The sequence below is a fragment of the Nicotiana tabacum genome, chromosome 10 (assembly GCF_000715075.1).
Source record: "Nicotiana tabacum cultivar K326 chromosome 10, ASM71507v2, whole genome shotgun sequence".
In the NCBI taxonomy this organism is placed as follows: domain Eukaryota; kingdom Viridiplantae; phylum Streptophyta; class Magnoliopsida; order Solanales; family Solanaceae; genus Nicotiana; species Nicotiana tabacum.
The window spans coordinates 68261000-68326083 of NC_134089.1; the positions used below are offsets into that span (position 1 = coordinate 68261000).

A 65084-nucleotide genomic window follows, 5' to 3' on the forward strand; every position below is an offset into this window, starting at 1 on the left:
TTGGCTAATAATTATACAAAATGAATATTATGCATAGAAAATAGTTAAAAATGATTACTTAGTATTTAAAAATACAAATGATTAATTTTCGGTCAAAATAGTATGAGATCATATGATTGGGCTATAATTGCAAAGTTATTGCAATTATAGCCAAAAGATGACAATTTGGCAAATTATGAAAGAATTTGATTCAAATAGGACCACAAATAATAAATTAAATCAAGAGATGATTTTGAAATCATTTGTAATTATTCATTGGGAATAAAATGCTAGATAAATTAATAAAAATATAGGAAAATTATAGAAAAATACCAATTGCTATTAATGCATGATTTTGAAGGTATATATGCAATTTTAAAATATTTTGGGAAAAAATTGGGTATCAACACCTACTACCAAGCTACCCCATCTATCCGAGTTTACTTCTGATTTACCTTCAACTAGATACTCCTTCTTGCTGTAACACCACAATTCCTCGACCCAGATTCATCACATGAGACCCAAGCATAAAACCATGTCGTCTAAGGCTCATAAGCCGCTGAATACTCTCTTAAACGTCCCCAAAAGCACCACATTCGAAATACTTTACTCTGAAGAGACTTCCTGCGAATCTAAATCCGTTACCTTCACCTTCCCGATGCTGATAAATAGAATTCCATAGTTGATATAGAAATGCCACAAGTCTTGATACCCTCCAATGCAAACCTCAGTTTCTAGCCAAAAATACATCTTGAAAATCTCCAATTATCACACGTAAAATATGGAACACATTAGAACTATTCTCGAGAGTCATCCACTCTACTCAACTGCAATTAGTCTGACCAAATGAACCGAGCAACCTGTGCCTCATTAGCACTCCAACACCGCAGAACGCAACCTCGCCTTAATGCAACCAAGCAACTTCCTGCCCTATGCACCAAGCTTCCTTTACCAATAACAACTCAAGTCATTCCATGACTCTCATACACTCATAAAGCATAGCATAACCTTTATTGAAATTTCTTTTTATTCGATCCATCCTCGGTCTCAATCTCCGTAAGCCATAACTGATTCACCCGCATGCCTCAAACTGGAACCAACATGGCACATAATCGTGCAGCCAACTAATTAGTACCAAGCTCCCCCACTTGGCTCGAATCCATAGATTAAAACACATACTAATGCATATATGCTATTACTGCCATAATACCATAGTGAGATTAAACTCAATCCTTCACAAGCTCGTGAAACACGTACCATCTAATAGTTTCAATCTTCTGCAAATCTCGCATTCACTCTCGAAATAGTTAAACTCACTCTCTTAGGGGACCCAAATTCAAGTTGCAGCACATACATTTCACTGATAGAAGAGATCTTCCATCAGACCACATAAGGATCACACAACTTCAAAACACTCCGCAGGAGATAACCCACCCGTTTCGCCTCAACTAACATTTCTTTATACCTTCCACCGTCATAAACATTACGCAGTCGCTTAATCTTACTAAGTCTGAACTCATAACACAACGTAAAATCTTCTTCACTCCCCAACTAGAAAACATGAAAAGATTCTTCACACACCCATAACTCGGGGTTATACCTCAAATCAAGATGGAAATCAAGCACCTAATAGTTCTTCTATCCTCCAGCAGACCCTTCTCGTCGCTTCCAAATCGTATGAATACATCTCGCAGTCATGTCATACTCATCACACAGCTATCTAGTCATCACTCCCACTAATAGGGACACTATCAGCAATACAAATCCAAAAGCACGTGCCCACACAATCAACGCCTCAGTGCTCCAGCTATAGGCAAAGACTCGGCCTCAAGTCCTTCAGACTAGCCCATAATCAACACACAGAGATCACATCTCGTCCCTTGATAAAGGAATCACAAGCCATCGATGCACATTTGATACTGAGCGCTTATGCGCACATACAAATTCGTGGAAGGAATTCAAAGAGTTATATTTCACGCTGAATTAAGAACACACGATAAGATTCAAGAATGTGAAGTTTTTCCTAAAGGTTCTACAGCCTCCTAAGGATAAATACAGATGTCTCTGTACCGATCCGCGAGACTCTACTAAACCTTCTCATGACTCGTGAGACCTACATAACCTAGGCTCTAATACCAACTTGTCACGACCCCAAACCAGACCCGGTCATGATGGCGCCTCTCGTAAAGACAAGGCCATCCGACAAAATTCCCAAATTCATTTTTAACAATTTAATAAGTCAATTTATGTCATTTATAAGAATAAATCCCTAACAAGTATAAATTTAGCGAAATATAACAAGTACAGAAATAGATACAGCACGACATCGGGGTGTCACAAGTTACGAGCATCTACTAAGGTCTAAATACAACAAAAATTCTGAAAAATGCACTAAATATAGTCTAATGAAATCAAGTGGGAGAAAAGCAGTGCTGCGAACGTCGGGCAGCTACCTTGCTAAACTCCGATGACTTTGTCTCTGAGCATATAGTCTAATGACTTTATTTCAATTATAACCTAAATCAAACTAGCCCCAAACCCAATTAACACAGCCCAATACCCCGGGCCCAAAGCCTAAATCCTACCCGACCCAGTTCTGCTCAAATCCTGGTCGTTGATCATTTTTGATCAACGGTCCAGGTTAATCCTTTCCGAGATTAACCTAAAGACTACCCCCACCCAAACCCTCATTTCCTCTCTTCACTCCGCTATTACACTCTTTCAACTCTCTCATCTCTCTCTCTCTCTAAAACGCTCCACCTGTTGGGCCTCATTCCTCTCTTCTCCGGCCGTCTCCCTGCCGGAATCCATGGTGGTCTCGCCACCTACCAGCCTTATGGCTCCCTCTTGAACGTGTGTCATCGTTTTGAGGCCTTCAAGTGAACCAGAGGCAGTTCACTCACCTCTCATGGTTTCTCATGCCATTTTTCGGTCATCCATGTGTCACGACCCAAACCGATGGGCCGTGACTGGCACCCGGTACCTTACTCAACCGAGTACCAATGTAACGTATCTTTCTTATTACATCATCATATACACGTGACATACAGGCCTAATAGGACAACATAATCATTTATAAACTCAAAACATAGGCCGACAAGGCCGTACAATCTTTTACGTATACGACATATGTCTACAAGCCTCTAAGAGTACATGAATGTCATAAAAGTCGGGATAGAGTCCCGCCATACCAAACAATACACGTCTAGATCATACTAACCAAACAAGCAACTCTGAAGCAAATGGAGCGCACCAACATCTTCTGCTGAGCTGATAGCCTACTTAGAGGGCTCTCGACCTGCCTATCGGGACCTGCAAGCATGAAACGCAGCGTCCCCAGGCAAAAGGGATGTCAGTACGAATAATGTACCAAGCATGTAAGGCACATAAATAAGTACATAAGAGACATGAAAGAAATATAGAGTACATGACTCAACCTGTAAGTCTGAATAACTTTGTAAATCATAAATTACTTTTAGTGTTATGCATATGTGTATGAATGTCATGTCGTGCATAGGTACATGTTTTATAACATCATCAGCCTCTGAGGGCATCCCATCATATCATATCGGCCACTGTGGGCAAAATCATCATTGTATACCAGCTGATTAAGTGGTGGTGCGTATATAACTCCATAACCTTTCCCATATCCATATATATACATATATATATACGTGTATATAACGCCGTTTGAATTATATTTCACCCACTGTGGGCAACATCATCATCATATACCAACTGATCAGATGGTGGTGCGTATATAATGTCGTAACCTTTTCCCATATCCCATATACATATATTTACATATATACGTGTATATAATGTCATCTGGTCATGGGTCAATGCACATGTATGAAATGCATGAAAAATACGTAATAATCTCAATATTCCTTCCGGACAAATTTTTCCAACTGCGTATTATTCTGAGACCCACGAGCAGAAGATAATAATATTTTTCATGGGGAATCAAAAATATACATCCCTACTATTTCTAAGAATAGAGTAATTTATGAAAACTGTGTTTGCTCGTTTCTTCAGTATCATATGGACCATGCCAAAAGAAAGAAGGGAGGGCCTTAACATACCTGGAGTAGGAAAAACTCTGTATAATATTTCGTTGGAAACCTTCGTGGATTGAACTTAGAACCCAAAAATCGGATTAAGCTTCTGAATCAGTGGAAGCTGATGAACGAAATCAGCTTCTGTTTTATATTTGGCGTTGAAGTGCCTGGTCGTTGCAGCTTCTGCTTCTTTGAACAAAGTGAACAAAATTTCTAACCTCTTACTTTGTTGAATTGATGAACGTTTCTGTTCTTAAATTCCAAATCAAGAATGAATCCTTTTCCAATGTTATTTTATCCTTATCTTTTTGACCCATTTTTAATTGTAACAAGACTTATGTCTTGTCTTGGATGCCAAGGTTGCCACCTAATACATAGGGTGACTAAGAGACACCTTATGCTGCCACATCACTTGGGTGTAAATTATTAAATTTTTATCCGCTTATTAGTTAATCGGGTAATGTCCTGCTATCCGGTAATTAATTAATTACCCGCATAATTTAAAAATTACCACATCTTACTTAAGATTCTATTTGTTTTTAAAATACTTCATATATACTTTATATATTATACTATCGTGGTCATATGGTACTTTGCATGATACTAGTTCATAATTATCGGGTATTATCGCTCGACCCGTATTTTATTCCAAATTGACCACTTTCAACAAACTCATTTTCTTTAATCCGTGTACCCACTTATTCATCATAACACTTATTTATTGCTTGCTATAAATAGCGTAAGTATGTTAATATCAAGATGATCCCATCCCCGAGTCTACATCGGTTAACTGAAAACAAAATTTTAACGTACAATACTTCAGGGTGCAACATCGTCATAACTTAATAATGCAAAATGTGACATCACCGTAATGTAATACGGCTGGGTGCAACACTGTCGTAACCTAATACTGCAAAGCATAACATCGACGTAATGCTGCGGGGCGTAACACCATGGTCATCCGAGTAAGATTTTTACCACTTTCCGGTTAACATCGGTGATTTTGAGTTACTTCTCCTTCTCTTTGGGTTCTCTTTGAAACCCTAACTACTAAACTCTTGATTTTCTTAGATCTGTGATAGATCTGGGTATATCCAGAGTTATCTTGCTATTTTCCCTTAAAGGTTTTCCGATTTTCTCAAAACGACTCTTCATCTTCAAACTAGGGTTTCTTAACCCCTTATCAAAATGACTTTCCCTCTTATTTTATAGTATTATTCTATGATTCTTACTATGTTTAAACGGTTATTTAAGTTTTTCTCTTTTATCATGCTAAGAACCCTAATTTTTTGTTTTAATCCTAGGTTCTGAGACTGTCTTTGCTTATTTGCTCGTCTGATTTGTGTGTATGTCTGTTTCTTATGCATATGTTCTGAGTCTCTGTGATTTTTTACCCTATTGTGCTTATTAGGATTTCTGATTTTGCTTCTCCCACTATATTATGTTTACTTTGTTTATTGACAGAAATTTATATTAATTTCCCATAATCAATACTACTTTTATTGAATCCCTAATTTCTTGTGATTGATACCCTTTACTGATTTCATGTGATGATATTTTGTGTTGATTTCCGACTTCTAAGTTATCTTCTTGCCTTGTTACATGGCTGACTATATTATTAATTGATTCTTATTATTTCCTTAATTAGAGCCTCATGAACGTAGCCCTAATTGTTTACTTTGTACCTATGTTATTTGAATTCTTTCCTTATTTGTCACCTGCTTTCTACCGTTGGTAATTACTCCCTTAATTAAGGGAGACTTGGCTGATTTTCGATCCTTAATTGATCCTGTAGTTTTAAAATTGCTAAATAATTAATTTTTGCCTTATGGACCTGACTCTCAAACTATTATGTATACCCTCTTCTCTTTTTATTATAGACGAACACAGTAGTTCAAAACCCTCTCTCACACAAAAAAGAAAACACTCTTCTCCTCTCTCTTTTCTCTGGTTATTTGCTATTGTTCTAAGTCAGCCGGCTGCAAGCCAAGGCTGATTACTATACTCTTTTGCCCCTCACTTTGTGTTTACTTCTTTACTGGTATGTTATGATTTCAATTCAAGTTTCAAAATAATGTGTTTCTTTTACTGTTTCATTTTATCCTATTGCTAGTATGTTTTCACTTATGGTTCTGTTGATTCAACTTGCAATTGATATGTTTACTTCATCACTCCATCAGCATGCTTCTGAAGGTCTCCCCTCCCTTAGACTCATCATGTTTAAAAAGGGTCATTCCTCCTCCTGATATACCCCAATGTGGCCTTTCCTTACTTGTGTTTCTCTAATTTCTAGCATAAACCTCTCTTTGAAAAATAGTTGGCTATCCTTAAGTTACATGATTCTGTGTTAAATCTAAGGTTCTCTAACCCATTTAGCATATTGCTGATTCTATGCTTAAGTACTCATGCAACTATATGTTTACTTATGTGATCTATGTGTACCCAAATCCCACTACCCCTATTGGTAACTGTTGAACCTGCCTTGGTCCTATGTTCCTTGATTATATATGAACCTGTTTCGGATGTTGTGTTTGGACTGTTGCCTGTTACTCTACTCTCTTTCTAAAACTGTCCTATTGAACAACTCCCCCTGTTGTTTTACAAAACTATTTCAAACAAGTCTCTTTTTAAACTGTTTTCCTGCTTAAATCTTTTCAACACTATGACAAGCACTCTCACTCTACTCTTAGACCACTATGTTCTGCCCCCTTTTGTGTGAGCCTTGCCTTGGGACCCTTGAGCTCCCTCTGAACTTGGACACATGAAAGTTGGCCTTTCCACACTGCACTTACTCTATCTTGGCTATGAAATCTAGGTGTAAACACTGCCCGGGATCCCTTGAGGTCCTTAGGGAACTCAGACACACCCAGATATGAGAAAGGCTATAAAAAATCTTGGCATTTGAGGTGATGGAGTTAGATTTTTTGCATAACTCAAAGAGGAAGTCCTAATCAGGTGCTGGAGATCTGGGCATGTTTTCAGTCTCTCTATAGTGTAACTTCTTGTTTTTCTTTTCTACTTATGTAATTCATTTCAATGTTGGTCTGTAATAATCTATTGTAAACAAGTATTGGGGTTGGCTAGTGAAAAGGGGAGGGTAGTTATATATGTTATCAACATCAATGGGTAGAAACCATGTCTTAGGTTTACATTTCCTATATGTGCATTAGAATCCATGTGTAAAACCAACACATTCAAAGCATGTCATGCATTAGATACCATGTTCTTAGGTTTACTATTTCAGCATCTCATTTGACATCACTTTACCACTTAGAAATCCTGGTTTAGGCTAAACAACAGCATCAATATAAAATTGTTGCTCCTGCATGTCTTGAAGTCATATTGTAACTCTTTGGGCATTTAGCGATCATGATTTAGGAATTTTGCAATCATTCTGCATTTTCATATGTGCATGTTAGATACCCTCTTTAGGATCTTGTTCACACTCGCTCAGTCACACCTAGTTAAACTACTGATGCATAAAAAAAGACATAAAACAGTCTCATGTTTGATTATCCTGTTTAAGTGAAACTAGTCACAATCCTTGCATGTCTTTGCAACGTTTAGAACAACATGTTTTAGGTAAAATAACGTCCAAATTGTTTTTTAATAATTTTGGCAACTGCTGCATATTATTTTACGCTTAGGCAAGTCTTAAGTAATCAACTTTAAAAAAAACCAGAACCGTCTTTGTGATTAATGTTTAATTGTCAGCACGTTAAAATCAGTAGGCAAGCTTGATTAGGACTTCTTCTCTGAGTCATATAATAAATCTGACTCTGCTGTTATCACTTAGATACCATGCTTAGGATCCGAATTTAGACCTTAATTGTGTATAAGTCATGTTGTTTATGTGTACTGTGTGTGGAGGTGTATCTGAGCCTTTCATTTGTCTTCCATGCTCCCCTTTATTAAAGTCCTACTTGTTTATTATATGTCGCCTTTGTATTTTACCTTTAAACTTGAGGGTCTACCTAGAACCCTCTTTTATAGGATAGGAGTCCTAAATTCCTTCGGGACTGATAGGAATGGACGGGTAACAACATACAATAGGGGTCGAGACCAACCCTCGTTTTAATTGCCTTCACGGGGTGGGAAAGTGTAGGTATGGATATGATAATCAGTGCGTTAATACCACGTGTAGCCCCTCTTTGAGGAGTGTCATATCGGGTATTGCATTGATGTGATCCGTATTATAAACAAACCTAGGACACCCCCCTTTACATTCACAAATATGCTTAGATTGTAATTCTTTTTAAAATCTTGATTTTCATTAATTGTTTTTTCAAACACCTGTGTATTTAAACTTAAATCCCCTACTATTTGAGCCATACTTGTTTATTTGCTAAATATACAAATTCACAAAAATTGTTTGGCCGGGAACCACACTAGTGGATCCTGAGGGGTGCCTAACACCTTTCCCTTAGGATAATTTCAAGCCCTTACCCTGTCTCTCGTTATCAAACGTAGTCATAAATGAACCCTATAGGTGCCTTAACGCACCTTAAATTGTTAGGTGGCGACTCTTCAAAAAATGCAAACCCCCTTTCCAAAAGGAAAGAGTTGTCCAAACCAAAATATCATAAACCCGATTCCGCAAGAAAAAGGGGGCGTGACAGTAGGCCGGATCGGCATGGTTAGGATATGATTAGTTCTTTGGGTGCTTACAAGGTAATGAGTTTCTTCAGGTATTTCGCGAAATTTTCTCTTGGGTTTTAGTGACCTGCGTAGCTTGGCTGAGTTAGAAGGATTCAGTCCTGACGGTTCAGTTTTGTGCAAATGGAATTCGGGAGTTCTTGATGGTTTCTCACACGGTTAGAGATACGTATTTTCTACGAGTGTGAGGAGCATGGGATGTGCAGTGATTTCCTTCTAGATGGGATCACTAGAAAGTTCTTGGCTCGTTGAGTACGTAACTACTTGTGGCTCGGAAGGGATATGAAGTTCTCATGTTTATCGTAGTATGGTATGGTATATGCGGTATGTTGTGGAGGATTGAGATTTGCGTGTGAAAGGTTATTGTTCAGTTCCAAAAAGAAGGTCATAAAATTCTTAGACAGCACGGATAATTTCAGATGATTAAGGAAATGGTAGTACTAATTGGTGTGACTTGATGAGGGTATACATTTCAGAAAAAGGGAAATGTGATTGAGACTGATGATACTTCAATAGTATTGCGGCACTCTCTTATTGGATCAATTGTTGATATTCAAGTTGGCGTGGTGGTATAGAAGAATTATAGGAGTACCTCTCGTCGAATGATTGGATATTAGAGGTGTGTTGTATATTCGAACGGTGGAATTGGGATTGGATATAGAGATTCGTGTGCTATATGGAGTTAGAGATTGGGAGTTCTCATATTTAGGTTATGTTGTGGTTGTGGGTCTCATGTATCGGCACTGTATAGTGACTATCGGGGTTTGGAGACCCGAGTGGATCTTTTGTTGCTTGGTATGTTAATTTTGATGTAATATTGGGTATAGACTGGTTGTCTTTGTGACGTATTATTCTGGACTGTTGCGCTAAGGCAGCGATGTTGGCTATGCCGGGAATGCCACGGATGGAGTGGCGAGGTTTGACGGATTATGTTCCCAGTAGGGAGGTGTCATTTTTGAAGACCCAGCGGATGGCTGCGAAGGGTTGTCTATCTTATTTGACCTTCGTGATGGATATCAGTGCAAAGACACCCACTATTAGTTCAGTTCTAGTGATGAGGGACTTTTTTAGACGTGTTTCCTGCTACCGGGCATGTCGCCGGACAGGGTTGTTGATTTCAGTATTGATTTGGTGTTGGGCACCGTATCGTGTGGCACCGGCGAAGATAGAGGAGTTGAAGGAGCAACTTCAGGAACTCTTTGACAGGGGGTTCATCGGTAGGCCTATATGGATGTGTGTTCTGCATCGGGACGACTTTGTTGACTTCGAGTTGCTATTGGTGAGGGATGTGTTAATTCGGTTGTTATTGAGCTATTAGTGTTTTAAGTTGATCTATGAGTTACTTTTCTATGTTGCGAGGCGTTGTGATTTGTTGGTTATAGGCACATATGGTGCAGTTCTATTAGGGTTTCATAGTGGAAGTCGAGCGGGAAGAGTATTGGGTATTGCTCGATGGATGGCGTATCGGTTATGTCCTTTCGGGTTTGTGTAATGTTATGTCAATTGCTTCGTTGTGGTTATGATGATTGCCTTGGTTTTAAACATCATATTGTGCATGGTTGTCGATCTTGAGCATAGTGACTTGAGGTGTTTCATGTGGACTCAGTGTTTGGATAGGGTCACGCATTGCAGCGAAGTTATATGGAGGTATGACCCTTCGGGTTAGATTCGTGTGTTTTGTTCCTACGATGTGTGGCGGGTTCTCAGCATTGTGTGGGGGTGGTATTGGTGAGCTTGCGGTACAGCTCTCTCATTTGAGTCATTTTTCATGATTTGAGTATGTTCGGATTGTTGCTTGATGGTGCGCGGATTGCACGAGTTGTGGCTTTAGTTTGTATTGAGGTGTCATATCACCAGAGTAGTTGTGTTGGATTAGATGAGATAGTTAGGATCTTTAATGAATACAAACGGATTCGATTTTAGCATGTTGGAAGGATAATATCGAAGTTCGGCTCCGAAATTTGCTATGGTCTTTGCCAAAGGAGAAGTGGCTTCATGAATGGTTGATCTGAGAAATGGTTATGGCTTATTGTGTGTTTCATTTATCATTAGCAGTATATGAAAGTGTTGTAATGAGACTTTAGTTGATAAGAGGTTTTCTATCGGTATTCAGTTGTTGTGTGCAGCTACTGTGATTAGAAATTATCGCTACAAGTGTTGGAGTTATGTGTTATATCATGTAATTGCACTTGAGGCTGCAGGTATGGGTTATTACAGCTTGTTCGGGCTCATTCAGAGCATAGATGTGAGATTTTGATCTAGTGGATAATTTCGGAAGTGGAAATCAGGTTCTAAGGTTTATGGGCTAGGCTAGATTGTGAAATTTTAGTTACATTGTGTTATCGGACCTATATGAGATAGGGTGATGTGGGATCACCCCCGGGTATGTGCATGGTAAGGTTACACAGCGATTTGACATTTTTTGGAACAACTCTAGGCACGTTCGAGGATGAACGTATGTTTAAGTGGGGGAGGATGTAACGACCTGACCGGTCATTTTGAGCTTTTGCACTTCACTCGTCAGTTCTCATGTATAACTAGCCTCATGTGATGTATTACGACTTATGTGAATCGTCGGTTTTGGTTTTTCAGGGTAATCGGGATGAATTTGGAAGAACAATCCTCAGTTTGAAGTTTCAAATTTGAAAGGTTTGACCAAGATTTGACTTGTTGGTATATGATCTCGGATCAGAATTGATATGATTTGGTTAGCTCCGTTAGGTGATTTGGGACTTAGGAGCGTGATCAGAATGTGTTTTGGAGGTCCGTGGAAAGTTTAGGCTTGAATTGGTGAAATTGGGATTTTGGTGTTTTCAGGTTGATAGGTGAGATTTTGGCATAGTAGTCAGAATGGAATTCTGGTAGTTGTAGTAGGTCTGTTGTGTCATTTGGGATGTGTGTGTAAAATTTTAGGTCATTCGGACGTGGTTTGGTAGGCTTTTTGATCACAAGCGAAATTCGGAAGATTTTGGAACCTTAGGCTTGAATTCAATGTGATTTGATGGATTCGATGTTTTTTAAGGTGTTTCGAAGATTGGTATAAGTTTGGGTAGTGGTATATGACTGGTTTGTGCTTTTGGTTGAGGTCCCAGGGGCCTCGGGGTGATTTCAGATGGTTGGCGGAAGGTTTGAAGTTGAGTTGGGACAGCTGAAGCATATTGTTGCTGTCATAACTGCACCTGCGGTTGGGAGGCCGCAGGTACGATGCTCGCAAAAGCGGAAGGCAGCCGCAGATGCGACCAAGAAGGAGTTCTTCAAGAACCCCAGAAGTGGTGACGTGGGCGCACCTGCAGTAGCGCAGGTGCGATGTTTTAACCGCAGATGCGGAAATGGTCATTTAAATGAAAACCGCAGATGCGGTGGAATATCCGTAGAAGCGATAAAAGGACCGCAGGTGCAAAAATGCCTGGGTCAGAAAGTATAAAAGATTCCATTCGCGATTTTGAGTGGGTTTTCACCATATTTCATTCGGGAAAAGGCTTTGGAGAGCAAATTGAAGAGGAAACCAAAGGATAATCTCGTGGAGGTAAGATTTTTGACTTCATAACTCATTTATATGTGATTAAAGACCTAATTAGTGGTAAAATTTTGGAAAAATCAGTGCAAAAATGGGTGATTAGGGCTTGAGATTAAGAGACCTTTGAGTGGGGATTTGAGGGGCCATTTGAGGTCCGATTTTAATGTTGTTGATATGTATAGACTCGTGGGAGGATGAGGATTCTAATGATATGATTTTGTCGGGTTTCGAGACATGGGCTCGGGGGGCCGGGTTTGAGCAATTTCAGGATTGATGTTGTAAATTGATTATTTTCGCATGGGCTTCGTTCCCTTAGCATATTTTGACGTCATGATTCTGATTTGGATAGATTTGACGCGAGTTGAGGTCGATTCGAGGAGCAAAGTCATCGCGGGCTAGAGTTTGGGCCGGATCAAGGTGAGTAAGGATTGTAAATGATGTCCTGAGGGTATGAAACCCCGGATTTGCACATCATTGTGCTATATTGAGGTGACACACACGCTAGATGACGAGTGTGGGGTTGTGCACTATTGGGGATTATGACTTAGTCCATCCCGAATGATTATTTTACCGCATATTTGACTGAAAACTATTTGTTATCATCATGTTTTGGGTTGAATGCCATATTTGGGCCTTGTGCCAACTATTTGAACCCTTAGGGGATTTTTACTGATATTTCCTCACTGTTTGACTTTATATTTGAACGCAGTCATGTTATATTCTACTATTTTCATAACTCAGCCATGTTTACTCTGCTTTAACACTTAAAATGATATTTAAAATGATATTTTGGGCTGAGCATCATGTTTTCCTGTTGCCCGAGTGGCTTGTGAGATTCTGACTGAGTATGGCCGAGGGCCTATGTTGTGAGGAAACACCTGATTATGATTATGAGGCCGAGGGCCTGAGAGTTGTATGCCACGAGGTGGCTTGTTGATATGAGGCCGAGAGCCTATGTGATTATGCCACGAGATGGCTTGATATTGCGCTTGGGCCGTAAGGGGCCCCTCCAGGAGTCTGCACACCCCCAGTGAGCGCAGGTACCCATTGTAATATGAGATATAGCCCGAGGGGCTGGTATTGTTCTATGTGTTTGCCCGAGGGGCTGATTCTATTGGTATTGTGCCCGAGAGGCTAATTTTGTTGATAGTGTGCCCAAGGGGCGGTTCTTTATATGTTTATCTTTTCTAGTTACCTGTCATTTACTTGCTTAACTGTTAAAAAGGCATTTTAAAGAAGCTTAAATTGAACTAAGATGGTGTTACATGTTTTCTCGGTTTTATTGTTTTACTGGCTTTATACTGCTTCTTTATAGCCTGTTGACGTGTCTTACGTGATTTCTTATTGATCAGTCTTTATTTATTGTTATTACTCACTAAGTCGGAGTACTCACATTACTCCGTGCACCTTGTGTGCAGATTCAGGTATTTCTGAACCCAGTAGCGGGTATTAGTTGCTCAGAGGCAAGTCATCGGAGTTTAGCAAGGTAGCTGCCCGATGTTCGCAGCACTGCTTTTCTCCCTCTTGATTACATTAGACTGTATTTAGTACATTTTTCAGAATTTCCGTAATATTTAGACCTTAGTAGATGCTCGTGACTTGTGACACCCCGATGTCAGGCTGTATCTATTTCCGCACTTGCTATATTTCGCTAAATTTATACTTGTTGGGGATTTATTCTTATAAATGACTTAAATTGACTTATTAAATTATTAAAAATGAATTCGGCAATTGTGTCAGCTGGCCTTGTCTTTACAAGAGGCGCCATCATGACCGGGTCCGGTTTGGGGTCGTGACATCCATGGTGATCCTCCCCCACTTCCACTCCGGAATCTCTATCTGCTGAAGGAACCCACCTGGTCTCTTGTGCTCATACTTCACCTGCTGATAATTGAGACACCGAGCTACAAACCCAGCTATATCTTTCTTCATCCGCCTCCACTAATAGTGCTGCCTCAAATCTTGGTACATCTTCGCGGCACCTTGATGAATGGAATACCGCGAACTATGGGCCTCCTCTAGAATCAACTCCCGAAGCCCATCAACATTGGGTACACATACCCGACCCTGCATCCTCAATACCACGTCATCACCAATAGTCACATTTCTGGCATCGCCATGCAAAACCTTGTCTTTGAGGACAAGCAAATGAGGGTCATCAAACTGACGCTCTCGGATACGATCAAACAAGGAAGACTGGGAAACCACGCAAGCTAGAACTCGACTAGGCTCCAAAAGATCCAATCTCACAAACTGGTTGGCTAAGGCCTGAACCTCCATCGCCATGGGCCTCTCTACTGCTGGTAAATAAGCCAAACTCCCCAAACTCTCTGCTCAGCGACTCAAAGCATCAGCCACCATACTGGCCTTGCCTAGGTGATACAATATAGTGATATCATAGTCCTTCAACAACTCTAACCACCTCCTCTGACGCAAATTAAGGTCCTTCTTCTTGAACAGATGCTGCAAACTCCGGTGATCAGTATAAATCTCACAAGGTACACCGTATAGATAATGACGCCAGATCTTCAAGGCGTGAACAATAGCAGCTAACTCGAGATCATGGACAGGATAATTCTTCTCATATATCTTCAACTATCTAGACGTGTAGGCAATCACCCTACCGTCCTGCATCAATACCGATCCAAGGCCAATCCTCGAGGCATCACAACAGATAGTATAAGAACCCGAACCTGGAGGCAATACCAAAACTGGGGTCGTAGTCAAAGCTTTATTGAGCTTCTGGAAGCTCGCCTCACACTCTTTCATCCACTGGAACGGAGCACCCTTCTTGGTCAATCTGGTCATTGGGGCTGCAATAGACGAAAATCCCTCAACAAATCGACGGTAATAACCCGCCAAGCCAAGAAAATTGCGGATCTCTGTGTCTGAGGATGGTCTAGTCCAACTCTGCGTTGCTTCCACTTTCTTCGAATCCACCTGAATACCCTCACTCAATACCACGTGGCCTAAAAATGCCATGGAATCCAACCAAAACTCACATTTTGAAAACTTTGCATATAACTTCTTTTCCCTCAAAATCTGAAGCACTATCCTCAGGTGTTGCTCATGATCTTCCTAACTCCGGGAGTTTACCAGAATAGCATCAATAAAGACAATGATGAACGAGTCAAAATATGGCCGGAACACACTGTGCATCAAATGCATGAAGGCTGCTGGGGCACTGGTCAGCCCAAATGACATAACAAGGAACTCGTAATGACCATACCGAGTCCTGAAAGTAGTCTTCGTGATATCTGGCTCCCGAATCTTCAACTGATGGTAACCTGAACGCAAGTCAATCTTAGAAAACACTCGTGAACCTTGTAGCTGGTCAAACAAATCATCAATACGAGGCAAAGGATAATGGTTCTTCACTGTAACTTTGTTCAACTAGCGATAATAAATGCGCATACGCATAGAACCATCCTTCTTCTTCACAAACAAAACAGGAGCACCCCAAGGTGATACACTGGGCCGAATAAAACCCTTATTAAGCAATTCCTGTAACTGCTCCTTCAACTCCTTCAACTCGGGAGGAGCCATACGATATGGAGGAATAGAAATGGGCTGAGTACCCGACAACATATCAATGCCAAAATCAACATCTCTATCGGGCGGCATGCCCGTAAGATCAGCTGGAAACACATCCGAAAAATCTCATACTACTGGGACTGAATCAACTGTAGGGGTATCAATACTGACATCTCTTACATAAGCTAGGTACGCGTCACACCCCTTCTCAACCATACACTAAGCCTTAAGGAATGAAATAACCTACTGGAAGTATGATCTAAGGTACCCTTCCACTCTACTCGCGGTACACCCGGCATAGCCAGCGTCATGGTTTTGGCGTGACAATCAAGAATAGCATAATGGGGCGACAACCATTCCATGCCCAAGATAATATCAAAATCTACCATGCTGAGCAATAATAAATTGGCTCCGGTCTCAAAACCACGAAGAGCAACCATACACAACCGATAAACGCGGTCCACAACAAGAGAATCTCCCACAGGAGTAGAAACATAAACAGGGGAACTCAAAGAATCCCAAGATACACCCAAATGCGGGGCAAAATAAGAAGACACATAAGAATAGGTGGAGCCTGGATCGAATAAAATCGATGCATCTCTATGACAAACCAGGACAATACCTGTGATGACAGCCTCGGTACGGGCAGGAAGGGCATAATATCTGGCCTGGCCTCCCCCTCTAGAGCGACCTCTACCTCCCCGACCTCCACCTCTAGCTGGCTGAGCAGGTGGGGTAGCAACTGGAGCTATAACCATAGCCTGAGAACTCTGTGGGGCACGTTGTGGCTGAGAAGTCTGTGGAGGTGTACCCCTCCTATGTCTGGGGCAATCCCTCACCATATGGCATGTGTCACCATACTCAAAACAAGCTCTGGGAGGAAGTGGCGGTTGTGACTGGCTCAGGCCAGGTTTGCTGGACTGGCCACTGAAAGCACCCCGCGCAGTAGGCGTACTAGATACTAGAGGTGCATAATAAGGCTCCTGAGGCCTAGGAGGAGCTGGAATACCACTGGCTGCTGGAAGAGCTGAATGAACGGGGCAACTCATATAACCCCTACCATGACGAACTGCAACTGGAGCACGGGCACCAGAATAATGGCCCGAACTCTCGAGACCTCTTGGCCTCCCTCTCCTCTCTATCCCTAGCATGCATACCCTCCACTCTCCTAGCAATGCTCACCACCTGCTGATAAGAAATATCCATCTCCAACTCACGAGCCATGCTAGACTTGATGCTGGGAATGAGCCCCTCAATAAACCGGCGAACCCTCTCGCGAACAGTATAAACCAAAGCTGGTGCATGTCTAGCCAAGCTAGTGAAACTGACAGCATACTCCGAGACAGTCATAGCACCTTGGCGCAAATGCTCAAACTCTGCACGCCATGCATCCCTAAGGCTCTGAGGAACATACTCTCTCAGGAACATATCTGAAAACTGAGTTCAAGTCAAGGAAGCTGCCTCATCCAGACTGTCTAACTCATAGGTATGCCACCACTCATAGGCGGCTCCTCGAAGATGGAAGGTAGTGAAGGAAACCCTGCTCGATCCTGATATACCCATGGTACAGAGGATACGGTAGCACTCATCTAGAAATCCCAGAGCATCATCTGATGCTAGACCACTGAATACAAGAGGCTTGAACTTTTTGAACCTCTCAAGCCTCAGCTGCTCATCCTCGGAAGCCGCTGCCCTATCCTCGAGCTGATATGGGACTGCAGACTGTACAGGAATAATCTCTAGGACCTGATCAACATGCACTCACTGCTCAAGAGTGCGGGCGGCAGGAGTCTGTGCTCCTCCCTCGACCTGAGATGTAGTTGCAGCAAGGGAAGCAACCATGCCTGAGCTAGAGTGGTGTACATGCTCATGACTGTGCAAGAGTCTCCTGGAGAGCTGGAGTAGTAATAGCAGTAGGCATATCAGGTGCTTGGACTCCGGCTGGAACTGCTGGTGGCACCTCGGTGGCAGCTCGCATGGGTGCTCTTGCTGCACCACGTGCGTGTCCTCGGTCTCTACCCCGGCCCCGACCTCTGATGGCTCCAGTAGGGGACGCGGGTGCCTAATCATCTCTGGTAGCGCATGTCCTCACCATCTGTGAGAGAATAAAAGATAGAAGTTTAGAATTGTGATATCAAAAATCTCGCATGACAAGGAAATCAAATGAAGTGGAATTTTCCTAACAGTTACATAGCCTCTCGTAGATAAGTACAGACATCTCCGTACCGATCCGCGAGACTCTAATAAACCGGCTTGTGATTCATGACTCCTATGAACCTAGAGCTCTGATACCAACTTGTCATGACCCAAGTTCGCTCTCCGTGAACTATTGTGACGGTACCTAGTCTCTACGACTAGGTAAGCCTAACAATTTTGGAAAAGGAACAAAATGCGGAAAAACAAATAAAAACTGAAGATAAGCAAATATAGAAGCGTTTAAGATGTTGCTCGGCATATACTAATACAAGATCTCAAAACTGAACAACTTCCCAAAACCCGAAATCTCATGAAAACACAAGCTGTTGAATAACTACAAGTGTCTAACTCCAGAATGTCTAAACAAAAGTAAATACAGAAGGGCTAATACTATAAGAGAGAATGGAAAGGGACTCCTCGGTCTGTGGACGCGGTAGATATACCTCGAAGTCTCTGGAAAATCGCCTCGCCTCGAGGGTATTAGGGTTGAGTCGAAGTACCTGGATATGCACATAAAAAATGTGCGCATAAAGGGCATGAGTACACCACAGCGATACTCCATAAGTCCCAAGCCTAACCTCGGTCAAGTAGTGACGAGGAAGGTCAGGGCCCTACTGATTATAGCTAAAAAATAAGGTAAAATAGTATAGAATACGACAATATAATTAAATTCTAACAGTATGAAGTAACACGGGATAATAAGAATAACATCAACTATAACAGAGACAAAATAATCATAGAAGGAATACAGCTCAACACAGAAATAACAACTGGGGACCTCCTAGGATACCGTCTTGTAGTCCCCAAATGTAAATATCCAGTGGATCTCCCGGGTGTCGTCCCGTAGTCCAACTCATAGTGCGCGGGGATCTACCGGAATCCCGATCTGTAGTCCCAAATATAAATACCTAGTACTGGGGGAATCTACTAGGTGCAGTCCCGTAGTTCCAATATAAATGTGCATGGGGATCTACCGGAATACAAATCTGTATTCCCAAAGTAAACAAGCAAGGGGATCTCCCGGGATACCGTCCTGTAGTCCCAAAGTAAACACACAACAGCAACACGAAGAATACTCAATTCAATTCCAATTTCATACCAAGGTAAAACAGGTATTTCTAACCTAGCATGCTGCACATCATCCAAATAAGGCAGTTTGAGCAAGTAAAGCAATTAAGTCAATTAGACATGCTTCCCTAAGTTAATAGTAGGCTTAAATTGCTAGTACAAACGGGAAAGGAAAACACAATTATAGTTACTTAATGAAAATAGGATTTTCAACAATTAGCATAAGTACGCACTCGTCACCTCACATACAAGGCATTTCAAATATCAATAATACAAAATCCTAAGGGGAGTTCCCCCACACAAGGTTAGGCAAGCCACTTACCTCAAACCAGCACAATCAACTCGAAACCACGTTCTTGCCATGAGTATCCGACCCCAAATGACCCAAATCTATTTAAAGTAATTGCATAATGTAAATATAACTTCAAGTAACTAATTCAACTAATTAATTCGAAGTTAATACGCGAAATTAGAAAAAATCGCCCAAAAAGCCTCTCGGGCCCACATCTCGGAATCGGGTAGAATTTACAAATTCGGAATCCTCACACTCTCACGAGTTCATATATACAGAAATTACTCCAATCCGACCTCAAAATCTTGATCAAAACTCTAAAATTAGGCCTAAGAACCTTTCCAATTTTTTTCCCATTTTCCACCCCAAATTCGAATTTAAAGGATGAATTTAAGAATAGATTCGTGGGAATTAATCAAAACCGAGTAAGAATTACTTACCCAAAATACCCAGGTGAAAATCTCTCTCAAAATCGCCACTCTCTAGCTCCCAAATCAATTTTTCCAAGTTTTGAGACTAAACCCTCGTTCTGCCCCTTTTCTGAATAGTGGAACCGCATTTGCGACTCTGGGACCGCAGCTACGGAACTCAAGTACATCTACGACATTTCATTAAACTCCCATTTCTGCTTCTACGACTCACTTACCACACTTGCGGTCCCGCAGGTACGTCCAACCCCTCGCACTTGCGGATCCTAGAGCCTAGGCTAATCTCGCATCTCTTGCGCTGCACCCGCGGTCCCATTCACGCAGGTGCGATTATGACAGGTTCAGCTAACATCAAATTTTCCTATGTCCAATTCAATTTTCGGTAAGCACTCGAAACTTACCCGAGGCCCCCGGGACCTCAACCAATCCTAAAACATCATACGAACTTATTCCAACCTTTGAAACACCCAAGACAACATCAAAACATCAATTTAACATCGGATTCAAGCCTAAGAACTCCAGAAAACTCTCAAATTACGCTTTCGATCAAAAAGTCTATCAAACCTCGTCTGAATGACCTGAAATTTTGCAAGCACGTCACATTCAACACTATGGAGCTGCTCCAACTTCTGGAATTCCATTCCGACCCCGATATCAAAATCTCACTATCGAACTGGAAACTTCAAAAATTCAACTTTCGGCATTTCAAGCCTAAATAGGTTACGAACCTCCAAAACACAATCCGAACACGCCCCTAAGCTCAAAATCATCCAACGGAGCTAACAGAACCATCTGAGGTCGTTTTCACACTGTTCTGACTACGGTCCAAATTCTAAAACTTAAACTCTCATTTAGGGACTAAGTGTCCCAAAACTCTCCGAAACTCCAAATAAACCTTCCCGGCAACTCATAATAGCAGAAACAAACACGTGGAATGCAGTTAATAGGGGATCGGGGCATTAATTCTTAAAACGAACGGCTGGGTCGTTATATAAACTGTGGCTGCAAACAGAAAAACATAGATGGCAGCTCTGGGATGTTTACTCCTTGTCATGTTTGCCAGTTCTGTAACTTTTTCATTCCATGACTTCGCTTGTCGCTGCTTTCCTGTCCATAGTAGTAGCTTCTGCCAAATGTTCTTGGAATAGTGGCACTCAAAGAACAGGTGGTTGAATGTCTCTTCTGAACTAGTTGAGCAGAGAGCACACTCACTTTGCACTTGAATCCCCCATTTTCGAATTCTATCCATCGTTGCCAGTTTTTGTTGAAGGGTCATCCACAAGGTGAATTGATGTTTTGGAATCAAACCTTTACTTAGGATCAAGCTTTTCCAAGTGACTTTAGGGTATTGAGGTAGATTGTCCATGTAGACTTTCTTTATGCTGAATTTGCTCTGAGTTGCATACTTCTGTAACTTGTCCATATTAGAAGCTACCCATTGTCTAGCCTCAAAGATCTTTGTAACCACCCAGCTTGCTTGCCCTGGTGCTTTCATGTCTTTTAAGTCTTTATCCTTTATGTATTGGTGTTGTAGCTATTGGACCCAAATAGTATCTTTTTCTGAGATATTGTCTATAATAGTTTCAGTATTGTTGCTTTATTCCATAAAGTGAAGTTGAGGATATTTATTCCACCAGTTGATCTTGGTTGACAAACTGTTTCCCAAGCAATTGGTGTTCTGTTCACATTCTCCTTTAATCCATGCCAGAGGAAATTCCTGCACACTGTTGTGACTAACTTAAGCACTTTTTTTGGAAGCAGAAAGATTTGGGCCCAGTAGGTTTGTATGTTGAACCGAACACTCTTTATCACTTGAAATTCCATTAATGCTAACATGATATAATATATTAAGAAGATAAATTATACTTGAAATTCCATTAATGCTAACATGATAATTATAATATATTAAGAAGATAAATTATAATTGAAATAATATGTTCTTTAATATTGCCTGTTCTAAGACAACGCTAGAATAAGCAAGTTTAAGTTTTCCCCATCTGATTTTACATTTCTTCTCCGGGCCAGGGTCCAACACTCCAACTATTTAGGAAAAAATGGCAGGAGACGATGAACAAAGACTCAAGATTCGCCTTTGTCTTAAATCTCAAAGTTCCTTCAATAATTATTCCAATTGGAAACACAAGGTTCCTTTTTTTTTTTTACCTCTAGAATACCCTTGTTTACATTTGGGGCAAATTGATGGATTCAATATTTTTTTTCATAAACTGTTTTGTAGCTCAGAGAAAATTGCTACAGAAGGGTCCGAGAAGATCGAAGCCGCCTTCTTTGGAAATTAAGGTTCGCCAACGACCAACAACACAAGGTTTTTAGTAATTTCTCATCTACTCTATGGGAACTGATGGGTTACTGTTTCATTATTGATTTTTCTCTTATGTAAGCATTCAATGGCAGATCCAGTATTTGAAATTTATGGGTTCCAAAAGCACCTCAAAGTTAATACTACAATAATAACAAGGCTTCACACTTAAATATTTATAGATATCTAGTGTATTTCTTAATATGTTTACAGGGTTGTGGGCGAAAGCTATTGAGTTCACGTACAGTAGATCTGCCCCTTTCTATAACTGCTGTCTGTTGAAACCTTCCAACAGATTATTATGAGAATTACCCGGAAACAACGGAGTGCAATCGACTTCTCTTCATTTGTCAATAAAAGTTCCATACCTGTTGTTTGTTGAGTAGTGAATTCTGGCAATTGGCTATTAAGCAATTCGAAATGGGCCGAAATTGATATGTTATCTGAATTGGCACCTCAATTCATTATAAGACTGGATCAATCACTGGCGAACGATTCGTAGATAGGGGTTTTCTATTGTTAGCACTAGTGTGATGTGTACCTTTTACAACAATTGCACTGTGGCTTAATCTCCCGGTACGTCTGGTTGAAAGAGTGGTTTTCCTTCTTTTGCGGAAGGATAAGATGGCATGATCTATTTCCTTTTTGCACACCCTAATTTGTTATTCGACCTTAGTCTATGCATTGATTAGTCAGAATGTAAGTTTTTCTGCCTTAAATGGATGATAAATCATGCCAATCACATTGTTCCATATGTGTACGTATTCCATAAACATTTCATGCAACTGGTCGACATTCTTTGGTTATATCATTCCTCATGTTTCCCCTTTTTTTCTGCAACGGTATGCTAAATTTCTAGCACAGATCTTTTTTGTCAAAGCTTCCTGAAAAGTATTTAGATATCTTTGCTTTCAAAAAATTAAGAAAAGAGGCGAAAACCCAGCGAGGCATATTATGGCTGATCCCATGTCCATAGCAATGCCTGGAAAGTGGCTATGGAGGATTATATAGAATGTCAATCAATAGCAGAAATGCTATAACCTTGGTGTCAATGTCCCTTTGTTGTTGGCTCAGAAAAGTAAGTGAAACAGCACTTGCGTTTGTTGTATGTCACTTAACAACAACAAGTGATCTCTAAGTTCTCTCAAGGTGATTTTCTTTGGTACTGATTGGTAAAGATCGGACGATAATTGTCTTTGAGGATACTGTTGTCTATCAGACAATAAATCTAGGTTGTAAAGCTCATCGTGGTAAACGGACAAGTTTCTTCTCTGGTATGTCTATTGGTGTCAAGGGGTATCAGAAAACCTTATAAATGCTGGGGTAGACATTTTCTGGAGACAAGTCCTCACTAGGTCATTACGTCTAAAATATCTTTTTTCCCTACTATTTTTTCTACCTTTTTATGTATATCCAGTAGGATCCTAGACTAGACTCCTATACATCACATGTTTGTCATTTATCTACTCTTCCCTTGTAAACAAGACGACGACAACAACAACAACAACCCAGTAAATTCCACTAGTGGGGTCTGATGAGGGTAGAGTATACGCAGACCTTACCCTTACCCGGGGGTAGGGAGGCTGTTTCCGGGAGACCTCCGGCTCAAAAGACGAAGACAATAATATCAGAAAAGAACAAAAGAATAAATTTGTAACAACAAAAGAAACCCGAAAAATAATACTCAGCAATCGAACGAGACAGCAAATAAGTGGACTGGTAATAACCCAATACTATGCAAAAAGAGAAAAATAGTGTGCACACAACATAACACGCTAGCAGTCCTAAACAAAACTCTATCAGACCAACCGGTACAAAGAGAAAAAACGCTCGACTACCCCCTAACCTACAACCCTAATGCTTGACCTCCAAACCTTCCTATCAAGAGCCATGTCTTCAGAAATCTGAAGCCGCGACATGTCCTGCCTGATCACCTCGCCCCAATACTTCTTAGGCCGCCATCTACCTCTTCTCGTACCTGCCAAAGCCAACTGCTCACACCTCCTAATCGGGGCATCTGGGCTTCTCCTCCTCACGTGCTCGAACTATCTAAGCCTCCCTTCCCGCATCTTGTCGTCCATGGGAGCAACGCCCACCCTCTCCCAAATATCCTCATTCCTAATATTATCGAGCCTCGTGTGCACGCACATCCACCTCAACATCCTCATCTCGGCTACTTTCATCTTCTGGATGTGTGCATTCTTGACTGGCCAACACTTAGCCCCATATAACATAGCCGGTCTAACCACCGCTCTATAGAACTTACCTTTAAGTTTCGTTAGAGTTGGCGTTTAAAATTTTATACACTTATAAAGCTAGGTGTTATGTCAGTTTTCTGAATGTGGTCATCAGTTATACTCCAACTTGTCCCACTTTGTGTGCTTAACAGAAGGTAATTAGCTTGTTCCTTGAACTTATATTTGCCTATGTGATTGCAGAATCTCATCAAGTCATCTCTAGAGGACATAGTTTCTGATGAAATACAGAAATTTAAGAACTCATATCACAGCACGAGTCTTGATAATTCAAAATTCTCCCCAGCATCTGATGATACTATATGGGAATATGATGGCCTTGATGAAGCTTATCAAGGTGATTGTGAGGAAATGTTGCTCGAAATGCAGAGGATTTTTTATGAAGATCTCAGGGTGGAAGAAACAAAAGGTAAAGGTCTTTCACACATCATCTGGAATTAGGTGCTCTCCTAGTTGTGGGTTTAGAGAACTTCATAGTATTCCGAGTAGAGATAATCTACTTTATATAAGCTCAAGAAAAAGAATCCAGGCGTTATTGAGGTGTTTAGACCCACCCATTTCGTCAAAGTTTGAAAGTGACAGAAAATCATGAACTGTCGTCTGCCAAATGGAACTAGTTTTTTGTTTCCTTTTTCAGTTTTATCCTTTTCATGGAGGAGAGATTCTTTTAGGAAGTTAGATTGACCTGTATTTTGAGTTAGATTGCTCTGGCTTCTTGCAGAACAAGGTTCTACTGGAACTTGGGAAGATGAAGAAGACGAGTATTTGGCTTGTGCAGTATTCGAGCACATGACCCTCAACGAGAAGGTTTGTGGCCCACTATAAAAGTCAAAACAAAAAAGTAACCTTACAAAGTGTCAGTTCAGATTAACCACAACAAATTATGATTTGCATTTCTCATCATTCCTTTCCTGTAAAATTGGTTAGAAACCCTATAACTCCCTATTTTCAGTAAGCGTGGATTTACAATTTTTAGCTTATTTGAAATGTGAGAATGCTGTTCATAGTATGGCATTGTTGGTCAAACTATTGTATCAAGTTTTAATTTGACTCTCTTTTACCGCTGTATACAAGCCCCCCCCCCCCCCACAAGAAAAAAAAAATTAGGATTGTAATCTTTCAGTGTGGCCTAACTTAAAACGGTCATACCTCCATGGCAAAAGGTTGTCTAATAATGATACTAGAGCAGATGAGATGGCCAGTTGATTGTGCTGTGATGAATATATTATGCATGGTCACTCCGAAAATTCTCAATGGTTAATGGAAGGAAAGCTGTTACTGATTCACCTGTTCACAAGGGTTGTCTTTTTGGTTTTGCTGGTATATGTTTTAGTTTCACTTTCATAATTCAGATGATTTCTAGTTTCACATGGTCTTTGTCAATTTGCTGACACTTCTGATAATAGGTGATTTGTTGAATTACCTTGATGTTTCCTATAGGGCGGCAAAGAGGTTTGGTGTCCCATCTGCAAGCAAGGGGAGTTGAAAGAGAACTGTCATCTTATCTGTTGCACTCTTTGTGGACTTAGGCTCAACAGAGATGATGAGGTTAGTCTTTTTTTATTTCAATGTCTTATGTACTTTTCAGTTTTCTAATTTTTTTAATTATTTGATAAGTAATTCGAGACTTTTCTGAAGGTTTTTGATTTACAATAACTGTTGTCTTGTTTGCATCAAATTACACCCTTGTTTAGTTACTTTCTTGGGTTTTAGGTGAAAAATATTTCCCAACCACAGCCTTGCTCTTTCTTGTTTGTGGGAGGGTTTTATCTGCAAACCAGAATCTTTTGTATACCAGATTTGTAACTGTTGCTATAACCTACTATTGTTAAGTGATAAGTATGACATTCTGGGTATTCGTGCAGGGTTGAAAACTGGTAAATTTAGTTGTTGGAATATTTGTTTTTGTACAAAGGGAATGGTTTTCTCTCTTTGCATTTTGTATCACTTGAGTTTATTTGCTCCTTAGTTAACATTTGAGTCTTATGCATGTATATGTCTGCATTATAGGTTTAGTGAAGAGTAGGTAATTGTTTTATACTGGAACGTACTTCAAAATGTTTTTTTAAAATATGTTATCTGATAGTCGTTTTTTTCCAGGTCAATGTAGAAGTATTACGAAATAGATTGGCTGAAGCTCATTCAAACCAATCTTGATCAAGGATGCAGGTTAAAGCCTAAATTTTGTGTTGAAACTAGATTTACTCTGAATGCACTGTACATTACCTGTCAGGGATGTGGCATGTTTGAGATTGTTATATAGGCAGTTTCTTCTTAAGCTATGTTCTCTTCCTTCTTGATGCTCTTCCTATGATTGTAATGGTTGTATCATTCAAGTGGGGACACGTTCAGTTATAGTTGATATATTTGCTTAAGTTGATCCGCGAGGTGGAGGAAAAAACTATTTATCTTGTTTTTGTGTTTGATCCAATGACATTGCTAACTTCATACAAGTGATTTACATACCTCAATGTTGCTCCTCACTTGTCCGACCAGAGGTACGCTCCTTTCTAGCCACTTAATAAAACTATTCTTCTTGTTCAGCTTCATAGGCTGTTCAACTGTGTTTCTTTCACATTGGGAACCCTGTCACCTCTATGTTTGGAAGGGATAAAGCCCGTAATGAAAGAGAGAATATGTATATATTGGAGGAAAAAATTACGGCGAAATAAAAATGGGCCATTATTAAAAGCAGAAATGCTAAAGACAACCAACTCAGTTCTATCTGATGAACTTTGATGGTGTGAATATGGATTTAAATGCAGTAGCTTCGATAATTTAAGCAACCTCCGGGATTGCAAGATTTTTCCTAATTTTTAAAAAACACACTAGTAAAATTTGGAACAGATAATCTCCGCCTAATTTCCGCACTTTAAGCAATTAATTGATATATTTTGCTCCATAACAATAAAATTAAACTTTGACTACAAGAGATAGGGGCGAAACGCTTGGATCACACCCTCCTCCCCTCAACTGTTCTTAGCTTTGAAGATAAGCTTTAATTTGAGCATCATATGTTATTGTTTGCACCCGCAATAGCAATCATATAAAATCCAAAAAGTGATGGAAAAGAGTATTTTCTGCACGTTAAACAAAATTTTCACATAACAACAACAACAACAACAACAACCCAGTGTAATCCCACAAGTGGGGTCTGGGGAGGGTAATATGACGCAGACCTTACCTCTACCCCGAGGGGCAGAGAGGCTGTTTCCAAGAGACCCTCGGCTCAAAGAGGCAACAAGAGAATAGGAAATTACATAGGATTTTACATCTTGTGTGATACTCAGCTCAACAATATTACAATGCTCCTCCCATGTTGCATATAGCTAACAACAATGACAGTACAAACAAATGCAAGCTTAACTGGAAAGAAACCAAAAAAGAATATTGAGGACAAATGATCACATGCAGAGAGACGGTGACCAAATGCAATATAGAAGCATAACATGATTGGAAACAATGCTATTCTACACCAACCAGTTACTTCAAGTGCCAGTTACCCACATGACTCTGGCATTGACATCAATTTACAGCAACACAGTAAAAATTTACTTTATCGTCATGGCCAAAAAGACCATCTTTAGCAGTCCACCGAACGCCACATGCTGGGGAATGCTAGATATCAGAGGCATCGCAATGACGAGCTTGCTTTAGGAAAATTTACCCACCTCTTCAATTGAAAAGTCCAAAAGGGAGCTACAGCTAACTCAAATGCAGCATCTAGAATAGTTCCTCAGAATTGAATTTGTTCCATGCTTCCTGAAAAATATAACTTGAGAATAAGCTAAAGAGAGTTGTGCAATCAGAAATAACAAAGGCAGGAAAAGGATATTACAATGATAATTTTGGCAAAAAGTAAGACAATAACTCAAGCTAAGCAATTCAGGTAAAAGGATGCAGAAATCGCGACCACTTAAAATCAACAGATTGGAGAAAAGAAGTGAGTAGTCGGGAACATATGGATGATAACGACCAGAAAAAGAAGACTGTCAATAGGTCCACCAAGCCTACAGCAACAATGGAATGATAGACTCTTCATGCCTTAACAGAGGAGTCTATTTTCACATCTGCTTTACAATAATATCAAACCATGACAGTTGCTGGAAATCTATTACATGTCTCATCCAAAAAACAAAAAAGAGAATAATTTGTGGCACATGAATCTAAGATGCATTGATCACTGTTAAGTACCTTAAGTAGGTCAAAAACCTTCTCGGCAATATATTTTTGTTGAAGGTTGGCACCTTTCTGCTGCACCTTATCAGGATGAATACATAGGGTTGCTTTTCTATATACTTTTTTGACAGAGGCGCCCGTTATCAAATCTGTCAAGGACACAGACTGCCAACCACATTCAGGCCAAAGCACCTGATGAATAAACACGAGAGAAAATCACATCATAAGGAGAAGAAAAAAAAAAGTTGAAATGACTTCGAACAGGATGATATTATTATTAAGAAGTGAAGAAAGTTCAAACATTTGAGGAATAGGATAGTCAAGAACTAGATAACCTAATCAAAACTAGATAAAAAAGTTTATGATTTCCAAGAGATTTGAAATCATAGTGACTTTGGCTTATGAATTTCCATTTCAGAAACTGGTAGTTTCATTTTCCTTTTTACAACGATGGTGTTCAAAGTGGGAGGGCTGAGGGTAACTATCTCCAAGAAAATATGATTGACTAGCAACCAAACACGACAATAGACAGACTAAGTTGTTTGTATGTTTTCTTTTGGCTCCTAAAATTTCTATATCTATATTTTAGAAGAAACACCAGTATTCCTTCAGGTGATAAGGGTTTAATTGGGAGGGGGATTATTTTAAACAAAATATGGGCAAATTATGTATGGAAACCAAACGCACATATTGCAAAGTCGATAGAAGTGCACGCAGATTTCCCTCTTTTCCAGCAGCCCATCGCTTGATCTCAAAATCTAATGTTTCAGCAATTCTCTGCAACAATTAGTAAACCAATAAGATTAAAGAATAAACAGCAACAGTCAAAGAAGCAAAGGATGACGATACAAATAGAACTTAAAAAAGAGGAACGAGGAAAAAGCAAGCTCATCTTTAGAATGCAAGTTCAACCAAGAAACCAACAACACTTGACTCATGTTTATTCACTAAATGTGACATGTATAGAAGCAAGGAAACAAGGAGCAATATTAATGTTCCTTGCTTTAACTCGATTTATTCAGCACTTCAAACTACCGCTAAAAAAATCAGCACTTTGAACTAAGTACTGCTGTAGTCAACCATACAAAATGCTAATTTCTGGACTCGTGAATTTTAAATTATAGGAAGAAAAAAAAAAGCTTGTTAATAAAAATCCAACCACTACTTGCTAAGAGAGCAGCACTAAACAATAAATCTTCCATCTAGTTGTAATTTCTTCAATTACTTAATTCATACAATATTTGTCTCTGCTTATAGTGATTATTCTTCAACTACACGTATATACCTCATTTTTTCTTCGTTGGAGCACGCGTTTCATTTGCGTTTTGGGCTTAAAGCCCCATCCTAAGTGCATTTTCCGCCTTTGCCCTTTGATAACACGGCTATGAGAGTCAAGTCGCTACCTTTTGGGTTAAGGCAGGACAAGCATATCAACAGCAAATTTCTACTTATAGCTTTTGCTAGTTATTTGCCAAAACAGAACTTACATGTCTTTCTTCCTGGTCCCTCAGCACTTGAAGGTCACGCTGATTCTTTTCAGCCAAAGCTTTAGCCTGAGCACATACATATCAACTATGAATAAATACATAAACAATGAGCACCAACAGACTACATGCTAAAAGCTGTAAAATATCCAACATGACTAGAAAGAAAATATTATTTGTCAGGATATATACCGCACGCTCTTGTGTACGTTGGTGGCGTTCAAGTCTGGCTCTTCTTCTTTCTTCAGTTTCCCCTTCAACATCTTGGAAATCTCCAGATGATGCAGAAGCTGGTGAAGTTCAATAGTACACAATAAAGCCACGACAAACAACTTAAAAACCAAATCAGATACATAATGTTTGCGCATGAAGACACGATGAATTACCTCCAAAAATGGAAGAAAGATCATCCACGAAACTAGTAGTGGAAGATGCTTTCCTCATGTTGGAGGATGCTACACCAGAAGTTGATTTTGGCCCTTCAGATCCTGCCTTAGTCTGGAATTGCGAATCAAATACATTGTCCTAAAAATGGCAGCGAATGTAGTAAAAGGTCAGCAAGAATGAACGACAAAGGTTTATCGTTACTTATAAAAAAAATTAAAATAAAGAACAAAGAATGTTAATGATGTTCGCTACTCACTGGAGTACTCGCTCTCGTCTTTGGTGCACTGCTGGCTCTACCCATACTAAAAAAGGACTCAAGATCATTATCATTCCTTTGTTGGTTCATTCTTGCAGCAGCAGCTACCCTTTCTCGAGCCTCTACAGCTGCCCTTTCTCGAGCTTCTGCAGCTGCCCTTTCTACTGCTGCTCGTTCCGCCCGTCGCCGTGCCTCAGCCTCAGCTTTCACAGCAGAAGCTTTTTCACGCGCTTCTTTTTCCCTTGCTTCTGCAGCTGCCTTTTCAGCTCTTTCTTTAGCTTCTACTGCAGCTCTTTCGCGAGCTTCTGCTTGTGCTCTCTGAACTGCAGCCCTTTCAGCCCGTCCTCGAGCTTCAGCAGCAGCCTTCTCCACAGCAGCTCTTTCTGCTTTTAAACGAGCTTCAGCAGCTGCTCTGTCACGTGCCCCAACTGCTGCTCTTTCCCGTGCTTCCCTAGTAGCCCTTTCTACCGCTTGCCTAGCCCTTTCTTTTTCAAGCTCCCTCGCTCGCTCCCTTTCTCTCTCAAGCTTCCTTTGTGCTCTTTCTTCCTCTTCCTTTTCCCGCTGTCGCCTCTCATTTTCTAGTCTCTCCTGGTTTTCTTGAAACTCTCGTTCCTGCACTTCATTTATTGCTTGTTCATCCCTTTCTAGATGTACAGCTTCCTTACTCTTAGCAGATTTTGCATATTCCCTTTCTCGGACTTCCTTAGCATGTCTAAATTTGGCCTCGGCACTATCCATAGCCTCCTTCATTGCAGCTGCTGAGGCAGCAGCTACAGAGTTCGCATTCATCTCTTCTCCAGAAAGAGCATCAGCATTTTCATCACTGTTACTCCTGGGCCAACCCCTGGCAAAATCCTCAAGTTCATCCAATTGTGAGACTGGAGGGCTTTTAACTGCAGGACGGACAGGCTTAGGACTCTGAGAATACTGGTTGTGATTTGGGGAAGAGGAGTACCCATCACCCTTCCTTCTTGCATTTGAAGCGACGAAACTTGCCTCTGATTTTGAACTGCGCTGTGGTATTGGAGGCGGTGGTCGCGACGGAGGTGGAGCACTTGTAGGTTGTGTAAAAAAAGGAATCTCTGATACAGTAAGCCATATATCATCAGAAGACTGCACTTGTTCCTCTGATCTTGGGGATGTATCTACTTGGAAGTTTGATTCTTGAAGATCATTATCTGCATATGGAGGTGGAGCAGCTTCACTGAAAGATCTCAGAGGATCTTCTGAAGGCATGCCAAAAAGAGGAGACTCCTGATCCCCACGAACCTTTTTCTGTGAGTGGCTTTCAGAAGATCTAAACGATGATGTCCCAATATTTTCTCTAGAGGTAGAGGTATGTGCATCACTCCTTCCTGGTCCAGCCTTTGATGGGCTCCTGTCCTTACCTCCAGTCTTCTTCTCAGGGGAAAGTGGATGAACCGGATTATTAAAAACATTAAGTGGATCTAGATCATCAAACACCCCTCCACTAACTGATGAAGCATCAGTTTTCGCAGTTCCAGATTTACCAAGCTTACCAATCTCTTCCAGTGGATCTGAAAACTCCCCGGGAGAAGAATTTGCTGGCACCGAGGTAGACTCTAAAACTACGAAAGGGTCATCAAACACACTAGAGCTTCTATTTGAATTTCCAGCAGGTTTGGAGGGTTGAGTTGACTCTGTAAATGACCTGCGGTAAAAGCACAGCTTTAATCATAACAGAATCAAAATTAATGCAACAGAGTTAAAGCAATAAATTTCCTGCATTCGGAGTACATTTAGTTTAATCTAATCAGTGACTCTAATTAGTAAATGATATGCAGAAAAGAAAATTATCCCACATTCCAAATACAGTCTATTTATCTCGGCCAGTGGGGCAAATTCCCTTCTCAATCTTGTTTTCATCTTAACATACCACTTACGTAAACAATCTAATCATCAGTTTCCAGCCAACTCTGGTAACATGAAAGAAAAACATGAACAACAAAGAACTAAATGATAGATGAACAAACTTCTATTCAAGCATTGGCTGGCAGCTAATCTTCAGGAGGGGCCTCAATGACTAGGAAGTTGATGAATTTCTCAATTGATGCAATTATTGGATAATGTTAGATTGAAGGAAAACATGAGAGACTCATTAATCTGGGCAACAAGTAATGATGGTATCTTGACAGTCAACAGTTGTTATCGCTTGTTACAAAAACAACAAGGGCTTTATCAATCAAATTGGCCATGGAAAGCAATATGGAAGTCAAAAGCACCTATTAAAGTAGCCTGTTTTGGTTGGATTGCAGCAAAGGAAGCTTTTCTTACTCAGGGGAGGTTTTGTTCTATGTAACAGGTGTTACATGTGTGAAAAAGAGGTAGAAACAGTCAATCATCTACTCATCCATTGCAGAGTGGCAAAGCAGTGTTGGGAGCTCTTCCTAAATATATATGATGTCAAGTGGGCAATGCCTTCCCGTGTAAAGAGTTTGTTGGAGACATGGCAACAACAAAAAGTGGCAAAAAGTCAACAGATAGTATGGAGAACAATTCCTCTATGTGTGTTCTGGACAATATGATTGGAAAGAAACAGGATTTGCTTTGAAGGGGAAAGGCATCATGTATCCAGGATTAAAAAAAGATGCTTAGTAAACTAGTATTTCTGGTGTAAAAGACATGTAATGGAAAATATGGAGCAATATATGGATTTTCTAGAGGAGCTAGGAGGAATATAGTTGCTTTGTTATATTAGCTTGGATGTTTCTAATTTTGTACCATCTCGATACTGTCCGAATGCACGGGAGAAAAATCTATTTATTAGCAATGATACAATGAGCCCTATATATAATATATATTCTACCCCTACTACATATGGGACTAGGACATATTCTACTCCTACCACATATGGGACTAGGATATATTCTACTCTTACTACATATGGGACTAGGACATATTCTACTCCTACTACATATGGGACTAGGACTATTTACACATAACTATCTAACACTCCTCCTCAAGCCGGTGCATACAAATCACATGTACTGAGCTTGTTACATATGTAACTAATACGATGACCAGTGACGGACTTGGTGAAAATATCTGCAAGCTGATCATTCGACATACAAGGCCACTAGACTCCCCCTGAGCAACAAAACCAAACCAGGTGATTGCCGATAAACAAAAGTTGGCCAAAAGGTCACTGGAAAAGTTTGAAAATAGTGAGACTAAGCCGAATTCCACATTACAAAATATGTTCTAAAACACAACCAGAAAACAGAAACTTTACTTGAATTTACTGTTCACACCGAAATCATTGTTTACACCGGAAAGCTAATTGTTCACACCGGAAAAATTAAAAGTTATCAGAATTTGATGTAATTTATATCGGTAGGGTCACTGCACGAGTAAGTTGTCCGAAAGAAGTTTTGTCAAAAAGTGGCCGGAATAGCTCACACGAGCCGGAAAAGATATTGTAGCTCGCCGGAACCTTAATTCTGGCGGCGCATGGAGGCGCACGACTTTCAGCTGGAGCGATTGACTAAGGTTTTGTCAACTGACTTTTCCTAACAAGGTGGTAGTATTGGTTTTCGCACAACACTTACTGATGAGGAGATAACGCAAATCAATCTTGAGTCGTCAATCGGAAAGACGCACGGTGCCTCACTTTTCTGTTCAGATGGAACTGGAATTTCTGGGGTTTGGTCGCTAAAGGTTTCGGATCTGATGGTGGTACTGGTATATGCACAGTACTACTGTAGCAGTGATGAACCCCGGGAACAAGACGAAGTTGCCGAAAAAATGCATGGCGATGTGATTTTTCTTCCCCAGAGTCGCTGGAATGACGCACAACGATAATTTTCTTACTGAAGCTCTGATACTATGTGAGAATGCATGGGAGAAAAATCTATTTATTAACGATGATACAATGAACCCTATATATAATACATATTCTACTCCCTACTACATATGGGACTAGGACATGTTCTACTCTTACCACATATGGAACTAGGATACATTCTACTCCTACTATATATGGGACTAGAACTATTTATACATAACTATCTAACAGGTACCTTTTAATAAAATCTTACCTAATCAAAAAAACAAATGAACAAACTTCGTTTTAACAAGACATCCAAACTACTAAACAGGTTCAGTTGAACCGCTAATTGCCAAGGATGACAGGACTTTAACACCTCTGTCACAAAAATTGCATCTTTTGCGCTTACCGGTTAGAGGTGACAGTTTCAACCAACTACTCTTTTGCCAATCACGAGCATACCAAGAGAAGACGGAAATTACTCCATGTATTACAGTATTAGCAACAAGGCTTATGGAGATTTCAAAGACTATATAAAGTGAGAATGACTGAAAAATTTATATGGACAACCAGTTCTTCATACAAAGGGAACAAGCTTATTATGTTAGCCCTCTAAAGCAGTATTTACACCCTTAAAAATAGTATGCATGTCAACCAGAGAAAGCAGATGATCTGATCATGTTCTCCATCTTGACAGTACAAAAATTTTTGACCCTTTTCTATGACTGCAGAGAAGTAAGAATGTTTGGAGTTCAACCCCAAAGCCCTCTCCAAACCCCAAAAACAAAGGGGCAATAACTACATAAGATGCAGAACCGTTTTCGAACAGCCAATCATAATAAATAAGCAGTTTATACTTTATATGCACAATCATCATTCCATGATAATATTCCCTAGTACAAGTTTTTGTCTGTGAACTTCACTTTCGAAAGAAGATAATCTATGAACATCATCGTTTAAGCTAAGCAAACCCTTAAATACAGACAGCAAGCCATTACCAGAAACAATTTCTCAAAATGAGGCATGTTTTATCCAGATGAACATAATGCTAGTACTATCTAATAGCTCTAGTAATTCAGCAATACATTAATAACTCTCAGGAGTGTACTAAGTTCACCTACACGCCAATCGATAAAGAAGGCCATACAGCTTTCAAATTCTATGATATCCAACAATATTTCCCCACACGAGCTAAATAATTAAATCCTGAATCACTGATCTCCAGTCCAAGTAAGATTTCATAAGAGGTGCTTGCAAATGCTTTTCTTGTTCGTGCAACAAAATAATAGGAAGTCAATGAAATTCTGTTATTGTTAATGACCTATAAACTCCAATGTTTCAGCTTCACAACTCGGAGATAGTGGGTCAGCCTTCTCTGTCCTTCTCCACTTAAATGCAAGGCTTAGTTCAACAGCCAGGTCACATTTGTTATTTATGTCTCATTGCACCAAAAATAGCTGAAATTAAACAATGGGATAGGGAAGGAGCTCCAAAAAGATATGACAAAGTACCTGCTACTGGTGGCAGGACTGCCACTCCCAAAGCCAGCTAGTAAATCATCGAACTCTGTGGAACCACTGCTCTTGCCGCTCTTCGGTTCAGCCACCTTCTCTTTCCTCCCCAAATTCCCCAACAGATCATCAAAATGACTCTTATTATCAGTCCTCTGAGGCGGCAAAGTCATTGTAGCAAAAACATCGTCTTCAAATCTCGCCGTGGATGAAGATACTGATTTACTCTTTACTCCCGGTAATCCATCAAATATGTCCTCGTCGTATACTGGCTTGTCGTAAACAGGCAACGACGATGTTTTCATGTTGTCATCGTTATTGTTATTGCTCTTCGATTCATTCCCCGACTTGAAAATTGAATCGTAATTGAAATCGTTCATCGACGCCGACTTATTGCTATTGCCACTAGTATTTGTGTATTTAGGAGGCCCGCCAAATACATCGTTAAATAACGTACCATCAGGATCATCAAACAATGGCGAAGAGGTCGTTGATCGGACGGAGGAGGAACGTCGATCTCCGGCGTCGGATCTCATCGGTGCCGATTTTCCTGCTGGTCGGAACCCGAAGTCTCGAGCTAACACATCGAGCTCATCCATTGGAAATATTCAAGTCGCAGCAGATCTGGCAGAATTTTACAATATTGCCCTTAGAAACAGGGCAATTGTCGCTGTACAGATCTGTAAACTGGAAGCAACAGCAAGAGCAATATGGTCAATTAACTTGCAGATGATTAGCTGTGAATGAATGAAGGACATGAATAATAATCTTAATATATAGATGCATATATATTTTAAAAGCTACATATACGTATACAATATGTATGTATATGTAAAAAGTCGAGGCAGCAATAATGGAGATAGAGAGAGATTAGAAAGAGAAAGTGAACATTGAATTAGGGTTTGAAGGGAAGGAGTAAGTATCGGCGGTGACTGGTTCTATTCTTCCTCCGACCTCCGTCGTGTGGTTTCCTTTTTCCCTGTCTCTCGTCTCTTTCAATTTTCTCTTTCATTTATTTCATTTTTTCTTTTGAATTGATTGGGTTCTTTTTTGTGGAAAGAGCCTTCTTCTTTCACAAAATTTCTACTCTGCCCCAAATATTTTAAGGTTATGAACTTGAGCAAATCTTTAACTTTTTTTACTTTTTTTACTTTTTCTCTGATTTGTTCATCTATGTTGACTTTCAAAGTAATTTGCTTTCAATTGAAAGTAAAATCAATTGTTTTACAGTTAAGAGTATTTTTAAAAGGATAACCTGAACATATAGCCACAGACCTCAAGTTACCCCTTGACCTTTTAAGTCAAATTCCGTGACACACATGTTAAATTTGGGTAACTTTTTACGCACTCAATTTTTCTTAAGTATGTATACGACGGGTTAAATTTGGATAACTTTTTACGTGTAAAGCGCCAACACAAGATAGCGTGAAAATCAAACAAACATCAACAATCAAAAATAGATGTTAATGATTCTTTACATTAAAAAGAGTCCTCAACCCTTTGCCAAAAATTAGACCCAACCGCTCGAATTTTTTCCCTTCTTCTTCCATCATTGGCTTCAAAGCTTTTGAAGTTTTTTTCTTTTCCAATCTTCTTTATCTTGTATAATTTCTCTTTAAATTAGAATGTAATTATCAATCTTGCATATTTTCTTTTATTTCTCGTTTAAAACTAAAAAAAATTAAAAGTTCTTATGCGATGTATAATTTTAAGCATATCTGCCATTATGGTGAAGAAATTGTGCTGGTAATTTCATGGAGATTGATAATCCTGGTCATCGTTTAAAGAAGTGTAGATTCTACGAGGTAAGCTTAGTATAAATTTTTTTGTTAAATTCAATATTTCAGTTTTTAATACTAAAATTTTATTTCTTAGAAGGATCATAAGACGGGCTGTAACTTTTTTGTATGGTTTGATCCCCAATTCTTGAGCACTTAAAAGGTGTTATCTTAGGGATGCTTAAGAAGAAGAAGGCATTCGATGCATTTGTGAAGGGAGGTAGAAATTAAAAAAAAAAATTAGAGGAGATTGATAATTTTGATTTAATTGTAATTATATTCAAGGTGATTATGTTTGTGACCAAAGACTGCTACATAATATAAGAATTTGTAAGATAGTCTATGAACTATCTTTCTTAGTAGTTAGGTTTTTTCCACCTTTGTGGTAAGCTTTATCTTTTGGTAGCTTATTCAATTCCTTTTTTGATAATCAAAGAGGATGTACTTTGTGCTAATGCTATTTGAAGTTAATAAAAGAAGTTTGTAGTCAACAATTTGTATTGATATTATTTTTGGTGGTTGTGCGTTCATTGTATCGATGTTGAGTTTTGGTTCTTTCTGTCATGCCGAGTGGGATCGGCGCTCAACCGAGATATCTCAGTCAAGCAAGCCTACTTGGTGCCTACTATCTAACATTGCCCATAAATGATTCAAGAATAAATAACAATAGATAGTCAATCGAGATGATAGAAATGTACATCACTGACTTTTGTTAATTAAAGAGTTTCACTGGTAGATGCAAAAAATACAAATCCTTAGTTTACAAGTGGATTAAATGACAAAAGTAGCATTTTATAGTTCCTTCCATGCTAACATGACCCACAGTATATCTACGGAGCCTCTAGACTATCATGAGAATATATGAGGGTGCCAAGGCCTCGGTTATACCTTAAAAATAATGTACAAGATCAATACCTCATAGGACCCGATATAGAGTAGGGCTCACCAAAATTCGTTTGATGGAGGGTACGCTCATATCAAGAATCTGTGTCACCTGCTGAGGTACCACTTACATCCATTAAAGATGCGGCGTACCCGGCAAAAGGGATGTTAGTACATGTAGAATAGTACTAGTATATAAAGCTAAGTACCCTTACATGGAATAAAATGCCAACATAAGGAGAGAAAACATGAACGTAGTGAGAAAAATAACATTATTTAAAATGTCAAGTTAAAACATAAGTAAATCACCAAATAAACTTTAACATTTTCGGGTTAGAAGATCATTAGTTACCGACATACAGTCATATAACCACTATATGTGCAGTATGGCGTCCGATCTCGACCCGATTGGCTAAGCCATCTCACCATGATGTCATGTGTATCGACGTGTCTATGATAGCAATACAATACATTATCCCAATACTGGGGAATAATCTCACAATGGTGTGAAAGGGACTAGTCCCAATCGACTCCTACACTGGCACGTGTAGTTTCAGGTATAAGCTTTTAAAAAATGACTACCTTACTTAAACAATTCTTCTTATTCTTTCTTAGTTGTAGTTCCCCTTCTCCGGATCCTGATAGAGAATATAAGATGAAGCAACATTGAATCCTGTCACGTTACTTCAAATGGAATCTTAGCGTCACTTGTTTTATAACCCTTCTAGCATTCGCTTTCCAGCTCTTATGAAATATTTCCTTATATGTGGTTGATCTTCTTCCATAACTCTTACTCTTTTACATGTCATCTTATGCGACGAAGTGTTGTTTTTTCCATTTAAAATAATCTTAGCAACTTCTGTTGGATTAATTTCATATGGTTCTTGCGAGTCTCCAAGCGGCGCCATGTATTCTTTGATCTCTGATTTAACATCTTCCCAAAGAGGATAGGTGAAAAAATAATTACAATTCTTTTCTTTTCCTGGCCATATCACCTTTGGAATGTGTCTGTTCTGCTGAAAAATCATCTTCTAGGATTCAGCGAACTTTTCTTCCCTTGCTTGAATTGTGTCTCGATAATGATAGCAAAGAGAAACTGTATGGAGCCCTGGACAATGTCAAATGCCTGTGAAACATAAATATTTTGGCTCCACTAGAATTAAAATGATGAACCCAATATTTTTTAGCTACAACAAAAAAAAATTTAGGTAGGGTTCAAGATTTTCAAAATTCCGAAAGTCACCACTTTCAAATTCCATAAGAATGTAGTATTGATAACATAAATACCAAAAGAACCATAAAAGCTCATGTAAAAAATTTCTACCATGTGCTGTGAAAATATGACAATATGAATACTCCGGATGGATAATGCTTGCCCTGAAAACTTGGAGTTTATAAAAATTTCTGCTTCCAAGCAAGATGAATGGATCAATAGGATCTGAAAATTCTAATAGCTTTGGCGGGTGATGTGATGATATTGATGAGGAACTTGGCCACGGAGCCTCTAAAAATATGAATATTTGACTTGTCGATCTCTTCTTCCTGTGTCTGATACCACAAGGGGTGGAAACTTTTTGAAACCTTTTGGAAAATTCACTTGGCCTTGAAAGGAAATCAGCAAGAACATTACATTTACCTTTCAAGTGCTTGACCTGAAACTTGTACGGAGAGAACCACTGAGCCCATCTAAGAATTTGCGTATCCGGAATAATTTTTGAATTCAGCTGGATCATCCTCGGAAAAGCCTTCATATCCATCTCAATAAGAAACTCTGAGTGAATTAGGAAAAAATTAAACTCTTTAATCTCATTTTTCACTGCAAGAATCCCCCTGAAAGCGAAATGATAGTGTTGTTCAGCACCCTTAAATCTTTTATTGGCATAACCGCATATTTTTCTTTGGCCATTTTCTTCCTCAAGCAAAATTGCACTCCAATATTCGTTACTTGCATCTGTCTGCAATATTTTCTTTCCATGAGGGAATGTGCAAAGATATGATACTTTGGGATATCTCTTTTATTTTTTTCACTGCCTCATTTTGTTCCTTGCATCATCGCTGGACATTTTTCTTCAATATTTTTGTGAGAGGAAAAATATATGTAGAAACATTAGGAATAAAATCTCTCACATAATTTATTATTTTTAAAAACTCCTGGATTTGCTTCGTTGTGAACCAAGTATCAGGGAACTTGAGAAGTTCCTAAGAAATATGAGTACATGAGATGTATTCTTCATGAGAAAAATGCATGCCCAAAAAATCAATTTCTTTCGTTGTAAGAACCATTTTTTGGTTAAAAGTTGATGCCATTTTTTCGCACTAAATATGCAAAAATAATTTAGCAAATTTATGTGATCCTCCCAAGTATCACAAATAGTAAAATATCATTAATATAAACAAGTGATGTGTGGAGGATGGGCTGAAATATTTTTATCACGGCCTTTTGAAATAAAGATGAAGCAGTTTTTTAACCGAAATGCATGACTTTTCACTGAAAATGGTGATCGGGAATAAAAAACTAGCTTTTTCCCGATCATCCAGGTAGATTCCTAATTTCCAAAAACCCGATTTGAGATCAAACTTAGAAAAATATTTTGCTTTGACAAGTTGAGAGAAAAGGGTGAGCTTATTTGGGATGGAACTTGTCATCCAAAAGAAAATGATTGAGTGCTTGGTAATTAATTACCAATCTCAATTTACCTCTTGTTTGCTTGGTTTTTTTGTTGACATAAAAATGCTTCACACGCCATTATGAATTTGATGGCTCGATGAGATCAAAATTCACTAGCTCCTGACACTCTTTTTTTGCAAGCTAAAGGTGGTCGGGATTCATATCAGAGTGACTTGCCTTTGTAGGATTGATATTCTCATTTTTCTTGAAGGACAGCTTGACGAAGAACTTTTCATTTTTCCATAAAGGATTGTCACATTTGATTAAGAATTAAGTGTGAGATTCTGCACATGAGTGTTGTGTGATTTGTGCTTCAATTTCCTTAACTTGATCTTCTTCTAGGAACAATCTCGGGACTGCACAATATGGCTTGAATTGCTTTTTGAATGTTATCACATTAGCTTTGATCTTGAATTTGTCCTGCAAAATCCTGTAAATATCAATATCAATAATTAAATCCTTACTTGGGACATCTAACCCAATCAAATCCTTCAGTCTTGGGAAGAATTTGATGTGATCGGGTGCTTGGTAATGACAGTTGTAGTCATATTGATTTATTCTTTCATCTGATTATTTGACTGTTAGTGAGTGTCGGTATTGACCTTTTGTCACTACTTCTATGAGGCTAGACTTGATACTTACTAAGTACGTGCTTTGTACTCATACTATACTTCTGCATGTTTTATGTAGGTTTCAGGGCTGGTGTTAGTGGCATTCGTCTGACTCAGTAGGAGGCTTCGTGGTGAGCTACTTTACTTGATCGATTCGCAGCACATGTAGTCCCCTTCCCTACTTACCTCTTATGTCTATCTATCTCTTTTCAGACAGACAGTGTATTCTGATGATTCTACATACTCTTGTTAGAAGCCTGTGATGATTGTGACATTCGGGTTTCGGGGCTATATGGGCAGTTGTGGGCGTATTTAGGCCCTGCCTCAAATAGCTTACCTATGTTATCAGCTTGGGATTAATTCTGTTTCTTATCATATTGAAAATTTATTTAAGATTTGGTTAATCTACTTTAGAATTATGATTGTTATTGTATTGGTCGAGTGGGTTATGCGCTATCATGAACTTTGGTTAGATATCAGGTCGTGACAAATAATAAATTTTTACTTGGATTTGATTATATATCTTGATTCCACATGAATTTCTACACCTAAAACATAGAATCAAAGAGTGAAATTTAGGATTTTTTTTCTAAAACATAAGAGAGCGTATTTTGGGGGTTTTAAATACCAATTTGGGCTCGGATTTAGAAACTAATTATATATTTAGACTCGTAGGGTTATGGGTCAATGAAATTTGACCCATGACTCAAGTTTTGACCATTTGGGCTCCTATTAAATTTTTATTGACTTTTGAGATTTGATTAAAGATTGAAGCTTTATTGTTTAGAATTGATTTTTATGACCTTTTTTTTACTCTGTTAGGTATTGTTTGGCTAGATTTGAGGCGTTTGGAGGAGAGTTTCAGAGGAAAAACAGCATTTGAATGTTGAAGCTACTCTAGAAGGAGGAAAGTTTCTTGTTTAACCTTATTAAGAGATAATTTTCTACAAATTGAACTTATGTGCTACATGCTACTTGATTTGGGGCGATATATATGCGAGCTGACGAGCGTATATACGTACATTAAGGTTATATGATGTTTGGGGTAGCTTTAGGCTTCAACAGCCTTGTTTGGTCGTGTTAACTTCTTGACTTATATTTTATTTGATTATATGACTACGTGAGCCTATTTATTCATGTTGAAATTATGTTTAGGCTTATGACATCTTATTTGGGAATAATGGGCTATTCTTGAGATATTGATATACTTGTTTAGATGTAGTCTTACTTTACATCATGAACATCAAACCAAACTACGAAAAGCATCAAATAAGAGAATGGAGTTCTAAAACTCAAAACGCGGTCAGGTCTAACTTTATTTGTTATATCCTTGTGAATTTTATTGGTTATTCTTGAGTATATGCATACATCCTTGAAGATGAAAATCTTGATACAGATTTATATGATTATGGCACATTGGGACATTTTGAATGGATTGATATTGTTATGGAATGATAGTTCATGTCGTGCGATTATTGTGATATTAGAGTATTATGGTACGATAGGTTTCTGTGTGGTGATTGGATATGGATATATCCCTGCGGAGTCAGGTGATCACCATGTTATATTGGGCCTTGTGCGTACAGGTGATACACGTATTGTGTTGGAGCACGTGGGATGTGCTGGATTATGTTGGAGCACATGGGATGTACTGGATATTGGTTATGACTGAGTCTTGAGAATCTCTTGATTGAACTAATATTTGCTATTTTGTTTTATGAAATTGCCAATTTGAGCTGTTATAGCACACTTTGCACATGCATACACTTTTAGCATGTCATTTATACAAGTCCAGGAGCATGAAATCTGATATTCATAGATCATATACATGTATTCTTATATATTTACCTTTGTGTTATATGATTTGGACTAAATGCCTATGACACGCTGGACAGATTGTGTTGTTATGTCTGTGATCACACGAGGCGAATTATGTTGTTTTGACTATGACCACACCAGACAAATTGTGTTGTTATGACTGTGACCACCCCGGACGGATTGTGATATTGAGCATGTGACCACGCCGGGTGAATTGTGATTATTGGCATGTTAGTTGTCCGAGCAACACATGAGTTGTCCATGAAGTTGATATTATTAGCATGTAAATTATCTGTGTGGATCCAGATACTTACATTATTGCACGTGAATTATCCGTGCGGTTGATATTATTAGCACATGAGTTATCCGCGCATCACGTTGAATTGGTTGTGAATGCGTGTGGATATAGATACATCCCCATAGGGTCACCCTCTCATGTATTTTCTTGATGGTATACACGCGGATTGTAAGAAACCAACGGGTTTCTAGTTGATGTGAGCTCTGGGAGAACTGGTTACTGGGTTAGTTTGGTTATTGAGATCGTGATGTGGGCATTAGAGCCGAGATGTAATTTCTATTTTTTGGATCGGTTCATGCGCCGCAACAGATTGATATGTGATTATTGCATTTTATCTTTACTTATAATTTTTTTGGTTGTTTACCTGATTTATTTGCATATTTTCCTTATATGCTAAATTGTTGACCGAGCAGAATACGTTAAGAAAATTGAGAGCACCATAATGTATTTATCTATGATATCATGATTTGATCATATTTTTGTTCAGTACTTGTTGGAAATTATGAACTTGCAAGGTTAGCGAGTATCTGTTTACCTTGAAAATGGTAATTACAATTAGATTTGATTTTGTGGTTCTAAAAATACGTAATTTATTTTTATGCTAGTTGTTAGGCAGTAGATGCAAAGTGCGAGACTAAAAAATAAGATAAGAACTTGAAAGCAATATGTTTAGGCAAACCGAGTGATTGAGAATTGGGCCTCGAGCCAAGTTATACGGGGCCTCGAGGTCGAGCTCGGTACTAAGCTATGAACAATCAATGAAGGACTAACAATTTTGAGAGCTTTGATGAAGTCTCTCTATGATCAATAATGGGAGTAAATGACGAACAATTAATGAAACACAATAAATATAAGTAATAAATGTAAATAATAGAATCAAGAGAGAATATGTTTAAGTTAGAGAGTACAAAACGCTCTTCTTCTTGTATTGGATGTTGTATATGTGTTAAAAAATGACAAGGGTCCCCTTATATATAAGGGGGAATCCCAACATAGTACAAATTTATTTATTACAAAGGTATATGGCTGGTAAAGCCATTTAATCCACGGTACGGACTCATACTAGCCTAATAAACTTGGTCAGCCTGAATCACGTGTCTTGGGAACTTCCCATTTTTACATCATAACCACCGATCTGCACTATTCCGAGGTTAAACGTTGATAACCCCTCGGGGTTGAACCTCGACCATTGTCTTGAGCCTTTGGAGACGTGCCTACGAAGTATCATAATGACTATAAAATCGGACCCCCTGATTTTTACCGTATACAGATAGTCCCCGCGTTTCTTAGAATGAAAATGACAAGAAACGGACATCGACTTCCTCGAGCCTCTCAAGATGACGTCAAGCTTATGATGTAAGCTTTTGTGATAACTAAAATGTCCCATCGGTTCATCTTTCCATAAGTGTCCAATGTACCACCGGTTTATTTTCTCAAAGCGAGAATATCATCGCCGATCCGTCTCCCAAAAAACATTGATTGTGCTTGTCGATTCGTTTCCCAAAGGTATTGATTGCGCCGTTGGTTATGTTACTACCTTTCTATAAATGGAAGCTTTCTTGAACCAAGCCCGTGGCTGTGAGCACGTGATTTTTGCCTTACGAAAAACTACTCCAAAATAAATCAAAAATAAAATAAATTTCTTTTAGTGTGCAATTTCAGAATTTGTGTTGCGTTTATTAATTGTTTGTGTTTTGTCCGTAAAATGTTTGCTTTGTTATAATTAAACAAAATTAAAATAAAAATACATGTTTCATGTATATCTAGGATTTAAGTATGCATTTAATTAAGTTAATTTAAATAAAATCACAAAAATATGCATTTGTTCTATTTTTAATGTTCCACTGTGTGATTAATGTTGTCTATGTGTTAATAGTTGTTAAAAAAGGTAATTAATATCTTTGTAAGGGTAATTTTGTTTTTATAATTAATTAAGATTTTGTTAATTAATAATGAAATTAGAAAATAAAAAAAAAATAATACAAGTTGTACAAAATCGGACCTGGATTAAAATCCAGGCCCAAAACATTAATTCCCCCCTACAGCCCAATCCAAAACAGCCCAAGTCTGACCCAGTCCCAAGCTAAGACCAAACGACGTCGTTTGGTCACCTCTCATCAAGGGCCGTTGGATTAAATCCAACCAACGGCCAAGATTTCATCACCCTAACCCGTGATCATTACCCGACCCACTGCCCCGGTTCAACCCGTCCCCCAACTTAAACCAAACGATGTCGTTTGGTTAAGTGGATTGATCCTAGCCATCCATTCTACTTGATCCAACGGACGATACCAATCCACCCCACCCCTATATAAATCCCAAGCCTTACCCCGGCCCCTAACTGAACACCCCCCCCTCCTACACTGTTCATCATCGTCCCCCAAACCCCCACTCCTAACCCTAGCCGCCCTAGGATTCCCCTTCGCCTGAAACCCGGCGGCATCAACGCCGCCGGTCACCAACTTAACACCCTAGGACCTCCTGAACATCCCCTACACGAATCCGACCTTAGTTTCCTTCGAATCAGGCCCCAACCCTTCGAATCTTAAATCGAAGGTTGGCCTGAAACCTGATCTAAACCAATCAGCACCTAGTTAACACCATAGCTTCCCCTAGTCATCCTGAGTATGGATTTGTTGTTTGTTTGGCTCGAATCAGTTCCGAGCTTCTCGAATCTTCTTTTGAAGATTCGGACCAAACAAGAACAAGCTCAGATTTGTTTTAAGCTGACATCAAATGACCCCTAGGCTACCCTCACCCTTGTGTCATGTTTGGTTCTTCTCGAATCTGACCAGAAATGGTTAAATCCCAAATCGAATTTTTAAGAACCCTAAAAATACCAAACTTTCGGATTCTGTTCAGATTAAGTAAAGATTGAGGTTCAATCGACCTTAGTCGAAGTATTTTCAGTGGAAAATACTTCGACTAAGGTCTGTTTGATTTCAAACAAAAATCCAAATCCAAGCTGAGTTCGAGTCGAATTAAAATTGAAGATTCAAAGGTATTTTTTCTATTATTTTGTGTATTCTACGTGTGTTGTTGTTTGTCTTAATAGCTTGTTAATTTTTCATGATTTTATTTGATTAATTCTGTCACTTTTGTCTCATGCCCGTCTATATGGTCAAATATGAAACTGTTTCAATTGGTTATGATTATTCATAATGTAAGTAATCGACTCGATTAAGTTCGTCGATTAGTTATATTATGAATTCTCACTTATGATAATGCTAATAAAAAAAACAGTCTGCTTCTATTGTTTTAGACTAATTATTGACAGATGTTGTAAATAGTCAACTGATTAATACTCGTCAATTAAATCATGTTTGTTTGTGAATCAGTGAATTCAAATGTATGCTGTATATGTTGTTTTCTGAACAGGGCATTGTCAGTATATTGACAATGCTCCTGTGTATGTTTGATCTTAGTTCAATTATAAGTTCAGTTTGCATTATTATGCTGAACCCAGTGTAATATTGTCAAGTTTGAGTTCAAGTTTACAAATGATGATTAGATGTAATTGTGATAAAATGTTTACATTCTTAGGATTCAGTCCAGAACCTTAGAGAATTGGTATTAGCTGTGTTAAATCAGGTTGATAATTAAGTTTGAAAAGATTTTTAAATCTGTTTTGTAAATTCTGTTATAATTTTTACATTTAAGACAGTAATAATAGTGATCACAGTAGGTATTTCTGGGTTAGAAACAGTAGGGTAATGTGATAATAGTAGTGGGCTGAAAGTGGAATGTAATGGCTATAATTTAAGTAATAAAGGGGAACAAGGGATAATGGGGCTGCTGAAAATCATGTTAGGATCACATAAAGTATTAAAAAGTAGTTTTTAATGGAAACTTTTTAATTTTTAAAGGGAAAAAGGGTCCAGCCACCATGACAAAGGTGCAACCAGCCCTGTATAAATACAGGAGCTGGACAGCTTAAAAGGGGCAGACTTGAAGAGACCTTAGGGGATTCTCAAAAAAGGGAGTTTTAAGAGAAAAAGAGAGTGTGAAATTGGGGAAGCAAACAGATTTTTAGGGGCAGTTTTCAGACAGAGAGATAGAGCTTAAGGCAGATTTTAGGAAACTGAAAGAAAACTGAAATCTGATATTATTTCTTTTCAGTAAGTCTGTTCGGATTTGTTCAATAACATTGTTCAGTTAAAAATTCTGAAATTTCCTAAAGAGTGCTATCACTGTGCATCTGGGTTCTTTGGGTCTTATTATTGTTTAAATCTGTGGGAATACTTGTATTTTGCTGATTTAGTTACTGCTGCAACTGCTGAAACTTACTTCTTCTACCTCCATTTCCAGGTACATATCCTTTTAAATTCTATGTTGGAAAGAGATTCAGTATGACGGATAAAATGAAGATTGAATTGTAATACTATCTTTATTCATATGAGTTCTTTAATTAAAAACTCAGTTTTATTTTTTGGATCAAATAAGTAGTATATGTTAATAGAATGATTGTAAATTAAATATCTTTTATTGAAGACTGTATAAGTGTTGTAACAAGGTTAATTTTTCTAAATTTTCATTAAAGTATGGTTGTGATTAAGATTGTCAAGATAGGAAACAATGGCATAAAGTGGGCCATTATTTAAATTTTATGGTGTTGTTAGTTAAGTAAAGAGTAATGTAGAAATATCAAGAAAACTACACTACTAATTCTTATTGTTAAATAAGGTTTAGATGGTCTTGATGGTATATGTTTATAAAGATAATAGATGTGTGTATAAGCGTTGGTGAAAGGTGATATGATATATCTTGTTACGATATTAAAACATTATGAATGTTTACGAAATACAGTTAGGTTGTATGTAAAGTAATTTTATTGAAGCAACTTGTATAATAACTCCTTTCCTATAAACTCGATGCCTATTTGCCTTCATAAAACAAAGTGACCAAATAATTAGGCCTATTAGATTAAAAGCGAGTATATGAGAATGAGAAGAGATGAACAAGCATAAATTGCCACACTTTACATCAATGATAATTAGAATAGAATTTGCATTAAGTAAATAATAAAAATTCTCGGAAAATATTTCCTTCCTTTATGAATCATTTATTTTCAGTTTCATATGCAATTTATTCTTTGGCATATATATATATGACATATTTGTTAAAAAAAATCATATTTTTACTATGTTCTCTGAATTTGAATAGTTGGAATGAATATAACTTATATTCGAAATCATAATCGACGAACAACCTTTAATAGATTGCGAATTCTTTTCAAAGAATTTATAGGCCTCTAAATAGGAGTTTCTCATGATTTTCACATAAAAGAAATACATAAATATAAACAATTTGTGGAAAATCCCTAAACCATTACAAATATTTTGCGCAATTAGGGATACGTTCGCGTACCCTGATTATATTTTTAAAAGTAAAAATTCGGATTATGCGTACGCGCAATTTCGAACGAATATTTAATAAAGGGATTTTTCCAAAGGCGTTAAATCAATTTCATAAAAAACCCAAGATGTACGGTTCACTATTCAAGAAAAACAAATATTCTTGACTCGACACAATTTTGAAAAATGATTGCTTAATAAATATATTATCAAAAGTTATTGTGTACACGTACGCGTGACACAAGTCCGCCATTTTTTTAAAAACACGAATATACGTACGCGTAATTCGATTCAAAGAAGGATCCTCAAACACAGTAAGTATAAGCGGTAGCAAAAATCATGTAACATCAATATGTTTAATAAAAATCAAGATAATTAAGCCAATAATAAAAACAGTTAAGCGACCGTGCTAGAACCACGGAATTCGGAAATGCCTAACACCTTCTTCCGGATTAACAGAATTCCTTACTCAGGATTTCTGGTTCGCAGAATAATAAACAGAGTCATATTCTCCTCGATTCAGGGATTGAAATTGGTGACTTGGGACGCCTTAAAATTCCCAGGTGGCGACTCTGAAATAACTAAATAAATCTCGTTTCGACTGTCCTTCAATTGGAGAAAACTTCCCACGCGCCCCGCGGGCGCGGCAAAAAGGAGGTGCGACAGCTCTGGCGACTCTGCTGGGGACTAACTGTTATTGTAACCTAGAACCATTGGTTCAGGGTTTAAAGAATTCGAGCTTGAATATCTGTGTTAATTGGCTTTATTTACTATATGATTTTCAACTGTTTATATGCTAATATGCTAAATGTTTTTTTTACCGCTTTAATATTATTTAAATTGTGAATATATATAATTGCTACGAAACCCCCTTCTTTCTGAGTCTTCTGAATTTATAGTGTACACGTGCGCGTGACCCACCTTTCTGTTAAAGTCATACCAAATAAGACGGAGTTGGGACAAGTAACTAGGCCGGGCAGACTTTCGTGCTCCCGGTATGTTACCCCCGCTTCGGCTCAAACTGTCCGTTTGGGTAAGCCAGGTTTAAAACAATCAACCTAAGGTTTTACACTTAGAATAACTCAGTCATGTACCGGATCCCTAGTAGGAACGAATATTTGCATCATATGCATTTGGCCTTGGAGACTCAACACAGGGGTTGGGTCTGTCTAGGACAGGTGAACCCAAAAATTAAAAGACCATCATGATGCATCCTACTTGCTACTTGTGCATTCATTTGCCTCGAACATGCTTGTTGACCAGCTTAAATAAAATCATGATAAAAAGAAAGAAATAAAATGGGTTGCTTTAAAAAATTTGAAAAAAAAATATAGTTTTAAATTTTGAAATAAAGATATTTAATAAATAAAAGAAAAAATTTCGAAAATGATTTTTAGTATAAATTTTTCCAAAATAAATTTTGACTTTATTAAAATTAAATTTCAGATACAAAATGAGCACCACACAAAACCCCTCATCCACAAGTACGGAGGAATTTCTATGTCAGCTTCAAATGTGGTGGTATGATTTAGGCGAAGACGGTCAAAAATGGGTCGTCAAGCATTTGGGAAATCTCACGGACATTATGAAAGTTGAACCTCGAGATGATCTGATTACGGCGTTAGTAACTTTCTGGGATCCTGTTCATAATGTTTTTCGTTTCTCTGACTTCGAGCTTACTCCTACATTAGAGGAGATAGCTGGCTATGTTGGTTTTGACGGAAGTTTAAGAAATCAAAGCTTGATATTCACAAAGGCTCCTTCAATACATCGATTCTTCGGTCTTCTGAACATCAGCAGTCAAATCAGGAAAAACAATGTCATCAATGGATGTTGTTCCTTCAACTTTTTATATTCCAGGTTTGGAAAGTCAGATGGGTTCGAAATTCATGAGAAAGGCCTTACTAATAAGCAAAACAAAGAGACTTGGCAGATGCACCGTCGATTTGCTTTCATGGTGGCTTTTCTAGGAGTCATGGTCTTCCCAAATAAAGAGCGAACAATTGATATTCGCACCGCAAAAGTTGTGCAAATCCTCACCACTAAAGAAAATCACACCCTTGTCCCCATCATTCTATCAGATATCTATCGGGATTTGACTTTATGCAAATCAGGAGCAAAAGTCTTCGAAGGATGCAAAATTTTGTTGCAAATGTGGGTGATTGAACATCTCCAACAACAGCCCAAGATCATACAGTATGGGTCAAACAAAGCTAATTGCATCGAGAGCTATGAGGAAAGAACAAAAAATTATCAAGCTCCAGAAGGGATAGAAGCATGGGTATCTCATCTAAAGGCTTTAACGACAAATCAAATTGAATGGACTCTGGGATGGCTCCCGATGAGAGAAGTAATACATATGTCAACCTCAAATAGTTATCTACTACTATTGGGATTGAGAAGCATTCAGCCGTATGCACCACTAAGAGTCCTAAGGCAACTAGGGAGATATCAAATAGTTCCTGATGAGGAAGATTTGAGTATGCAAGTAATCGAATTACACCCAGAAGCCACTATTCCCGAAGCTCTACTTCAGCAGATGTGGAATGGGTGCCGATACTTGAAAAGTGATACTCAAGTCCTAGACGCTACCAAGGGTGAGATAAATCCTGGATATGCAAGGTGGTTCGAAAAACGGTCTCGCGTGGATGATGTACCAGAACCTGAGCTAAAAAGGCCAACAAAAAGACCCCATGTTCAAAACTTCAATGATAAAATCCAAGAGCGGTTGATCTGGGGAGAAAAAGAAAAAGGGTACAAAGCAACTATCCATGCCCTAAAAGAAAATCTAAGAAGCCTCAGTTTAGAGAAAGATTTGCAAGAACAAGAAGCCGAAGGCGATAAAAAGAGTCTAGCTTGTGAGAATGAAAATCTTCATGCTCGATTCCAAAAAATGAAAAGAATCTCTGAAACGCCAAAGAGGAGCTGGAAGGATCAAAAAACCATCGCCAAACTCTTTGAAAAAATGCAAGATTATGATTCCATTCTTGCGGAAAACGAAAGGGCATTGAGCAAAGCAAAAGAAAGGATCCAACAATTAAACGAAGAAGCCAGATCTAACAAGGAACGCCAAGATAGGCAATCCGAAAAAGACAAGTCTCAATTCAAGAAGGAAAAAGACTATTGGATGCGATCAGAAGACCAGCTTCGTGCACAACTAGAAGAGGCAAGAAGATGCAACAGAGAATATCAACAAGCAGACCTCGACAGGGAAAGATCGCAAGCAAGATTAGAGCAGGCCAGACTCCGAGCTCTATTAGAATCAGCTCTAGATCGTGAAAACCGTGTCAGAGATATAGCCACCACTCGTCAGCAGCAATTGCAAGACCAAGACCAACGTCTCCAAGGTTTCAGAGCACAAATCCACGACCTGGCAGTCTTCACATCTCAAAGTTATGTAAACTGCCAAGGAATGGATTATAAAAGATTTACTGAGCATGCGCCCACTTTTGCTCGTCATCTAGCAATGGAGTTGGAAAGGATGTATCGTACGCTGGGAGGCCATCCGGGTCAAGCACCACATTGAGCAGATAATCCAATATTTGACAACAAAAATGGAAAGTGGGGCATGTTGTGAGATGTTATGAATTGTATCTTTTATTTAAATGTGTGTGTTTTCAAGCCATTTTCTTAAAGTTTTCAAATGTAATTCCATCTTTGTGTAATGAATAAAAATGATTGCCTTTGGTCCGAACTATGCAAGGTCTGATTCATGTAAGAGCATGATACGTAGGCAATCTCTCAGATTTGACCACCACGATAAAAGATATATATAATAAACAAAATTGAATAACAATAAAAATTTCAAGAAGGCTGGGACGACACGAGCAACCGAGCGAATGCATAATAGAAAGGGATTATTTGTCTAGGAGCATTGCATCTCAACGTGTGATTATATATGTGTTAAAATCTTAAAACTAACAAGTTTGTTCATTTCCAGAATTCAAGCAGTTAGTTTCTCTAAAGAGTATACTGGCATATTATCACTATCACACAAGATCAAAAGGACCAATACCCGAAAGTATGTCTATCCCAGATGTTGACACAGGTATGGAGATAGAAGAGATGGATGTCGGGAAAATGAAAGAAGAGATGTTTAAGCTCAAGCAGCAAATGGCTGAGATGTACCAAGCTTGGTCTACAGGACAGTTACCCCCATCTTACCTAAATAACCCTGCTCCATCAATGACCCAAACTCAGGATAATATCACCACCGAATTGTCCTCAAGTTTCCCCATTTATCAGCACTACCGAGGCACCACCTCTCAGACACTACAGTCTCCACCTCCAAAACCAGTTCTGTACTTTCCTCCACCTATGACTCCTGTTTTCATAGCACCTCCCCCTGCTACATTTCACAAATCTCCTAGCGAGCCTACATTCCAGGCCCAGGACAACCAATATTACCCCCCGGAGCCCACCTTCAAAGCCTCAGAAATCAATTCAACTGCTCCTCGGTTTGATCTCCCAACCGAAATTGACAAGCCAGCCAAAAATGTTGAACAAGAAGAGATATTCAGGAAGGTCAAAAGTCTAGAACAATCGTTTCGAGACATGCGGGGATTAGGTGGGCAAGTCAGTGTAGCCTACAAAGATTTATGCTTATTCCCCAATGTACAATTGCCAGTTGGCTTCAATATGCCCAAATTTGACCTATACAGCGGGCACGACGACCTAGTAGCCCACTTAAGGGGTTTCTGTAGCAAGATGCGAGGAGCTGGGGGAAAGGATGAATTATTAATGGCATACTTCAGTCAAAGTTTAAGCGGATCAGCTTTGGAGTGGTATACACGCCAGGACCATGGAAGATGGTACACCTGGGATGACCTGGCACAGGCATTCGCATACCATTTCCAATACAATCTGGAAATCATCCCAGATCGATTATCTTTGACCAAATTTGAAAAGAAACACAATGAAAGTTTCAGAAAGTATGGTTTTCGGTGGAGAGAACAGGCAGCAAGAGTGGATCCTCCTATGAAGGAGAGCGAAATGGTAGATTACTTCCTCCAAGCCTTGGAACCAACTTACTATGCCCACTTGGTTTCAGCGGTTGGAAAATCATTCAACGAGGTAGTAAAGATGGGAGGTATGGTCGAAGAAGGCCTCAAAACAAATAAAATCATGAGCTATTCAGCAATTAAGGCAACTACTCAAGCTATTCAAGGCGGGGTAGGAGGAATCGGAAGAAAGAAAAGGGAGGAAACAACAGTAGTTGATTCAGGAATTTGGCCGGGACCCAGAGGTTCACCACTTTACTATAATCAACAACGACCTCGCCAATCAGCTTACCACCATGATTCATCCCAACACTACTATCACCCTTCAGAGCCTCATTTTGCCATTAACCATGCTCAAGCATACAATCAGCCACCTGTTCACACCAATTGGCGTGCTCCTGTCACACCAAATACTTACCCACGAGCTTATCCCGGACCAGGTTTCAGGCCTAGGCCAGCATTCAGGGGAGAAAGGGAACAGAAAAAGAAAACTTACACTCCATTGGGAGAGTCTTACACTAGTCTGTTCCACAGGCTGAGACAGCTAGACATGCTGAGACCAATACAATCCAAACTACCCAATCCTCCACCAAAGAATCTGGATTACACCATTAGCTGTGAATATTGCTCCGGTGCACCAGGCCATGATACGGAGAAATGTTGGCATTTGAAAAATGCAATACAAGAGATGATTGATACTAATAAAATAGAGGTTCAAACCCCCGAAGCTCCAAATATCAATAGAAATCCAATGCCAGCCCATCAAGAGGCTAATATGATAGAAATCATACAAGCTGATGGAGAGACAAAAAAGCCGTCACAAACTGTTATGATGATCAAGTCTCATGAAACCAAGCCAGATAAGCAGTTAATGGAGGAAAAGCCGGTGTCTAAGCAGAACAAGAATGGTGATGAACCGTCTATGATAGTCGATGAGGTATCATCAAGCAAAGTTACCGCAAGACAAGAAAGGCCGAAAGTGATAGTACCAGGGGTTGCTAACAAACCCATTGTATTCGTGGAAGGAGCACGTACAGATCGGGTTATTATTGCACCTGTAATCCAGTTGCCGGTCATCAACAACAAAGCCATCCCATGGAACTACGAACGAGTGACTGTGATGTACAAGGGAAAAGAAATCAAGGAAGAAGTGTGTGAGGTGCAAGGCTTGACTCGTTCGGGAAGATGTTTTACTCCTGAAGAGTTGAGAAAAACTAAAAACAATCCAATGCCAACAAAGAGAGCTGTGACAGAAGAGGAGTTTTTAAGAAAAATGAAACTCCATGATTATTCTGTGGTGGATCAATTAAAGAAGACCCCCGCTCAAATTTCATTGTTGTCATTACTGATCCATTCAGAGGAACACCGTCTGGCGTTGATGAAAATCCTGAATGAAGCTCATGTTCCTGAAAAGATATCTGTAAATCATTTGGGAAAAATAGCCAATAGAATCTTTGAGACAAACAGAATTACATTTGCTGATGATGAATTACCTGTAGAAGGTACCGAGCACAACAGAGCTCTTTACCTCACCGTGAAATGTGAAAACTCTGTAGTAACCCGGGTATTGGTTGACAATGGGTCCAGTGCAAACATATGCCCTCTCTCCACTTTAAACAAATTAAAAATTAAAGAGGAGAGGATCCAGAAGAATAGTATCTGCGTACGAGGATTTGACGGTGGAAGCAGAGATTCATTTGGCGACATAGTATTGGAACTAACTATAGGGCCAGTTGAATTCACAATGGAATTTCAAGTGTTGGACATGACTGTTTCTTACAACTTGTTATTGGGTCGACCATGGATCCATGCTGCTAAAGCAGTCCCGTCAACACTACATCAGGCTGTCAAGTTTGAATGGGATCATCAAGAAATAGTCGTGCATGGAGAAGAAAGTTTAAATGCTCACAACAGTACCATTGTACCGGTCGAGGGAACAGAAAATGACCAGGGACCATGAGTATACCAAGTGACAAACACAGTGTCGATAGAGAAAATTCCAGAAGGGAAATACCTTCCGAATCCAAGGATATCCTCTGCATCAGTCATGATAGCTTATGAAATGTTAAAGAATGGCTTTATACCCGGCAAAGGTCTGGGCTTATTTTTGCAGGGAATTGTACAACCAGTATCTCTCCCCGAGAACTGGGGAACATTCGGTTTAGGGTTCATACCCACCACCAATGACGTGATAAGGGCCAGGAAGTTGAAACACTAAGCATGGGTTCTTCCAAAACCAGTACCACATCTGTCAAAGTCTTTTGTCAAGACCGGTGCTAAAAATCGCCCGATAACAACAATTCCTAAATCCCAGGTCAATCCTGAGGAGGAATTAATTGAAAGGTTCGAGAAATTGTTTAGTGATGTGAATATGTTGGAAGGCGGAGAAGGGTGTAGCAACGCAGAAGTTCAATTCGTTGGACCAGAAACAAAGCTCAATAATTGGAAAGCCACTCCTCTCCCAATTCGAAAGGAGTCTTGGTAGTTTATTTTGATTTTCTTTCAGTTTGTTTGGGTTATTTCAAGGTTGTAATCCCAAAGTTTATCTTACAGTTTGTTTAAAGTGTGCAAACCTTGTTATCTTTCATCATCCAATAAAAAAGCAGTTTCCTTTTTATTATCATTCCTGATAGTTTTCTTTTCTTTTTCTTCTTTCCTATACAGTTCCTTTTACGCTGGCTCTAGTGATATGGCATGCATGAGGAATCTTCAGCCCAGTCTTAAAAATCAATCTGGTTACGAAATATTAATTCAAGAAATATATTGTGATTATGAATCAGAATATGATGAAGATGAGGTTTTTGAAGAGATTAGTAAAGAGTTAATTCACTTTGAGGAAAAAATCAAACCTAACTTGAGTGATACCGAGGACATCAATATAGGGGACACGAGTAATGTCCGGGAAACTAAAATAAGTGTCCATCTCGAACCAAAGATCCGAGAAGAGTTAATTAAAGCACTCATAGAATTCAAAGATGTTTTTGCATGGTCGTATGACGACATGCCGTGCTTGAGCACTGATTTAGTGGTCCACAAATTGCCCACCGATCCAACGGTGCCTCCTGTCAAGCAGAGGTTGAGAAAATTCAAGCCTGATATGAGTATGAGAATTAAGGAAGAAATCACCAAACAATTGGAAGAAAAGGTCATTTGAGTCACTCGATATCCTGTTTGGTTGGCTAATGTCGTTCCTGTGCCAAAGAAAGACGGCAAAATTAGAGTATGCGTCGACTATCGCAATCTCAACAAAGCAAGTCCAAAGGATAATTTCCCATTACCCAATATCCATATTTTGATCGACAATTGTGCCAAGCATGATATAGGGTCTTTCGTGGATTGTTATGCCGGATATCATCAAATTCTAATGGATGAAGAAGATGCAGAAAAGACGGCATTCATCACACCATGGGGAACTTATTGCTACCGGGTAATGCCATTCGGTTTAAAGAACGCCGGAGCAACCTATATGAGAGCAATGACCACAGTGTTTCATGATATGATACACAAGGAGATTGAGGTATACGTGGACGATGTGATCATAAAATCAAAGCATCAGGCCGACCACGTTGGGGATTTGAGGAAGTTCTTCTTAAGACTTCGCAGGTACAACCTCAAGCTTAACCCTGCCAAATGTGCATTTGGAGTTCCATCCAGAAAGTTGTTGGGATTCATAGTCAGTCGACGAGGCATCGAGCTAGATCCGTCAAAGATTAAAGCCATCCAAGAACTGCCACCTCCAAAAAACAAAACTGAAGTAATGAGTTTGTTGGGGAGGTTAAATTATATCAGCAGGTTTATTGCTCAGCTCACAACAACTTGTGAGCCAATTTTCAAATTGTTAAAAAAGGATGCTGCAGTCAAATGGACCGATGAGTGTCAAGAAGCGTTCGATAAAATAAAAGGGTACTTGTCAAACCCACCCGTGTTGGTCCCGCCAGAGCCAGGAAGACCTTTGATTCTTTACCTGACGGTTTTGGAAAATTCATTTGGTTGTGTATTGGGGCAACATGACCTCACTGGCAGAAAAGAACAGGCCATCTACTACCTTAGCAAGAAGTTCACGGCTTATGAGGTTAAGTATACTCATCTGGAAAAGACGTGTTGCGCCCTAACATGGGTAGCTCAAAAATTGAAACACTATTTGTCATCCTACACTACTTACCTCATTTCTCGTTTGGATCCCTTGAAATACATTTTTCAAAAGCCTATGCCAACGGGAAGACTTGCAAAGTGGCAGATATTGCTCACGGAATTCGACATCATCTATGTGACTAGAACTGCAATGAAGGCTCAAGCACTGGCCGATCATTTAGCCGAAAACCCGGTCGATGAGGAATATGAGCCGTTGAAGACTTATTTTCCTGATGAAGAAACAATGCATATCGACGAGGTGGAACAAATTGAAAAACCTGGCTGGAAACTTTTCTTTGATGGAGCCGCCAACATGAAAGGAGTCGGAATAGGAGCTGTAATCATTTCTGAAACAGGGCATCACTATCCTGTTACGGCTCAATTGCGATTTTATTGGACCAATAATATGGCTGAATATGAAGCTTGCATTTTGGGGTTAAGTCTAGCTGCAGACATGGGTATCCGAGAAATCTTAGTCATGGGAGATTCGGATCTTTTGGTACATCAAATTCAAGGAGAATGGGAAACCCGAGACTTGAAGCTCATCCCATACCGGCAATGTCTACATGATCTTTGTCAACGGTTTCAATCAGTGGAATTCCAACATATTCCAAGAATCCATAATGAGGTTGCCGATGCATTGGCTACCCTAGCATCAATGTTGTACCATCCAGACAAAGCTTATGTAGATCCAATACATATTCAAGTCCACGATCAGCACGCTTATTGCAATATGGTTGAAGAAGAATTTGATGGAGAACCATGGTTCCACGACATCAAGGAATATATCAGGATGGGTATATATCCCGCACAAGCCACAGGAGATCAAAAGAGAACCATAAGGCGATTGGCAAATGGATTCTTCTTAAGCGGAGGAGTTCTGTATAAAAGAACACCAGATCTTGGATTATTAAGATGCATAGATGCCAGACAAGCTACAACTGTCATGTCTGAAGTACATTCGGGAGTTTGCGGACCCCACATGAGTGGATATGTGTTGGCAAAGAAGATCCTCCGGGCTGGTTACTATTGGCTTACCATGGAGAGAGATTGTATCAGTTTTGTACGCAAGTGTCATCAATGCCAAATACACGGAGATTTGATTCATTCTCCACCATCCGAGTTGCACACAATGTCAGCACCATGGCCTTTCGTTGCTTGGGGCATGGATGTGATTGGACCAATTGAGCCGGCAGCATCCAATGGACACAGATTAATTCTGGTAGCTATTGATTATTTTACCAAATGGGTTGAGGCCGAGACATTCAAATCAGTGACCAAGAAAGCTGTGGTCGATTTTGTCCACTCAAATATCATATGTCGATTCGGAATCCCGAAGGTGATCATCACAGATAACGGTGCTAATCTTAACAGCAACTTAATGAAAGAAGTATGTCAATAGTTTAAGATTACACATCGTAACTCTACCCCATATCGGCCCAAGGCGAATGGAGCAGTAGAAGCAGCCAACAAAAACATAAAGAAGATACTTCGGAAAATGGTAGAAGGTTCAAAACAATGGCATGAAAAATTACCATTTGCATTATTGGGATACCGCACTACTGTTCGCACTTCAGTAGGAGCAACTCCTTATTTGTTGGTATACGGCACTGAAGCAGTAATTCCTGCAGAAGTTGAGATTCCTTCCCTTCGGATCATCGCCGAAGCAAAGATTGATGATGATGAATGGGTCAAAACCCGTCTAGAACAATTAAACTTGATTGACGAAAAACGATTGACCGCAGTATGCCATGGTCAATTATATCAAAGAAGAATAGAAAGAGCATACAACAAAAAGGTGCGTCCCCGGAAGTTTGAAGTAGGTCAGCATGTGCTGAAACGTATTCTTCCACATCAGGTTGAAGCAAAAGGCAAATTTACTCCGAATTGGCAAGGACCATTCATTGTGACCAGAGTATTATCGAATGATGCACTATGTTTAACAGATATTGAAGGCAAATGCATAGATATGGCGATCAATTTTGACGCGGTAAAGAGATATTATGCATAACTTTTTGAGTGTTTGTATTTAGCATTATTTCGAAGATTGGAATGACAAAGGCAATTTATTTTGCTATCCAAACACTATACCATTTGCTTCCCCTTTGAGCCATACTTGTTTCTTTACTGCCCTCTCTTGGAATCAATAATTAAAAAAAAAAAGGTTTGAAAGAAATCATCACTATTATTTGGTGAACTACATTTGACCTGATTCCTCAAAGAAGGATACGTAGGCGCTTCACGGCTCGGTCATAGGGTGCACAATATACATAAAATGTGCACAAAAAGAAACATCAAGCGACACCAATCAAGGAACTGAGGCAAGAATTGTATTGGGAATAAGAAAAGATTCCAAGAGTTGTAATTTTAAACACATACCAAAATTGTTTAAGCTTTTCCATTTCTAACCCCATACCAGAAAGACCTTTCGACCAATCTTAGAAAAATGATAAGTCAAGCAAATGAAGATGGTTCATAACATTCGGGTACAAACAAGAAAAGAAAGAAAAAACGAGAGAGTCTTATAGGTGAAAACCCAAACGGGCACCATAAGGCGACAGAAGTTGAGAGAAAAGTAAAAATGAGAGAGTCTTATTGGTGAAAACCTTTGTAGGCACCATGAGGCGAAAAGGAAGTGAGAAATGAACAAATGAGGAAGGTTTATCGGTGAAAACTCTTTGAGACGTTACAAGCCCAACAGGCCTGTGAAATGAAAAATGAAGTTGGATTATGGAAATTTTGGGGGAAAACGAAAATAAGACAATTGAGAGGAGATTGATTAAAAGACTGGGTTGATTAATCCGAAATGCATACCCTGATCATTGGTGCCAGTAACTCCAATCAGATAAGTTTTCATTCTTGCTCCAACAGTCATCCAAAATTGGATTTTTCTTTTTATTCTATAATTGTCGAAATCAACGTGTTTCGTCACTAATAATCTTACTTTTCTAAAAGCTTTGAAATAAGTTTTATTCCAAACAAATAAGAAGGAATGTCAAGGTATACTACCAAGATTCAAGGTTACATGATGCAAAATACGGCCACAAAAAGTGGAAGATAAAGGATATGGGTGTAAGAAAGGTGAAATCAAAAGTGGATCAGCAAAGTCAGAAGGGACATATGATTACAGTTAAAAGGGTTCGAAGGAAAACATACAGAGGGGAATCCTATAGTCAAGGATCAATGACAAAGACAAAACAGTCTTTTCAACCATTCTAAGGCAATAAAGAGAGACGAAGAGAAACATCACCATCGGCAAGAATACCACAGCCAGCCACCCTGCTTTAAACTAACGAAGTTTTCTTTGATTTAAAACAGGGGAAAATACAATCTTTGCGTCAGGAAATACCTGGTAAAGAATTGAAGAAGTCAGGCGTCCACCTGGAGAATAAGGATGAGAAAAGAAGAAATCAGGCGTCCACCTGGAGAATGAGGATGAGAAAAAGAAGAAGTCAGGCGTCCACCTGGAGAATGAGGATGAAGAATTGAAGAAGTCAGGCGTCCACCTGGAGAATGAGGATGAAAAATTGAAGAAGTCAGGCGTCCACCTGGAGAATGAGGATGAGAAAAAAGAAGAAGTCAGGCGTCCACCTGGAGAATGAGGATGAGAAAAAGAAGAAGTCAGGCGTCCACCTGGAGAATGAGGATGAGAAAAAGAAGAAGTCAGGCGTCCACCTGGAGAATGAGGATGAAGAAAAAGAAGAAGTCAGGCGTCCACCTGGAGAATGAGGATGAGAATTAAAAAAGAACTCAGGCGTCCACCTGGAGAATGAGGATGAAGAATTAAAGAAATCAGGCGTCCACCTGGAGAATGAGGATAAAGAATTAAAGAAGTCAGGCGTCCACCTGGAGAATGAGGATGAAGAATTGAAGAAGTCAGGCGTCCACCTGGAGAATGAGGATGAAAAATTGAAGAAGTCAGGCGTCCACCTGGAGAATGAGGATGAGAAAAAAGAAGAAATCAGGCGTCCACCTGGAGAATGAGGATGAGAAAAAGAAGAAGTCAGGCGTCCACCTGGAGAATGAGGATGAGGAAAAGAAGAAGTCAGGCGTCCACCTGGAGAATGAGGATGAGGAAAAGAAGAAGTCAGGCGTCCACCTGGAGAATGAGGATGAGAAAAAGAAGAACTCAGGCGTCCACCTGGAGAATGAGGATGAGAATTAAAGAAATCAGGCGTCCACCTGGAAAATGAGGATGAGAAAATTGAAGAAGTCAGGCGTCCACCTGGAGAATGAGGATGAGAAAATTGAAGAAGTCAGGCGTCCACCTGGAGAATGAGGATGAGAAATTGAAGAAGTCAGGCGTCCACCTGGAGAATGAGGATAAAGAATTGAAGAAGTCAGGCGTCCACCTGGAGAATGAGGATGAGAATGGAAGAAGTCAGGCGTCCACCTGGAGAATGAAGATGAGAAAATTGAAGAAGTCAGGCGTCCACCTGGAGAATGAGGATAAAGAATTAAAGAAATCAGGCGTCCACCTGGAGAATGAGGACAGAGAATTAAAGAAGTCAGGCGTCCACCTGGAGAATGAGGATGAAGAATTGAAGAAGTCAGGCGTCCACTTGGAGAATGAGGATGAAGAATTGAAGAAGTCAGGCGTCCACCTGGAAAATGAGGATAAAGAAATTAAAGAAGTCAGGCGTCCACCTGGAAAATGAGGATGAGAATTAAAGAAGTCAGGCGTCCACCTGGAGAATGAGGACAGAGAATTAAAGAAGTCAGGCGTCCACCTGGAGAATGAGGATGAGGTTAAAAAGAAGTCAGGCGTCCACCTGGAGAATGAGGATGAAGAAAAAAAGGAGAAGTCAGGCGTCCACCTGGAGAATGAGGACAGAGAATTAAAGAAGTCAGGCGTCCACCTGGAGAATGAGGATAAAGAAATTAAAGAAGTCAGGCGTCCACCTGGAGAATGAGGATGAAGAATTAAAGAAATCAGGCGTCCACCTGGAGAATGAGGATGAGAAAATTGAAGAAGTCAGGCGTCCACCTGGAGAATGAGGATGAGAAATTGAAGAAGTCAGGCGTCCACCTGGAGAATGAGGATAAAGAATTGAAGAAGTCAGGCGTCCACCTGGAGAATGAGGATAAGAATTGAAGAAGTCAGGCGTCCACCTGGAGAATGAGGATGAAGAAAGAAAAGTAGCAGTCAAGGCACCCACCTGAAGAACGAGGGAATGCAATTGCAGTGTTGAAACCAAAAGCCCACTCATATGAGAAAGGAGCACACTTAGAATCAATAAAGCAGAAGAGTCCAACAGAATCCCCAGCGAGAAACAACAAGAGTTCCAAAAGGAATACGGAATAAGACAAATGCCCAAGAGTCACCAAGATATCAAGACAACAAGAAACGCAAGGGCATGATCTAGATAAGATTTTATAACTCATGTACCATAGTCTTGTTTAGCTTTTTGTATTACCTTTGAAGTAAGGTGTAATAAGGAGGTCAGCAAGCAGTAAAAACAGCACGAAGCAGCAGTAACATCACAGTCCCACGGTAGTCCCAGCTACCTAAAACTTCCCGAACTACATTGACCTGATTCCTTTATAGCCAAGGATATGTAGGAAACCTTTGAAGCAAAGGTTCGGTCAAATCTTTCTAAAAATGCTTCCCACGGAGTATTCGAACGGGCAAAAATCGCTCGTATCCGCTCACTTTATCTTTGCACGAAAACTCTTCGAGTTTCCGCACAAAGAGGGGCAGCTGTGAGCACGTGATTTTTGCCTTACGAAAAACTACTCCAAAATAAATCAAAAATAAAATAAATTTCTTTTAGTGTGCAATTTCAGAATTTGTGTTGCGTTTATTAATTGTTTGTGTTTTGTCCGTAAAATGTTTGCTTTGTTATAATTAAACAAAATTAAAATAAAAATACATGTTTCATGTATATCTAGGATTTAAGTATGCATTTAATTAAGTTAATTTAAATAAAATCACAAAAATATGCATTTGTTCTATTTTTAATGTTCCACTGTGTGATTAATGTTGTCTATGTGTTAATAGTTGTTAAAAAAGGTAATTAATATCTTTGTAAGGGTAATTTTGTTTTTATAATTAATTAAGATTTTGTTAATTAATAATGAAATTAGAAAATAAAAAAAAAATAATACAAGTTGTACAAAATCGGACCTGGATTAAAATCCAGGCCCAAAACATTAATTCCCCCCACAGCCCAATCCAAAACAGCCCAAGTCTGACCCAGTCCCAAGCTAAGACCAAACGACGTCGTTTGGTCACCTCTCATCAAGGGCCGTTGGATTAAATCCAACCAACGGCCAAGATTTCATCACCCTAACCCGTGATCATTACCCGACCCACTGCCCCGGTTCAACCCGTCCCCCAACTTAAACCAAACGATGTCGTTTGGTTAAGTGGATTGATCCTAGCCATCCATTCTACTTGATCCAACGGACGATACCAATCCACCCCACCCCTATATAAATCCCAAGCCTTACCCCGGCCCCTAACTGAACACCCCCCCTCCTACACTGTTCATCATCGTCCCCCAAACCCCCACTCCTAACCCTAGCCGCCCTAGGATTCCCCTTCGCCTGAAACCCGGCGGCATCAACGCCGCCGGTCACCAACTTAACACCCTAGGACCTCCTGAACATCCCCTACACGAATCCGACCTTAGTT

The 65084-nt window shown here is 39.3% G+C and overlaps 2 protein-coding genes across 7 annotated transcripts; one reads left to right on the forward strand and one right to left on the reverse strand.

Annotated features, from left to right (window-relative positions):
• The first annotated feature begins 20783 nt into the window (after window positions 1-20783).
• Window positions 20784-26852, forward strand: LOC107817363 (uncharacterized). 3 transcript variants are annotated; one of them, XM_075222956.1, is made up of 7 exons: window positions 20784-21014; window positions 21757-21875; window positions 21968-22054; window positions 24487-24712; window positions 25025-25110; window positions 25744-25851; window positions 26404-26852. In XM_075222956.1, the coding sequence occupies exons 2-7, from the start codon at window positions 21786-21788 to the stop codon at window positions 26458-26460; spliced, it is 654 nt and encodes a 217-aa protein (XP_075079057.1). In that variant the 5' UTR covers window positions 20784-21014; window positions 21757-21785; the 3' UTR covers window positions 26461-26852. The 3 variants fall into 3 exon arrangements, with proteins under 3 accessions (XP_075079057.1, XP_016498653.2, XP_016498652.2); XM_016643167.2 differs by lacking the exon at window positions 20784-21014 and adding an exon at window positions 21060-21511; XM_016643166.2 differs by lacking the exon at window positions 20784-21014 and having other exon boundaries at window positions 21667-21875.
• A 527-nt stretch (window positions 26853-27379) lies between these two features.
• On the reverse strand, window positions 27380-36981 carry LOC107817364 (auxilin-related protein 1-like). Of its 4 annotated transcripts, XM_016643170.2 has the most exons (9): window positions 36797-36981; window positions 35908-36594; window positions 30610-32281; window positions 30353-30491; window positions 30159-30256; window positions 29970-30035; window positions 29170-29259; window positions 28498-28674; window positions 27380-28065 (listed from the first exon to the last, which is right to left on the reverse strand). In XM_016643170.2, the coding sequence occupies exons 2-9, from the start codon at window positions 36504-36506 to the stop codon at window positions 28027-28029; spliced, it is 2880 nt and encodes a 959-aa protein (XP_016498656.1). In that variant the 5' UTR covers window positions 36507-36594; window positions 36797-36981; the 3' UTR covers window positions 27380-28026. The 4 variants fall into 4 exon arrangements, with proteins under 4 accessions (XP_016498656.1, XP_016498654.1, XP_075079060.1 ...); XM_016643168.2 differs by having other exon boundaries at window positions 35908-36947; XM_075222959.1 differs by lacking the exons at window positions 27380-28065; window positions 28498-28674; window positions 29170-29259 and adding an exon at window positions 29765-29885.
• Between the last annotated feature and the right edge of the window lie 28103 nt (window positions 36982-65084).

Bases quoted from the DNA above. Each gene is read 5' to 3' on its own strand.
- LOC107817363 (XM_075222956.1), top strand. From the start codon at position 21,786: ATGGCAGGAGACGATGAACAAAGACTCAAGATTCGCCTTTGTCTTAAA. The intron at 24,713-25,024 runs GTAAAGGTCTTT...GGCTTCTTGCAG, and splicing joins CAGGGTGGAAGAAACAAAAG to AACAAGGTTCTACTGGAACT. The intron at 25,111-25,743 runs GTTTGTGGCCCA...TGTTTCCTATAG, and splicing joins ACATGACCCTCAACGAGAAG to GGCGGCAAAGAGGTTTGGTG.
- LOC107817364 (XM_016643170.2), bottom strand. From the start codon at position 36,506: ATGGATGAGCTCGATGTGTTAGCTCGAGACTTCGGGTTCCGACCAGCA. The intron at 30,492-30,609 runs GTGAGTAGCGAA...TGCCATTTTTAG, and splicing joins AGACGAGAGCGAGTACTCCA to GACAATGTATTTGATTCGCA. The intron at 30,257-30,352 runs GTAATTCATCGT...GAACTTCACCAG, and splicing joins TCTTTCTTCCATTTTTGGAG to CTTCTGCATCATCTGGAGAT.